At 42.9% G+C, this 72089-nt stretch overlaps 1 protein-coding gene across 1 annotated transcript; it reads left to right on the top strand.

Annotated features, from left to right (window-relative positions):
- Positions 1–21855: 21855 nt before the first annotated feature.
- On the top strand, positions 21856–47850 carry LOC147604745 (uncharacterized). The gene is made up of 2 exons (XM_086794838.1): positions 21856–23113; positions 47304–47850. Exons 1-2 carry the CDS (start codon positions 21978–21980, stop codon positions 47308–47310), a joined length of 1143 nt encoding a protein of 380 aa, XP_086650964.1. The 5' UTR covers positions 21856–21977; the 3' UTR covers positions 47311–47850.
- The last annotated feature ends 24239 nt before the right edge of the window (positions 47851–72089 follow it).

Below are 72089 nucleotides of genomic sequence, written 5' to 3'. Positions count from 1 at the left end.
CAGGAGAGTCCTCATCTAGTGGGTCTATTGTTGATAGACCATGGAGTGGCAGGCTGCGTCATAATACCAGTCGTGCAAATGTGATTAGTACATCACGTAAAGGAAAAGAGAAAGTGGTTGAGCCCCTTGGTATGCCTGACATTTCTGCAGGGCATTCTCATGTTGATGGAGAGTCTAGTGGCTCAGATATGAGCCTTGATGAGGAGCTTGGGATCCCAGCTATGAGAACACCTAGTGTAAAGAAGGCTATGGAAGCCATGAATGAAAAGCTGCGAAGATCTGGGAGAGTGAAAAATCCTATGCAGAGATTTACCTATGATGGTTATGTGGCACATCACTATGCATATATGGCAAAGGTTGTGCAGGTTGTTGAGCCCACATGCATTGATGAGGCTGTTGGAAATGTGTGTTGGGAGAGAGCTATGGATGAGGAGATGGATGCACTATATGGAAATGAGACTTGGGATTTAGTGCAATTGCCTGAAGGCAAGAAGGCCATTAGATGCAAGTGGGTGTACAAAGTAAAACATAATAGTGATGGAAGCATAAACAGGTACAAGGCTAGATTGGTAGCCAAAGGATATGCGCACATATGGCATTGATTATGAGGAAACTCTCAGCCCAGTTGCCAAGATGGCAACAGTAAGAGTTGTGATAGCAGTGGCTGCATCAAAGCAATGGTCTTTACATCAGATGGATGTAAAGAATGCATTCTTGCATGGGGATTTGCAAGAAGAGGTGTATATGTTGCAGCCACCTGGTTATGAGGATGTGGGTCACCTCGAGCATGTTTGCAGGTTGAAGAAAGCCTTGTATGGCTTAAAACAAGCACCAAGAGCATGGTCTGACAAGATTTCTGAATATCTTGTCACTATTGGCTTTCATGTAGCCAATGCAGATTTCTCGCTGTATGTGAGACATGGTGATAGAGGGGTTGTGCTTGTTGTCATCTATGTAGATGACTTGATCATTACAGGGGACCATGATGCAGAGATCTTTGATGTAAAGATCTTGCTAAGACAGAAGTTTGAGATGAAGGATCTGGGGGAGCTCAGATATTTCTTGGGCATTGAGGTGATTAGGTCACCACATGGTATTGGATTACTGCAGAGACAGTATGGCTTGGACATGTTGTCCAAGTATGGTATGACAGGCTGTAAGCCTATTTCTGTGCCATTGGATCAGAATGGCAAGTTGAGTGCAGATTCAGGAGAGATCTTGGAGGATCCTACTATGTACAGGCGCATAGTAGGAAGTTTGATCTACATGATGATCACCTGACCAGATTTGAGCTATGCTGTTGGGTTGATGAGTCAGTTTATGCAGGTTCCACGGAAATCGCATTTGGATGCAGTGAGACGCATACTGAGGTATGTGAAGTCTACTTTGAATTGTGGACTATTCTATGAGACTGGGACAAAGATATGTGTACATGGGTACACAGATGCTGATTGGGCTGGTAGTATCTCAGATAGAAGATCTACCAGTGGATTCATGTTTTCTTTGGGGAGTGCTGCTGTGACTTGGAGAAGCAAGAAGCAGCCTACGGTTGCTCTATCCAGTACAGAGGCCGAGTACAGAGGAGCTGCTATGGCAGCATGTGAGGTAGCTTGGTTGAGGAAGCTACTTGCAGATTTGGGTCTATCAGTGGATAGACAAGTTGTCATTTTCTGTGACAACATTAGCAGTATACAGTTGGCCAGGAACCCAGTATTTCATGCTCGTACGAAGTATATAGAGCTCCACTACCACTTCGTCAGAGAGAAGATCTTGGTAGGAGACCTTGACCTTGTTTATGTCAGCACAGAGGATCAGGTAGCTGACATCTTCACCAAAGCATTGGGTACAGAGAAGCTCCGCAGATTCAGGGCTTTGCTTGGTGTACATGAGATGGAGTTGAGCTCGAGGGGGAGTGTTGAGATATCGAGCTCGTCTAGTGAGACGATGGACACTGATGACCCGCCTGGGGGATAGGCCCCACACTTACACCACTGGCATGGTTGGTGAGATCTTGGGTGATATGCGGCCAGTGGGATGACAGGCTGTGTGACAGCCATTCTAGAGACTGGCATAGTTATAGCGCCAACTCATTTAGTCGGGTTCACACCATAGAGAACCCGTGTATGTATTGGTTAAGTACCTTTCATATTATGTGTACTCTTATCTTGTATATGGTGTGTTGAGTGTTGAGTAGAGAAGAAGAAGATTTCAGCCTCTCACCTTGTGTGTTCTCTATTAGGGTTTTGTGAGTGTGTGTGTGTGCTTGCAAGAGCTCAAGCTCTCTTCCCCCCTGCATCTTTTCAATACATACATACATACATACACACACACATACATACATACATACATACATACATACATGAATTATCAAATCTTTTCGGGAAAGATAGTTCAGGAAAAATCTTATGAGACTCAAACCGTGAATCAAACTATGACCAAGAACATGGAAAAGAATGGATGTGGATGCGCATGGAAAAGAATGGATGTGGATGCGCATGGAAAGATGGATGTAGATGTGTATGTGAAAGAATATATGTGGATATGTATGTGATGAAAATGGATGTGAATGTGTATGTGAAGAATGGACGTGGATATGTTTGTGAAAGAATGGATGTGGATGTATGTGAAAGAATGGATGTGGATGTGTATGTGAAGAATGGATATGGATGTATGTGAAAGAATGGATGTGGATGTGGATGTGTATGTGAAGAATGGATGTGGATGTGTATGTAAATGATAGATGTGGATATGTATGTGAAAGAATATATGTGGATGTGAATGTGATGGATATGAATGAATGTGATGTGAATGGATGGAGGTGATGTGATGTGAAATGGATGTGATGTAAATTGGGATAGATGTGAATGGATGATATGTGATGTGAAATGGATGTGATGAGATGTGATAAAAATTGGGATAGATGTGAATGGATGATATGTGATGTGATGAGATGTGATGTAAATTGGGATAGATGTGAATGGATGATATGTGATGTGAATGAATGTGATTTGATGTGATGTGAAATGGGATAGATGGGAATGAATGAGATGTGAGGTGAAATGGATGTGATGTAAGGTGATGTGGATCGGGGTAGATATGAATGGATGAGATGTGAATGAATGTGATGTGATGAGATGTTGATATGGGTAGATGCGAGTGGATGAGATCTGATGAGGATAAAAGAGGAAAGAAGTGATGAGATAGAAAATGATGTGATTGGATGAGAATGGGAATACATATGAAATGGATGTGGATTAAATAATGTGGATTGATGTGGAACAATGTAGAAAGACGAGAGTTCGTTATAGAAACTATATTTAAGACCTATTTTTAAATGACTATTTTATGTCAAGAATGCTGGGGAAGCATTTTGGTCGTCTTGTGAATGAGGTCGTGTGGAGACCTAACTGATAAAGTTGTAATAGCTGACAGAAAGTCAACGGAGGACGTCTCACATAGCAAGGTCGGCTGAGGTCTTGACCATCCTCAGTTTGATTCAAATAGAGAGCTTCCGATACGGTGGTAGAGGGACCAAGGAAGCGGACTATGAGTGAAGCGCTAGGTGACCTGCAAAGGATCCTAGAGGGTGCTGACTATATGGTGCTCGGGCTCTGGGTGGCCGAAGATACCCATGCGTGCATCGAGGAAGAAAATGGAACAAGGTGTTAGAGTTGTTTTTTGAACTCGGGCATGGATCTGGTTGATTGACCTTGCTGGTCCTCAACAGATGAGTCCATGGCTCTTTTATATGGATCTGTTGGTTGATCTTGCTTATCTTCAATGGAGAGTCCATCTGGATTTTTATAAGTGAATATATTTCCGGGAAATATGAGCTAGGAACTATCAAAAAGGCCCCTGAGTGGACAGGTGGTGAGCGTTCTGGTTGCCAATGATGCCATAGGTACATCGATGAAGGAATGATTGGAAATTAGAATTCAACTGAATATTTTGGAGGATTATGATGAGTGATACTATGGTTTCATTAAATGATTGTTCTAAAGATAGTTGAATCTGTGAAAAAGGCGATTTCATATTGGGTGTGTAAGTGGTGTGACTAGTTTTAAGTTTACATGAATATCCGGCTAGGGGGCCTGGGAACTCTTTTCCCTGGTACTCGGGATAAAACCTAACCAAATTCCTAATTGGATCCCATCACTACAGTGGTTGGGCAGTTGGCTAGGCTGGACTGATGGATCCCTAAAATGAGACTCAATTCTGTTATGGTACGATAGATGAAGTAAATCTCGGATAAAAATTGTTCTATGGAAAAGAATCAACGGCTGTGCCTCTCAATGAGGAAAAAAGCGATGGTCCTTCTGATCCAAGTGCAAGTTTCTTCCTTGATCTGATCGAGTGTCTTTATAGGTTCGGTCGGATCAGTTTGGTTAGTGATGACCTTGACTACGTTAGAGTAAACTTATCCTGGAGGAATCGCCCGTGCTTTCTGGGCGAGGGAAGTTATTCCAGGTTTGGTTTTGGAAGAACCGAGAGATTAGTCTCTTGTCCAGATATCCGTGGCAAGGCCCCAAGTGAGGGACCCTGCCCCATGCAAGGAGTGCTACTTCTGTTGCTAGCACCCCAGAATTCGTTGCGCGGAGGGGGCAGGGATCTTTCAGTAGGGGATAAAGATGGGTATGCCCATACATAGATGTTTCTCTTCCATCCTTTACCTTCAATTTTTCTAGTATTGCATTACTGTATTGCATTACTGAGCTCATCCACAGTCATGTTTCTAACTTGCTTGCTCTCTGAGTTCCAATCTCTTTGGTGACTCAAAACCCGCGAAGTCATGGTGGCTGCTTGACATCTTTTGGTTGTTGGGCAATTCTAGCATATTGTCTTCATATTGAATTGCCAGTTTACAACATGCATCCAAAGTAGCTGGTCAGGCTAATACTAGATAATCATGCATCTTGTGGTCTCTAACGCCTCTCCGGAATTAAGGCAATAAGTGATCATCACTTTGCACCTTGAATTTAAGTGCTTTAGCTGAGACACATAGTCTTACATTGACTCCATTTCCTTTTGTTTGATGTTGTGGCATAAATCATTGTTACATCACTGACTAGCCCACAGGTTTTGCATGTGGACTCAAAGATATCTACATGTTGAATGAGCTTTGAAATGATGTGTGGCTTCATTTGGGAGGGTTGGGATTCTAGAGTAGTGCCTGGTTCTCTGACCATTCCTTGGCCCATTTTTGCAGCCATATTCAACAAATCCATCCTTGTGGCCACATTAAGATCTATGGTTTGATCTGCCCTTGGTCTTTGAGGAACTACTTCCCCCCTACCTAGACCTCGTACTCTTCCTATGTTGGCTCTTCTAGGAATTTTCGATCTATGGGACAGTCCGGCCACTTCATTCTAGAATGGCTCATCATTTGTCGCCTCTATACGCCTTTGTAGAATTAAGAGTTCCATGTCCTGTAAGAACGTGGGATGATTGATCATCTACTCGATGTCCTTTTTGGTGTATAGGCGGTCTTCCACTTCACACGCTTCTCTTGGTAGATTATCCCCTTCATCTAGGGTATCTACCCTTCCTCCGCAGCACTGGGCTCTTCATTAATGGGTTCTAAATTTAGAATTTCTCCCACTCCTGCCCATGACTATTTTCGGTTCTTTACTCCATGATTGAAGTAAGTTTACACTTCAAATCTCCTTTTGTTTGGCTCTAGCCCTTCGAGCTCTTGTTTCCTTAAGCAGCTCAATTCATGTAGTTGCCGTTATACTTCAATCCTTTTTAGATCTAATTCTACTTTCTTTGAGGTTGGGAAAATACTCGACCAATCCTGGCTGCGCTTTCCATGTCTCTTCTTATTTGAGGGGTGCTAGTGTTTGACAACCTTGAATTTGAAGGTTGGATACGTACTTCTTGCCTTGGACTAAGTCCAGCATTGGTTGACGGACCGATGCTCTCGCAGATTGCGCCTCTTCATCATTGCTGGTTTGGAGACCAAAAAATCCCCGGGCTATATCAATGATACCACTGGATCTGGTAGGGGAGGGTGGTTTCTCCTCTTCCCCAAACCCAGATTATCACAACCCTTCTTCCATGGATTCTTCTCTACTAGTTTTGACGGCGGTCAGATTCCTTAAGACACTCAATTGAGTGCTTATTGAGTGGCATGAACCCACGCTCTTTTGATAGGAAGAACCTGGGTGATTTGATGCACTATCTTCAGGAGTGAGGTCGTCTCCGATAAGGTTTCCAAACCTCAAGTGCATGTGAATATGATTTGATAAGGTATTTTGCTACCCCAATTAAATTTTGGTTAGATACTATCGACTCGTTTCGAAGTGAACAAGTTTCTTTGGAGCACATTACTTTGGATAGTTAAAGGTTACTATCACCGAAGCTACGAAGATGCACAAAGGGATATTTGCTTCCAAAACAGTGAGCTTTTGAGGCAAAACAATGAGCATATGTAGCAAAGCAATGTTTTCATGGAGCAAATGTTCAATGCTATGAATGAGGGCTTCAAGAAGCTTGGTGATGGGATAAATGAAGTGCAAAGGTGTGTGAAAAAGATTGAAACTTCTCTTGATAAGACAAGAGGTTGGTCACAACCACAAAGATCATTCCCAAATCCATCAAAGATGTTTCTCATGTTGAATCACCACTGTCAAAGCCCTATGGAAAGGAAGAAAAGGATAGGCAAGATTTGATGGAGTCAAAACAAAGGGAAATAGCCATAATTTCCAATGATGGTGATGAAAAAGAAAGGTATACACGGTTGTATGAAGAGGTCATACACTCCAAGTTGCCAAAGTCCTTGAAAAAGGATGAATTTGTAGATTGTATGATTTCTACTCCTATTGGAAGCTTATGGTCCAAGCATGGTGAACCATTTTTAGAAGCTTTACTCTCTTTTGAGATGGGGAAGGAGTCACTTGTATACAGCTCAAGGAATGGATTCGCACAATTGGGATGCCTACTTTTGTGCATTTCCATGCAATGAGGGGGACAAAGTGAAGCAAGTGACATGCAAATTTGGAGGCAAAGCTAGACAATGGTGGCTACAAGTAATGCATGAGTACAAGTGGGATTGGGTCAATCTAGCCTATGAAGTGGTGCAAAACTTTGTGGGGCTACTCGAGAGCAATGGAGCTTTAGGGAAAAATGCATGCCACTATTATATGTGGATTCATTGCCTAAGTATGCTGAGGAATATTGGTACCTTTCCTTCTTTGTGTCTAACATTAAGGAGAAGGAGATCAAAGGTGGATTTGTGCAAAAATTAGGCAAGGAGTTCATGCAAGTGGTCCAATGCATCATGGATATTGACAATGACATTGCTCTCAATGAGATCATGTTGTTGGTGGAACTCTTCTACATGCCTACCCCATCTATACATGGGCTTTCTACTAGGAGTTCACTTCAGTCCACATCTCTTATTGGAATCCATTGCTACGGGGACACTTCAAGTGATGAAAGCGATGCTAATGATTTATGTCAAGTGGCTTCAATGCATGTATGGGTGGCTGAAAATGAACCAATGGCAACCATGAGGATGCAAGTGTTGATGGAGAAGATGAAGAGCAAATGCATGGATCTCTTCTTGAGGAGAGTTGTATGGATAAAGATGAATGCAATAAGACTCTTCTTGAGATGAAGGAGACAACCCTTATGAAGATCTTCATGGTGTTGCATTGCATGAGGAAAATATGGTTGCCGACCATGATGTGGATTCATAAAATGATGGTGTGGATGAAAGTAATAATGTGATTGATTATGATCCATATGATATCTATGAGGAAAATTCTTTGGGTAATGATGATGATGATGCTTTGGTTTATGGAAGAGATGATGCTTTGGTTTATGGAAGTGATTCATGGGTGGAATTTGATGGCGGATCATTTGTTGGTGATGACACACACTTCCAACCATGATGATTCATACCCATTTGATCCCGGTATACAGGGAAATATGCTTAATGTGGATTCATTTCCATATGACCCGGGTGGACAATATGCATTGCCACTTGAAAGCGGATGGGTTTCCATATGACCCGGGTGGACAATATGCATTGCCACTTGAAAGCGGATGGGTTTCCATATGACCCGGGTGGATACTATGCATTGTCACTTGAAGCGGATGGGTTCCATTTAAATCGGACATTTCTTGAAGTCAACCTTATTGATGGGGACTTGGCGTGGGTCACCTATTACCTTATGCTTGAGTATTCATGAAATATGTACAGGTGTATGGTGTCTTTGGAAAACTATATACATGGAATGGGATGATGGCATGAAGGGTGTCATTGCTGCAAATTTACTATATGGACAGCCATGGCCACCATTGGTGTACTTCACCACTCATTAAAAATAACAGCTCAACAAGACTCTGTGGGCTTATGGACATCATAGGGAGTAGCCCATATGTACATCAAATAAGTGGATAGCTCTATGTGGAGTTCTCTTGTGTGAGGCACTTTTGAAGTTGCAACAAATGTACTTCTGCATTCATGAGAGAAGTCAAGAAGATTCCCAACAGCCCATACATTGCTCCATACATGGTTTTGAGGATGAAACCTTTGGGTGGGGATGGTTTGTAATCAAGGGGGCTTGGTATTGGACATAAAGGGAGACTATGGGCATGGATATAGCTGGGCAAGTATGGAGGCCGAACATTATTGCGTGTGAAAATGTGGGCAAGTATATAAATGAATAAATTGTAATTAGGGGCATTTTATCATTTTGACTAATCAAATCATAGTTCTTGGAGCTCCAAGCTTCTATGGATATGGTGGTACTCCCTTGAGTGCACATGGTAATCCATCATGAGTGCATGTGGTACTCCATTTATGAGTGCATTCTCTTTCTTTCTCTCCCCATCATTACCTGAGATCCACCACTCAGTTTATTTCTCCATGCATCCTATGTGATGAAACATAGATATGCTTCACATAAATCCTTAATGCATGTTATGAGTGAACCCCAAGTACTTTGATGTCTTGTTTCACATGCTTAGAATGCTTGTGATGAGAGTATCTTAGCAACCTATGAGATGAAACATAGACATGCCTCACATAAATCCTTAATGCATGTTATATGAGTGAACCCCAAGTATTTTTATGTCTTATTTCACATGCTTAGAATGCATGTGATGAGAGTGAACCCTTGAGTATCTTAGTATCTTAATAAACCTAGTCTATGTCGTAGTCAACTTTCTAATCTACATTAGGTCTTTTTGAGAAGATTACCCTAGACTAATGAGAGGGTTAAATCACTAAGAATGAGGGACACAAAACTAATGAGAGGGTTAATCACTAAGAATGAGGAACACAAAGTCACAAACACTAAGCTAGATTAATGAGTTACTGAGCAACACTAATCAAGCATTAAACACACTTGAGAACAAGCATAATAATCTTGACACAAGGAGTTTTCACAAAGCATCACCAGGTATGATACCTTGTGCCATCAAACTTATCACCTTTCCAAAGTAGGAGTGCATTCACATAGTATAAGACAAGGTCCTTTAAATTGAGCCTTGTACAAGCCTCATGATGTCTCTTAGAAGATATAACTTAATGGAGTGAATTCAGTATAAGAAAAGGTCATTTATATTATTGAGCCTTGTCCAAGCCTCATGAGAGCTCTTAGAAGATATAACTTAATGGATCTGATTATCTACCATTTCAGAGATGATTAATGCCTTTGCCTATCAACATTGGTCCATCTATTCATTGATCAAGACCCCTCCCACCACTTGGTTTTTTCTCACTACCCTTCATAATGCCTCAAAGGTCACGATCACTTAATGCCATCTACATTTTAATGTACCAGGTATGATACCTTGTGCCATCAAACTTTTCACCTTTTTCAAAGTAGAAGCGCATGAAGGAATCCTTTCACATAGTATAAGGGAAGGTCCGTTATAGTTTAGAAGCGCATGAAGGAATCCTTTCACATAGTATAAGGGAAGGTCCGTTATAGTTTAGGACACTACAAAAGAGCTTTGACCAGTTGTACTCATAAAGGATGTAAAACATCACTAGTATGTGAAGCTCTTTATATCATAGACATTTACAATGATCACTAAGAATATCAAATCACTCTAGGATCCTTTCTCCATATAAATGCGTATTATTACAAAGGAATTATAAAATACTAAATGCATTGGTATAATTGTAATAATGTGGCTTTGGCTTAGTTCTTTTTGATTTCATTTTAACAACCTTAGGATTTTTCTTTGAGGATTCACATGAAGAGGGAATGGTAATATTACATGAGTAAATTACTCATCATAAAGCATTTATGCCAGGGTTTAATGACACATTAAATGAAGACCGGATCCCTCCATCTCTCACATGCATGAAAACATGCCCACCATGAATGTGCACCACACAATGTGGGAAAAACCTTTAAAGAGATTACAAAGGTTTTTGTGAACCTTAATAGCCACATAATTTTCTGTGCAAAGGTCTTTGTGGCTATTAAAATTCACAAAGGTGTTTGTGAACCTTAATAGCCACATAATGTTTCTTGCCTTGGTCGGGAGGGTGGCCTTGTTTAGATCGGTTTGCCACTATCTCGTCTAGGTCTCGTGTGGGAACCAATGGCCTTAATGTAGCGAGAAGCCAATAAAGTTCTATCTCCATGGGAAAAACATACTTCTTCTTAGGCTTCCTATGTGTTTTTATCTTTTGGGGACACCTATGTAAAATGTAGAAGATACTTGAATCTTTGCTAGATGAGTCACGAGCTACCTTGGTTTGAAGTCACTACAGCTCCCAAAAGGGATGTTGCACTAACCATGACCTAAGAAGTTATCTTTGTGTCCTATCAAATCTTATAAACCTTATTTGAAGCTTCTATGTGGGAGAGAATCTATGATTGCCAAGATTAGGGAGCAGCTAATAGTCTCTAATATTTGCAAATGTGTCCAAAGCTATTCGAATAGTTTTAGACTCGTTTGAACGAGAATGCCTTGACCCATTAGATGGTCTTCCCTATTTTCAAATCTATATTTCAAGGATGGGTTACCCTTGCATTTATAAATGCAATTGATTTTCCAATCATGAACCAACCTTGTGTCTCACATGTAAGGCCAACCCTTCTAAGGATCATAGCGTTTGACCCTTTTCACATTGGCAATCCATTACCATGAATGAGTGGTGGAAGTTTAGCCCAAAGGTCTCGATTTTTGCATCATGAAGGATGCACACCAATGGTTTAGTTGTGTTCAACAAGCTTGACCACGAGAGTAGTGTCTACAAGTGGTGGGTTGGGCTTCCCAAGGCGTGTTGACACTACCACCACCATCCAAGACCATCTTTCCCTTATAGAAGTAACATGGCATTCATTTTATTGCCTTCCAAATAATGCCCCAACTTGTTCATAGGCACCTTCAGTAGTCCTTTGTTGGTCTTGGCTATAGGGAAGAAGAGTGCTCAATGTGATGGATCATACTCCTTGAATTCAACCATATAGGCTCTTAGTGAGATAAGTCTCTGACTCTAGAGTTCAGAATTTCTTGCCAAGACAACTTATCAAAATTTGGACCATATAGGCTCTTAGATTCATATAGACTCTTCTATTTCCATTGATCTAGCTAGATAAGTCTCTCCAAAGTTGAGAATCTCCTTGGTGCCAAAAGACAACTTATTGAGATTTGAACTTCTAAGGTTAACAAGGTTGTGAGCTACTATGTCTTGCGAGCAATATCCGCACTCACTCGGAGGTGGGATAAGACGTGCAATGATATAGGGAATATGCATCAAATATGATCTACAACACATATAATGCTTTGTGGGCCTTACTAATTTCTATTACTAACATCATCATCATCAACAATATTATCTCTCTTCTTATGATGTTTTGGTTATGAGCTCATATTATTATCGAATCTGCAGACTCCATTGTTGACATGACTAACTCATGCCACAGTGTGACTCTCAACATCTAGTAAGTGGAATTAGGATTTGCTTTCCTCAAGCACAGCTCAGCCATCCAACACCTATATGATGCCCCCCTCCCATTTTTTCTCCCCCGTCATTCCCATTTTCGATCTTCTTGCACCTAATGAGTCTTAGAAGAATTAACATGCATACTCTGAGTTTTCTGTTCTTCTTATGAACAATCACTATTGGCAAGAGACATTCGTAAAAGAGAATGTAGGGGAGAGGGAGATCTTGACTTCTTGCAAGCAAACACACACACACACACACACACAAAGAGAGAGAGCAAGCCACAAGAGAGAGATGGGTGGTTAAATTTTCTTCTATCTTCTTCTCTTCTCTAAAACCATGACACTGGCATGAGTGCAGAAGATATCACCCAAGCGGGTTATCAATGTTTATAGCACTAGTTGAGCTTGATATCTTAGCACTCCCCCTCGAGCTCAACTCTACACACTACACTCCAAGTAAGCTCCTAAACCTATGGTGCTTCTCTATGCCCTGCTCCAATACTTTGTGAAGATGTCAGTCACATGTTCCTTCACCCATTCCTCTATGCTGACATATACCAGATCTATATCACTTGCTAGAACCTTCTCCCTCACAAAGTGATAATGCACCTTAATGTGCTTTGTCCTAACATGGTATACTAAGTTACTGGCCAACTGTATACTACTCATGTTGTCATAATAAATGACAATGGCTTTATTGACGGGCTCACCCATATCACCAAGTATCTTTTGAAACCAAGCTACCATCACAACGCCCCTGTAATCTACCTCTGTACTTGATGAGGCAACTATTGGCTAGCTGTTTCTTGCTACTCTGACTCATAGCAACACTTCTAAAAGAAAACATAAAGTCGCTCATAGATCTTCTATCTTTACGACACTACTAGCCCAATCAACATACGTGTAACCATGTAGTTGTATGTTTGTGCTAGCCTCATAGAAAAGTCCATAATCAACTGTGGACTTTATGTACCTAAGAATATGTCTAGCCACATCCAAGTGTGGTGTCTTGGGGGCCTGCATAAACCAACTCACAAGTTTAACACATACAACTCAAGTCTAGCCTAGTAATGGTCATGTAGATTAAGCTACTCACTATGTGTCTGTACATAGTGGGACCAAGAAAAACCATAGCTTACCTAAATCCTTCATCTCAAACTTCTACTTCAAAAGCATCTTGATATCATATATGTTAGCATCTTGATATCATATATGTTAGCATATCACTAGACAACCCATCCACATAAATGACTAATAGCATGATTCCTTTATCTATCTGTTTCAAATTTGAAATCTAATGATCTTGTTTGGCCATGCTGTGGGTGCCTACTTCAAGCCATATAAGGCTTTGTGTAACCTAAACATAAAATATGGGTGTGCATCACTCTCATAACCTGGTAGCTGCATCATGTATACTTTTTCTTACCACCATGCAAGAATGCATTCTTTACATCCATCTGATGTAAAGACCAATCATTCATGATGTAGCCATAGCAACGATAGCTCTCACAATTTCCATTCTCATTACCAGGCTGAATGTCTCTTTTGAGTCAATGCCATAGGTTTGTGCCGCAAAACCCTTGGCAACCAATCTTGCCTGCTCAAGTTGATCCATCTGAGTTATGCTTGACCTTATACACCCACTTATATCCAATTGTCTTCTTTTTCTTAGGTAAAGGCACTAACTCCCATGTTGCATTTGTATCTAATGTGGTGCCATCTCCTCATCCATAGCATATTCCTAATTTTTATTTCCAAGTGCCTCCTCAAAACAAGTGGGCTCCAACTCCTATATTTCTTTAACCATGTAAGCATAATGATGGATTGTATATCCATCATATCTTAACCGGGTATCTAATCCTCGCATAGACTGGCATACACCTATATCATTGCTAGGTGTTCTCAAAATAGCCCTAGTTCTCCTTACACTAGGAGTAACCACCAGATCATTGACAGGTGTCCTCAAAGCAGTCCTAGTTCTCCTTACTACACTAGGAGTAACCACCTATACAGAATGCCAAGCTCTTCAAGGCTCTGCTCAGAGCCACTAGAGTCACCATCCATGTATGAGTGACTGTTAATCCAATTAAAGGATTAACAAGAGATACCGCCATTATCTTACATCAAGGAGTCACCGCCGTAGATACACCGAAGGAACATACATTCAAGATATGAAGTAATATTGTCCAAAGCTACAACTTGGACATGTTCCTGTAATGGTGTGACGGAGTATTTATGGCGATTCCCGCTTCAAGTGTATGTGGTAGCAAGATAGGATGAAGTCCTAATAAGTGATGTACTTCATGGATATTATAAGAGTAGTCATTGTAATAGCATTAGGCCTCTTATGAGCTTAAAGTGACCAGTCGGCCATAGTTTGAGTGTGAACACTTATGGCCATGTATATAAGTGAATTTCTCTCATAATACAACATACTCTCCCATTGTGCAATTGAGTCTTGCTCTTGCTAATATCTCTCCCTAATGCATGCTAGTGAGTGTGTGTGAGTGAAGTGAGGTGAGAGGAGGGACGAGGACCCGTAGTACAATGCGGTGGTGTGACAACACTCGCAGGAGACGCGGTGGAATTGCTTCTCAAGGAGTTGTAGAGCTTAGATACCTCAAGGGTTACTCACGACAGTTGCGGTTCACCAGGTAATATCTTTTTGGATGTGTTTCAAGGAGGGTTAGGGTGAGCCATAACATTTTTGGTGCCGCTGCCGGGGAGCCATCCCTTGGCTTTTTTCATCGTTTTGCCTCTAATCTACGCATAATCATTGCCCATTATCTTGATTAATGGTTTCCCATGAAAAAGATATGGAATTGATGGTGATTTGTGTGAGATTTAATACCTCTCTTTTTTGTTTTTGAAAAGAATGCTTTTTGCTTAAATTTTAGATTAATTTGTTATTTTTGTTGTTATTTTATGGTTTATGTTCTTAGGACTTGCACATAGTTTATATTAGGCTTAGTTTGCATCCATTACATCAAACAATGCAATAGAATGCATTTCTTAGTGAATGTTAGCTCTCTTTAGTTTAAACATAGAACTAAGATCATTAATTTTAATTTAATTGTGTGTTTTTTATGGAAATTGTTTGGATTAGAGTGTTAACAAGCATTAGGAGTAGCTTAATCTTTCAAAAAATTTCTTAAAACCATTAAAAAACCGTTGAATTTGGCTAATTTCTCTTAATGGACTGGTTTTTGTCATTAAGGGTGATTAATCTTGTTCAAGAGGCTAAAAATTTAGAAAATCTGTTAATTAGGGTCTAAATTGATCATATGAGTAGTCAAAATTGGGATTTTTAAGTGTTATGAGAGCATCTAGATGCATCAAAATACCTAATCACATCAATTTTTTGATTAATTGGAGAAATTTGACTTTCTTTGCTTAAATTTGCCTTAAAAGAGGAGACTATAATTAAGAGTCTAATTAATTTTCTAATTTAGAATAATTTACACAATTGTCGATACACAAAGATTAGGTTCCCCTTGCTCTATCCAATGATGTGCTCAATTGTGTAAATTAATTAGGGATTAGTGATTAATTAGAGTCCTTGATTAGTGTAAAAGAGGAAAATATTAGTGAAAGGATTGATCTTGGATTAATCCTTAATAATCACTATTTTACATAACTCATTAAGGATAATGAGCATTCAATGAGTAGATGCTCATGAGTTGTCAATTTGTCCATTTTGGGGGTCATTTATGAAGGGTGTAAGGAGTGTCATTAAAAGGTTGACTTTTTTGATTCCAACTTACCATTTTGGAAAAATGCCCATATCCCTTTCATTTTAAATTCAAAAAATATCCCCCCTCAAGAAAGGGAAATTCGTACCGTGAACGGAAAAAAGTTCGTCCGTAAATGAAAATTCAGCAGTAGTGAACGGAAAAAAGTCCATCCGTGAAACGAAAATCCGGCCATGAAAGAAATTCCAGCAAGAAATTTTGGCCGTGAAAGTGCATGCCGTGAAACGGTCCGCCGTGAAAGTGCAGGCCGAAAAAGGTCCTGCCCCGTGAAAGTGCAGGTCGTGAAAAAACAAAATTGAAGGCGCTCTAAGGCTCATTCGAGTCAAGCTCTTCGACTTTGGACTTGGTCGTCTGAAGTTAAAATCGGCCATTTTGGCCTCTGACCAGCAACCTCAAAATTTGAATCGAAAATCGAGGCAAAAAACAGTCCAAAAACCTTGAAAATTTGTAAAAAAAAATAGCACAAAGACGACGAGCCATATTCGGGCTACTTTTTGAGGGTCTAAACGACAAAATCACGGACGACTCAGGGAGACAAAGTTGTAGTACTCCGAAAATACTACAACTGTCTCATACAAAGTTTTTCAAAATTCCTTTTGGAACACCCTAAAAAACGTGCCTGTGAAACACGAAAAAAATTCTCGGGAAATTTTTTCATCTTGGAGACAATGATGGGAAATAGGTTTTAGGACCTCCTCTTCCATATGGGAAATTCCTAGCATACGCTTTTTTCGAAAAAAATATCTAAGGTCGTTCACGTGCATATAGCGCCTAAGCTAATTAGGGCAAACAGACACCCGTTTGATCCTCTTGAGGTAATACGGGCTATGGAAAAGTATAAAAATTTAAACTAACTGTAATTGCTCATTAAGGAGCATTTGGGCACTCCGACATGGCCACGATAGAGGGAGTGCCAGGGATCACACAAGGACTAAACGCAATGGTTATCTTCGAGCCATTGAGATCTATGCCTCCAATTCACCTCCCCATGCCATTGGCCATGCCTATAACAAGCATGTCATTAGGTTTTACACCCCCTATGACTTCAATCCCATCAGGGCTTTGGTCCCTTGCCTAACATTCCCGCAAGTCCTATAAGTACCAACCCTTTCTTGGATGCCCACACCTTGGACATACTGAAAAGTCTAAGAAGGGGAGTGGTGGCCCAAGGACTCACTGAGTCTCTTCCAACAAGAGCACTCACATACGGCCTCAGGGACTCACTGAGCACTCACATACGGCCTCAGGGACTCATGCAAAAATACACCTGTACAAATTTCCAAAATTATGGGTAAATATGGACGGAATAACAGACCCTGTTCAATTCATTCAAATGTTTGAACAGAGATGGAAATCCCAACTGCCCCACTAAGGTACATGCTTTGAACTTATGCTTAGAGGGAAAAGCTAGTCGATGGTTCATCGCATTGATTCGGCAATCAAGACCAAAACCTTGAAATCAGCCTTTATACATGGCTTTTCCAGACAAGGTGATCGATGGAGTGCAGTAACAAAACTCTATTCAATTGAGCGTCAACCCAATGAATCCATAAACTGTTGGACTCAGGTTGTGAGTCATGGGAAAAAATAAATGATGTTCAATTGAGGAGATGTTTCATGATGGGCTTGAAGAATAACAGCTTGCACAACTTGATCATTGTATCCAATCCGAAAACATTCGATCAATGTTACAAAGAAGCAATACATTTATATGACAACATGCTAGAAGATGAGCATGCTATGAGGGTGTTCCTCATCTAAACCAAGTGAAGTAATGGCAAAAGAAAGATCGATCTCGAAATTAACATTCCCAAAATTTTTTGTAGCCTTGCTTAAAACCTTACAGCAGCCAACATCTCTAAGAGAGGATGAAAACCTTCAAAACCAGACATCCTTAATGCCTCTCAAAGTGAGGAACGAAATGCCTTGTGTTAAGTGCAATCACTATGACCATCCCAATCCTCATTGTGCATACAAGGCACCTGTTCTTCTATACTGCATATATTGTAAAACCTTTGACCATGATACTAAAAAGTGCCCCGCTTCATCCAAAATGGACTCAAAACCTCCATCTCCCGTGCACCAAATAGAAACAGTCCAAAGGGTAGAAACTGCTCTCAAGAAGCAGTTAATCGAACACTTCAGTGTTTTTATTGTCGTGGACTCACAAGGTGGCAGACTGCACAGTTTGGAATACTTCCATGCCCATGGTCATTCACACCTTGCGAGACCAATGTGTGAACGATGTGGCATTGATCACATGTTCCAAGATTGCCCAAGACGAGTTGCTTCAATGCAACTTATCTTACAAAATACAACTCTTAACATCTTAAGTGTACAAAATGGGCAATTGTCCACAGTGCCCTTGAATGTGCTTACATGTTTACAAGCCAAGGCACGAGAAACAGTCAAAAGGAATGTAAAAGACAACACCTTAACATGGATAAAAGAACATCCTTTAAAACAGAACCTAAAAGAAAAAATAAAACCTTCTAAACCAAAGAAAGATAAGGGACAAAAAACTGTCGAAACCAAAGTCGAATTAAAAGACAGGGAAAATGAGCCTGTAGAGAACATAAACCCAAAAGGAAAAATAAACACAAAAGAGCCAAAAGCTATACAGGATGTAGAAGCATCCACATCAAAGACCACCACACAAACCTCAACACCCATATGTGCGACACGAAATACAAAAACCCAAAAGAAAATTCGATCTTGTCGCATGAGTAAACATAATGAAAAACTGACAAACCAAAGGAAGTCAAAGAATGAAACAAGTTCTAGTACATCACTAAGTGAGGATAAGACAAGTTCTTACTCTTCGTTTAGTGCACCACATAAACCATCAAGAAACTAGAACCCACCCAACCACCCCAAATGGATACTAATGATCACATGACATGTGCGGAATGCAAAAAGCAAGCTCAGGAGAGCATGCTTAGCTTGGTTGAATGTCTTACCGGTTGTGATTGAACCTCATAATGCCAAACCTAAGACAGCTGATGGTCAACGACAAAAAGTTAACGATACCATACTGCGAGGAAGAGGATCCAAATTTAATGGATTTCTATGATGTTGAACGCAAACGGATATAAGGCTCTTCCACAAAAGCCCCTCTACACAAGGACCTACCATCTGCGTCAACGACCGACTCCGATAAAGCATCAACTCCTTCAACCCCATCCTCACCTATGAAGTTTGATACCAAAACCTCGCAATCAGCAGCTATTCTTGAAGAAGTTCCCAGAGCCCAACCATCTATAACAGGCAACTTAAAGAAAGACCCCGGAGCCTATGCATTTTCATCGACAAACCTCAATAAAGGAGACAACCACATGCTCAAAGGCCTCGTCATCGATATGCTTCAATGAATCAAATGAGGAACTGAGAAACACCATCTCGTTCTGATTAAGTCTACGTTCCTCTGGATCCTTCTCTCTCTTCTCTCCCATTATTAACATCTCTTAGTGTCCCCACCACTAACAAAAATCACATGTAACCTTGCCGATGATTACCAAAAACAAATTGAGCAAAAAAAAAAGAGGAGGCTCACACAAATATAAAATGCAATCATTCACAAAAGTCTCTACCCCCACCTCGTTTAGGAATTCCCAATACACAACTAACCTCTTCATTCATTAACTAGCTTTTCTTATTCCTTCTGGAGGAACAAAGACCATTGAACGTCATTCAACATCAAAGCCATCGACAAAGCTTGTTCATTCTCCTCATACAAAGGTCTTCAACATCAAAGCCATCGACAAAGCTTGTTCATTCTCCTCATACAACGCGATCACGTGGACGCGATCGTTTCATCAGGAAGGGGGGGATGTTAATCCAATTATAGGATTAACAAGAGCTACCACCATTATCTTACATTAAGAAGTCACGGTAGATACACCAAAGGAACATACATTCAAGATATGAAGCAATAGTGTCCATAGCTACAACTTGGACGGGTGCCTGTAATTGTGTGACGGAGTATTTATGGCGATTCTCGCTTCAAGAGCGTGTGGTAGCAAGATAGGATGAAGTCCTAAGTGATGTACTTCATGGATATATTATGAGAGTAGTCATTGTAATAGCATTAGGCCTCTTATGAGCCTAAAGTGCTTGGCCGGCCATAGTTTAAGTGAGTGTGAACACTTATGGCCATGTATATAAGTGAATTTCTCTCATAATATAACATACTCTCCCATTGTGCAATTGAGTCTTGCTCTTGCTAATCCTCTTGCTAATCTCTCTCCCTAATGCATGCTAGTGAGTGTGTGGCCGGCCATAGTTTAAGTGAGTGTGAACACTTATGGCCATGTATATAAGTGAATTTCTCTCATAATATAACATACTCTCCCATTGTGCAATTGAGTCTTGCTCTTGCTAATCCTCTTGCTAATCTCTCTCCCTAATGCATGCTAGTGAGTGTGTGTGAGTGAAGTGAGGTGAGAGGAGGGATGAGGACCCGTAGTGCAATGCGGCGGTGTGACAACGCTCGCATGAGACATGGTGGAATTACTTCTCAAGGAGTTGTAGAGCTTGGAGACCTCAAGGATTACGAGCTCAGCCATTGGAAAGATCCTCATGACAGTTGCGGTTCACCAGGTAATCTCTTTTTGGGATGTGTCTCAAGGAGGGTCAGGGTGACCCATAACAGTGACCTGCTGATCAGGCATAAAAGGTTGATCTACCTTTTCCTTTTCTTTGTGTGATACACATGTACTTACATTTATCCTCAACCTACCTGACCATGGACTAATACTGGATCCACTGTTAGAGGACTCTCCAGGTCCACCATACACACGTGGTTGTTTCTCTACATGTGGGGAAGCATCATTACTTCTTACATTTGCATCTTCTATTGCCTTCATTGGTGCATACCAGCTACTCATCTCATCAAGACTACATCTCTGCTTAGTTGCATCTCATAAGTGGTAGGGTTATAATATTTATAACCTTTCTGCTCCAAAGCATATCCAATGAAGATGCAGTTTTCTACCTTTGGATTCAACTTTGTTCTCACTTCATTAGGAATATGCACACATGTAATACATCCAAATACTTTCAAGTGAGACACATGGTTTTATGCATGTAAACTTCTGTTTAGGTGTCAACATCTGCAGTGGAAGTCTTGTTCATAATGTAAACATCAATTGCTACCACTTCTACCCAAAAGTAATTTGGTATATTCTTTTTAGACATCAAGGCACATGCCACTTCTGCACTGTGTCTATTTTTCCTTTCAAGACGACACCATTCTGTTGGGAGTGTACTTTGCATGAAACTGTCATGTAAACTGTCTCTTGATTTCTTACTTTCTTAAGAAATCACTGAACTCATTGGAAAAATACTCTCTCCCACGATCCGATCTTAGGCATTTGATATGCATATCTTTTTCCTTCTTGAGCAAGGCTTTAAATCTCTAGAAGTGAGCAAGCACTTCACATTTCTCATTCTCATAAAATAAACCCACACGATCATCAATGAATGTAACATAATACCTACCATGAGATCCATGGGGGATTTCATTACCTTTTCGGCCCTCTCTCATAGGTTATGTAGTATGAGGATGAGTGGGATGAGGCAAGTCATTGCTCACATGAGCACACTATCCTCTAGCCCCATGCATGTGGGGGATGAGAGAGAGAGAGAGAGAGAGAGAGAGAGAGAGAGAGAGAGAGACCCAACGTTAGGGATCTCGGCCTTGAGATCTAGGATATATTTTGATGACATGGAGATCTCCCATCACAAGAGGGAGATATCATCATCGCCTTACGCTCTATTAAAATGCTATCAATGGATGAACACACTGGCACCTTCACATGGCTACTTATATTGTTTTCATGGAGATACTTTATTACTGTTTGGTCTCTTACATGTTTAGACGTAGCGGAGGCCATCTCCCAACCTGACATGATTGAACTTGATGAGAGGGAGAAAATGTGCCAAGGTGTCCATCTAGGCTAAAACACTTCTAACCTCCCCCTCTGGACATCTCTTGGAAAGGGAGGAAATGTGGGGACCTCTCCTTGATGGAGATTTGCTGTTGGAGGAGAAGCTAGCAGACCATATGTCCTCCATTGCTTGTGTGAATCACCAGTCAACATGTAAACAGAAACAAGCACCGCCTCGTGTGATTCCACCCTTAGGGCCTTTGGCCTTCTTGAGCGGATAACATTCAAGTCCTGTCTTTTTACAGACAGCCATCGTGTATTTGAAGCGGTCTGAAGAACAAGCCCTCCGATTCCTTCAGAGGCACGTGCAGAAGGAGAGCGTCGCTGTCTACTACACAGAGTTCTCAAGGTTACGGCTATGGCGGAAGACTTGCCGGGCAGCAATGAAGAGGGAAACCGAAGCAGCAGCAGCGGTGGCCATCCACCATCGCCAGACTGGTCCTTATCGTCAGCATCGCCATCGCACGGTAACTGGAGCTCTCCCCCCACATCATACAGGCCCCTGCGAGCACCCGCCGTCGCCCCCGTTATGGGGTCCTCTGGAATCCACGCAACCCTAATCCCAGTCCCCCAGCCTCTTCCTATCCCGGTTGCCCTCCCCCCCTTCTGCTTCCAAACCCCAACGAAACGCATCAACAGCTCCCTAGACATCGACAAATTCCATTCCTCTGAAGCTGGCAAGCTCCTCCTTGGCTTTATTGCCGCCCTCAACCAGTCCATTAACGGTCACAAGCTATCTGATTACTGCAGCGAGTCCCTTGCTGTCCGTAACCTCGTGCAGATCCTTGATTCGATGGATGGCTGGATAGATGAGATCCCACCGCTCCAGCAGCCTGCGCGGTATGGAAATCCAGCTTTCCGAGACTGGCAAGGCCGCTTGCATGAGGAAGGACCCTCCCTCATGCTCAAGCTCCTGCCTAAGGACATGGAACCGGCAGTCACTGAACTCTTTCCCTATTTTGCAGACAGCTTTGGCAATGCCACCAGAATAGACTATGGTACCGGCCATGAGGCGAATTTTGCTGCCTGGTTGCTGTGCCTAGCCAGGCTTGGGCTTGTGAATGAAGACGATTATCAAGCTTTGGTTTCCAGAGTCTTTGTAAGGTACCTTGAATTGATGAGAAAGCTTCAGACCACCTATTGGTTAGAGCCGGCTGGCTCTCATGGTGTTTGGGGCCTTGATGATTACCATTTCTTGCCTTTCATCTTTGGATCAGCTCAGCTTATTGACCATAAGTACATGAAGCCAAAATCTATACACAATGTAGACATTCTTGAGAATTTCTCCAAGGAGTATTTGTATCTTGGATGTGTCAGTTTCATCAAGAAAGTGAAGAAAGGCCATCTTGCTGAACACTCTCCGATGATTGATGACATTTCTGTAGTACCTTCATGGAACAAGGTAAACAGTGGCATGCTAAAAATGTACAAGGCAGAAGTGCTGGAGAAGGTCCCCATCATGCAGCATTTTCTGTTTGGGTCGCTTATCCGCTGGTAGGTTTTCAAGTATTGATCTCAATCCTTCTCCGTAGAAATGCTCTTTGCTGAATTGACAGGCTGTTTTTTTCCATATAAAACTCTGCATTTCTCTTCTGCCAATTTATAGCAAGGTGCTTCTCTATCATTTGAAGTTGGAACTATTGTCTTTTTATTCATGGTGATTATCATAGTTGTCAAAACCCGCCTTTGGCAAGGTCCCAACCCTGTTCTCATGTTTTTGTCTTAGAGGCACGAGATGTTTGCATCTTAAGTTGCCAATCAATGCTTTCCAATACCATGGACAACAATGGTATACAGCCTTGTTTGCTCACATTAAGCTTGGCCTTGGGAGATCGCATCATGTCTAGGTCTCCATGAGGAAATCATGAGCAGCACCTCTGCTTAGTGCAAGTATACCATTGACATTGTACTTCTGGCTATCAGATGTGGGTTATCAACCAGGCATTATGCTTTCTTCTCTCGGCCTGCTGACAAGACAGCCTACACAGTCCAATGCCACAATGGTTTGAATGCCAGCTCACATTAAGCTTGGCCTTGGGAGGTAATATCGTATCTAGGTCTTCATGAGGAGATCATGAGCAGCAGCTCTGCTAAGTGCAAGTATACCATTGACATTGTACTGGTAAGTTGTTAGGTGTGCTGGGGCCATTGGATGTGGGCTGTCAAGCAGGCAATACGCTTTCTTCTCTCAGCTTGCTGACAGTGACAGCCTACACATAGTCCTATGCCTGATGACACCCTGCGGTACTTGTCCTGGATCCTGGGCCCTGGGCCCTGGCTATGGTATAAACTGCCATCATAAACATCCCATATTTCACTGAACAGTAATAAATACTCTACACTACTGAATCCAACCACAGCAACCGCCACCAGTATTGATGCCTGCAGCCCAAGCAATCCTGCTGCATGCCACTGGCATTCATGCAGGTCAATAAGCCAGCATTCTACTCTAAAACCAAGTACCCAGCTTGGATATCCTAAACATAGCGAAAAGCCACGTATGGGGTGTGCCTTCAATCAACTTTCTTTCATGCTGCAGCCTTGGGCTTTCATCAACTTGATCTTTTCATGCTTATGCTCCTTGGAAAGCACCTAATCTTATAACAAGGCATGATGACATGGCATTGCGATCCATTTTGGTTTTCATTTTTTAGCATTTTCAAAACATTTTGAGCTTTTCATTTGGTTGAGATGTTTCGACACCTATGGTTGTAATAAATATTGCATAACTCGTATGGTCTGAGACAGGAAGAAAGGAGAGTGCTAAAGCTACATACAAGTGTCTTTTAGGCTCATAAGTGCACCTCTCTTATAGGGGGGACAAGACCAAAGTGAGGTCTTGACCATGGCTCTAGCCGCATACGTGGACAATGTGGCTCCTGTGTTGGCGATCGCGATGCAACTCTGATTGTCACACCAAAGAAGAGTAGATCCGGTAGGAGGACAGCCGAGCTCCTCCAATAATCTCCGCAACCATATCGCCTCACATGTAGCATAACAAACTGCACAGTACTCCGCCTCGGTAGAGGAAAGCGCCGCAGTAGGCTGCTTTTTACTGCTCCAAGAAATGGCTCCAGATCCAAGTGAAAAAACACAACCAGTGGTCGAACGCCGTGTATCTGGATCTCCAGCCCAGTTTGAGTCAGACCATCCAACAAGAGTGCATTCTTGGCCATAAAAGATGCCAAAATCGAGAGTTCCACACAAGTACCGAAGAACTCTGAGAGCACACCGCCAATGCTGCTGACGGGGTTTGGATGAGAAGGAACTCAAAAAATTGACTGCGAAGCATATGTCCAATCGGGAGTAGGTCAACCATACCAAACAACCGACGAGAACTCGATACTGTCCCTGATCAGTCCTTGGAGAAGCATAAGTGAAGAAAGCTTCTCACCAATATCCATAGGAGAAGATACTGGTTTGCACCCCGTCATCTGAAATCTATCGAGAATCTCCCGAGTGTACTTGTGCTGAGAGAAGAAAATGCCCTTTGAGGTCTGCCAAATCTCAAAGCCAAGAAAATAATGCAAGAGGCCAAGATCTGTCATCTCAAACTCTGTCTCCAAAGTATCCATAATAGAATGGATCTGCACAGAATAAGAACCTGTAAAGATGAGGTCATCAACATAGACCACAATGATAACAATCAACTCCCTCTCAAGGAGGATATAAAGGTTCGAATCTACGCGAGAACGGCGCAGGGCGAGCTTCTAAAAGAACTCATCAATCCGCTGGTACCAAGCCCGCGGAGCCTGCTTTAGACCATATAAAGCCTTCTTCAGCCGGTAAACATGATCCTGTTTGCCCAGAACAACAAATCCTAGCGGCTGATCAATATAAACTTCGTGTGTAAGCTCTCCATTCAAGAAAGCCGACTTGACGTCCATTTGGAAAACATGCCATCTATGATGTCCTGCAAGTGCAAGAACGGTGCGAATGGTAGTCATTCGGGCCGTCGGAGCGAAGGTCTCATCAAAGTCCACACCAGGGCGCTGAGCATAACCCTTGGCAACCAACCTTGCCTTGTGCTTGTCCAAGCTACTATCAGCTCGGAACTTTGATTTGAAAATCCAACGCACACCAATCACCTTACCCTGCAGAGGTCGAGGCACCAAAATCCAAGTGCCGTTTCGTTCGATAGCATCTAGCTTTGCCTGCATAGCATGACGCCAAGGCTCATGTGAAAGAGCCTTGTCTACAAAAGTGGGATCAGAAGGACCATTAATGATAGTAGACGTAAGAGCATAATTAACAAACATGTTGCCCTCATGAATTTGTTTCCCTGTAACTCTGGAAGAACGCCGAAGAGAACCAGGCGGAGGAGCAGAAGAAAGCTCACGTAACCCAGAATCACGAACTGTCTGATAATACCAACCAGGTACAGATCTGCTCGAACTCGCCGGAGGAGGAGCAAGGTCATCATCATCTGACTGAGTATCCTCAGCTGGAGGTGTAACAGAAACAGCGGGAGCAGGAGCAAGAGGAGGAGGAGGCGGAGACGGAGGTAAAGGAAGCAGAAGCTCACCACCCCCCTTTGAAGATGTAGGAGTCTCGTTGAACACCACATCACGGCTCTCAACAATTTTACCGGCGTGAGGATTATAAAGACGATATGCCTTGGACACAGTGCTGTATTTGAGAAAAGTCATGCGCTGAGACTTCGAGTCCAACTTGGAGCGGTGCTCCTTAGGCACATGAACATATGGCGTACACCCAAATATCTGAAAATGAACAACGGAGGGCTTCTCACCATGGCAAGCCTCATATGGAGTTTTGTCGGGAAGAGCAGCAGTAGGAGACCTATTTTGAATGTAGACAGCAGTGGAAGCCGTCTCAGCCGAGAAACGTCGAGGTAATGAAGAATGCTCAAGCATAGCATGGGCCATCTCCATAATGGTCCTATTCTTCCTCTCGGCAACTTCATTCTGTGATGGAGTATCACGACCCTGTGTTTTTCTCTGGACAGTATGCAGGTGTGTACGGGGACGTGGTGGACAGTGTGAATGGCATCAGATTGGAGTTAAAAAGGAAGCCCATGTGTGGACAACCCCAAGTGTGAAGGGGGCAAAGATACTTTAATTTAAAAAGGTTTTATAACCTTTGGTGGACAAAAAAATTAAAGTTATAAAGGTTTTAAAGCCTTGAGAGGCCCCTAGGCAATTTATAGAGACTACTCCACTTTTGGAGGCCCACGTCTCTCTCTTCTCTCTCTCTTGCTTTTGGGGAGGCGTGCAAGGAAGCTGCGTGGAAGAGAAGGAAAACATGGTCGTCAGATTGCATATGTGGGCTGCTGGGTTTTGGCTGCGCACAGAAGACCCCGTGTGGATCTGTACGACTGCAGTATAGTGTACGGCTGCTGCAGGTACAGTGTATGGCTGCTGCAGGTTTAGGCGATGGCTGTGGTGCAGGTGCAGACCTGAACAAACTGACGCAGGCGCAGATCTGTCCAGCAGGTACACTGTCATGACCCTGTGTTTTTCGCTGGACAAGATGCAGATGTGCACGGGGACATGGTGGACAGTGTGAATGGCATCAGGTGGGAGTGAAGATGGAAGCCCATGTGTGGATAACCCCATGTGTGAAAGGGGGCAAAGGAATTTTAACTTAAAAGGTTTTAAAAACCTTTAAAGTAATTTTTAATGCCATTTATGAAGAAAACGTGGCCCATAAGCTATTTTGTGGCCACGTGTGCTTTTTGGGGAAAGAGGAGGGGCTGGCAGGTAGGAGGCGCCTATCTGATGAGGAAGCGTGTGCTTTTTGGAAGAAGTGGGCTGCAAGGAAGCATGGGGATGAACAACACGTTGGCTTTTCTCTCTCTCTTGCTAAGAGTCGACTGCAGCATGCACATGTGCTTTTCTCTTGGAAAGGGTGGGCGGCTGGACTGCAGCTACACGCAGGAGATTTAGTTCATGGGAAAGCTGGCGACTGGTTGGGCTGCACGCTGAAGCTTTTCTCTCTTTGCCACAGGCTTGTGTACTGATCGGGCAGCACTCAGTTTCTCTCTCTTTTGATTTAGGAAGGCTGGCGGGCTGGGCTATTAAGGCACAGAAGGTACAGGCGCCAGCAGGTTCTTTCTTTTCTTTCTCCTTTGCTTTTGGCATGAAGTTGGCTGGCTGCGCTGCTGTCCATACAAGCAGAGTTGGACACAAAGGCGTGGACTGCAGGACAAGAAGGCTGGACACAACGAGGCTTTTCCTCGTGTCTTTCCCTCTCGTGTGGAAAGCGACATAAAGACTGTAAGTCTCTCTTTCTTTGTGAGCAAGTGGGACTGCAGGTGATGTCTTTCGGAGTCTCTCTTTCCACTGGCTCAAGACTGTTCCAGAGTGGTTCTCTCTAGCCCTTTGTGAGAGGAAGGGTTTGACAGTTCAGAGGGTGGAAACAGGACAATTTATGGGCTGTTTTTGTTTGGCTGCAAATTCAGCTATGTGCTTGGGTTTTTGACTGCAAGTACAGGTCTTGTGGTTATGTTTCTTGGCATGGGAGTGATGCAAGCTCGCATGGTTGCGTGCTCATGGAGCAGATGGCTTTCTTCCTGCTAGAAAGGAACAGAGGGACCTACAGTTATGAGTATCTCTATGTTGCCAGATGTTTCATGAGGGAACAGGTAACTAGATGTATGGAGACAGGATGGAAGTTTCAAAGGGAAACAGGCCTAAGGGTTTCATGTGGAAACAGGTCGTAGGTTTTCTCGAAGAAACATGTTTTTGGGTTTCTCCAGGAGATAGGTCACATGCAGGCAGAAGGTACAGGAATGGACACATGTTTGGTACAGCCTTGCTACTGACAAGACAGGGGACAGGGAATCCATGACAGAGATGGATAGTACCCTTGGATGGTAGAGAGGGTTTGTACAGGTGTGTCAACTGTATGGTATGCTGTGCTGTGATGCGAGTTCTCTTTTGAGAGACAGTTTGGGAGTCTGTGTTGTGACGCAGAAGCACTGGATGTGTCAGGGTGTGATGCTGTTCATAGTGTGAGAGGCTATGGATGGTTGTGGCAGCCTTGATCATGGGAGAAAGCTTCTGTATGCAGACTCAATGTGAGAGAGTCTTTCGATGTGAACAATGGCTGGACTTGTTTGTGGATGCCGTGTGGACAAGAAGCCAGATGCAGGTTCTTTGCAGGCTTCAGGGGTTCTACTGGGACGGCTGAATTACCAGCCTTATATTGTAATCAAAGCTCTTATAATCAATTAAAGAAATACCGCAAGGGGCGCCACTGCGATTTGGGGCCAATCGGTGTCCGTGTACTATTTGCAGGAGCACTCTAGCTCCCCCTGTTTGTTTTCCTTTTCTAGGTTCTCAATGGCGTTGAAGTGTTTTATGTGCGAGTGTTTGTTCCACCGCCCTTTGCTTTCTGAAGGCCGGTTTACAAGGTTCCGTTTGCCGGGACACATCGTCGACTTTCTCAAGGAGGCGAGCTCGTGGTTGTCTCATGAGAGTCACATCAAAAGCTTCAACATGAGGAAAGTGAAAAGGAAGTGCAGGACACAGTACAGGATTTTGTGTCTTTGCCTATATGAGGTGAAGAGCAAGAGCTGAAGATGAAGCTCAGGAGAAAAGACACCAAGGACAAGAAGTAGTCGGCCAGGAACAAGAAGCAATTGAAGTATTATGGTGCAGGAGATGCGTTGAAGGCTATGGCTTTCGACAATTTGTCACCAGTGGTATCTTCATAGAGGCTTCATGGGTTCGGAAGACAGTTTCTTTCTATGTTTAGCAGTGGTGATCTACTATGCCTCGTCGAGGACTTGTGCTTACCACTTGGGTGGAGTGCAACCAGGTTTTGGGTGCCTGAGGATGTATCATATGAGGCTCAGACGGAAGTGGAGGAACTTGACGAGGTTCTTATTCCTGAGCAGATACTGGCACATTAGGTACATGGTAAAGTTTCCCGTTGCTATCCTGTGAAGTTCAAGAGCTGTTCACTGATGGATACGAAGTGGATGGAGGAGGTTCACTGATGGATGCGAAGTGGATGGAGGAGGGTGACTTAGCAGATTCACCTCAGGAGTTGCAGCTTTATCTTGATGCCTATGAGTTGGAGTCGACTCTTGTTACGTCTCATTCAGGTTCAGCAGAGCATAGGTCTGGAGTATTGCCTGATGCTCAAGAGCGGGGTAGCACCTCCGCTCCCTTGTTACAGACAGGCTCAGTTGTTATCTGTATTGATGCCTGCAGCCCAAGCAATCCTGCTGCATGCCACTGGCATTCATGCAGGTCAATAAGCCAGCATTCTACTCTAAAACCAAGTACCCAGCTTGGATATCCTAAACATAGCGAAAAGCCACGTATGGGGTGTGCCTTCAATCAACTTTCTTTCATGCTGCAGCCTTGGGCTTTCATCAACTTGATCTTTTCATGCTTATGCTCCTTGGAAAGCACCTAATCTTATAACAAGGCATGATGACATGGCATTGGGATCCATTTTGGTTTTCATTTTTTATCATTTTCAAAACATTTTGAGCTTTTCATTTGGTTGAGATGTTTCGACACCTATGGTTGTAATAAATATTGCATAACTCGTATGGTCTGAGACAGGAAGAAAGGAGAGTGCTAAAGCTACATACAAGTGTCTTTTAGGCTCATAAGTGCACCTCTCTTATAGGGGGGACAAGACCAAAGTGAGGTCTTGACCATGGCTCTAGCCGCATACGTGGACAATGTGGCTCCTGTGTTGGCGATCGCGATGCAACTCTGATTGTCACACCAAAGAAGAGTAGATCCGGTAGGAGGACAGCCGAGCTCCTCCAATAATCTCCGCAACCATATCGCCTCACATGTAGCATAACAAACTGCACAGTACTCCGCCTCGGTAGAGGAAAGCGCCGCAGTAGGCTGCTTTTTACTGCTCCAAGAAATGGCTCCAGATCCAAGTGAAAAAACACAACCAGTGGTCGAACGCCGTGTATCTGGATCTCCAGCCCAGTTTGAGTCAGACCATCCAACAAGAGTGCGTTCTTGGCCATAAAAGATGCCAAAATCGAGAGTTCCACACAAGTACCGAAGAACTCTGAGAGCACACCGCCAATGCTGCTGACGGGGTTTGGATGAGAAGGAACTCAAAAAATTGACTGCGAAGCATATGTCCAATCGGGAGTAGGTCAACCATACCAAACAACCGACGAGAACTCGATACTGTCCCTGATCAGTCCTTGGAGAAGCATAAGTGAAGAAAGCTTCTCACCAATATCCATAGGAGAAGATACTGGTTTGCACCCCGTCATCTGAAATCTATCGAGAATCTCCCGAGTGTACTTGTGCTGAGAGAAGAAAATGCCCTTTGAGGTCTGCCAAATCTCAAAGCCAAGAAAATAATGCAAGAGGCCAAGATCTGTCATCTCAAACTCTGTCTCCAAAGTATCCATAATAGAATGGATCTGCACAGAATAAGAACCTGTAAAGATGAGGTCATCAACATAGACCACAATGATAACAATCAACTCCCTCTCAAGGAGGATATAAAGGTTCGAATCTACGCGAGAACGGCGCAGGGCGAGCTTCTAAAAGAACTCATCAATCCGCTGGTACCAAGCCCGCGGAGCCTGCTTTAGACCATATAAAGCCTTCTTCAGCCGGTAAACATGATCCTGTTTGCCCAGAACAACAAATCCTAGCGGCTGATCAATATAAACTTCGTGTGTAAGCTCTCCATTCAAGAAAGCCGACTTGACGTCCATTTGGAAAACATGCCATCTATGATGTCCTGCAAGTGCAAGAACGGTGCGAATGGTAGTCATTCGGGCCGTCGGAGCGAAGGTCTCATCAAAGTCCACACCAGGGCGCTGAGCATAACCCTTGGCAACCAACCTTGCCTTGTGCTTGTCCAAGCTACTATCAGCTCGGAACTTTGATTTGAAAATCCAACGCACACCAATCACCTTACCCTGCAGAGGTCGAGGCACCAAAATCCAAGTGCCGTTTCGTTCGATAGCATCTAGCTTTGCCTGCATAGCATGACGCCAAGGCTCATGTGAAAGAGCCTTGTCTACAAAAGTGGGATCAGAAGGACCATTAATGATAGTAGACGTAAGAGCATAATTAACAAACATGTTGCCCTCATGAATTTGTTTCCCTGTAACTCTGGAAGAACGCCGAAGAGAACCAGGCGGAGGAGCAGAAGAAAGCTCACGTAACCCAGAATCACGAACTGTCTGATAATACCAACCAGGTACAGATCTGCTCGAACTCGCCGGAGGAGGAGCAAGGTCATCATCATCTGACTGAGTATCCTCAGCTGGAGGTGTAACAGAAACAGCGGGAGCAGGAGCAAGAGGAGGAGGAGGCGGAGACGGAGGTAAAGGAAGCAGAAGCTCACCACCCCCCTTTGAAGATGTAGGAGTCTCGTTGAACACCACATCACGGCTCTCAACAATTTTACCGGCGTGAGGATTATAAAGACGATATGCCTTGGACACAGTGCTGTATTTGAGAAAAGTCATGCGCTGAGACTTCGAGTCCAACTTGGAGCGGTGCTCCTTAGGCACATGAACATATGGCGTACACCCAAATATCTGAAAATGAACAACGGAGGGCTTCTCACCATGGCAAGCCTCATATGGAGTTTTGTCGGGAAGAGCAGCAGTAGGAGACCTATTTTGAATGTAGACAGCAGTGGAAGCCGCCTCAGCCGAGAAACGTCGAGGTAATGAAGAATGCTCAAGCATAGCATGGGCCATCTCCATAATGGTCCTATTCTTCCTCTCGGCAACTTCATTCTGTGATGGAGTATCACGACCCTGTGTTTTTCTCTGGACAGTATGCAGGTGTGTACGGGGACGTGGTGGACAGTGTGAATGGCATCAGATTGGAGTTAAAAAGGAAGCCCATGTGTGGACAACCCCAAGTGTGAAGGGGGCAAAGATACTTTAATTTAAAAAGGTTTTATAACCTTTGGTGGACAAAAAAATTAAAGTTATAAAGGTTTTAAAGCCTTGAGAGGCCCCTAGGCAATTTATAGAGACTACTCCACTTTTGGAGGCCCACGTCTCTCTCTTCTCTCTCTCTTGCTTTTGGGGAGGCGTGCAAGGAAGCTGCGTGGAAGAGAAGGAAAACATGGTCGTCAGATTGCATATGTGGGCTGCTGGGTTTTGGCTGCGCACAGAAGACCCCGTGTGGATCTGTACGACTGCAGTATAGTGTACGGCTGCTGCAGGTACAGTGTATGGCTGCTGCAGGTTTAGGCGATGGCTGTGGTGCAGGTGCAGACCTGAACAAACTGACGCAGGCGCAGATCTGTCCAGCAGGTACACTGTCATGACCCTGTGTTTTTCGCTGGACAAGATGCAGATGTGCACGGGGACATGGTGGACAGTGTGAATGGCATCAGGTGGGAGTGAAGATGGAAGCCCATGTGTGGATAACCCCATGTGTGAAAGGGGGCAAAGGAATTTTAACTTAAAAGGTTTTAAAAACCTTTAAAGTAATTTTTAATGCCATTTATGAAGAAAACGTGGCCCATAAGCTATTTTGGGGCCACGTGTGCTTTTTGGGGAAAGAGGAGGGGCTGGCAGGTAGGAGGCGCCTATCTGATGAGGAAGCGTGTGCTTTTTGGAAGAAGTGGGCTGCAAGGAAGCATGGGGATGAACAACACGTTGGCTTTTCTCTCTCTCTTGCTAAGAGTCGACTGCAGCATGCACATGTGCTTTTCTCTTGGAAAGGGTGGGCGGCTGGACTGCAGCTACACGCAGGAGATTTAGTTCATGGGAAAGCTGGCGACTGGTTGGGCTGCACGCTGAAGCTTTTCCCTCTTTGCCACAGGCTTGTGTACTGATCGGGCAGCACTCAGTTTCTCTCTCTTTTGATTTAGGAAGGCTGGCGGGCTGGGCTATTAAGGCACAGAAGGTACAGGCGCCAGCAGGTTCTTTCTTTTCTTTCTCCTTTGCTTTTGGCATGAAGTTGGCTGGCTGCGCTGCTGTCCATACAAGCAGAGTTGGACACAAAGGCGTGGACTGCAGGACAAGAAGGCTGGACACAACGAGGCTTTTCCTCGTGTCTTTCCCTCTCGTGTGGAAAGCGACATAAAGACTGTAAGTCTCTCTTTCTTTGTGAGCAAGTGGGACTGCAGGTGATGTCTTTCGGAGTCTCTCTTTCCACTGGCTCAAGACTGTTCCAGAGTGGTTCTCTCTAGCCCTTTGTGAGAGGAAGGGTTTGACAGTTCAGAGGGTGGAAACAGGACAATTTATGGGCTGTTTTTGTTTGGCTGCAAATTCAGCTATGTGCTTGGGTTTTTGACTGCAAGTACAGGTCTTGTGGTTATGTTTCTTGGCATGGGAGTGATGCAAGCTCGCATGGTTGCGTGCTCATGGAGCAGATGGCTTTCTTCCTGCTAGAAAGGAACAGAGGGACCTACAGTTATGAGTATCTCTATGTTGCCAGATGTTTCATGAGGGAACAGGTAACTAGATGTATGGAGACAGGATGGAAGTTTCAAAGGGAAACAGGCCTAAGGGTTTCATGTGGAAACAGGTCGTAGGTTTTCTCGAAGAAACATGTTTTTGGGTTTCTCCAGGAGATAGGTCACATGCAGGCAGAAGGTACAGGAATGGACACATGTTTGGTACAGCCTTGCTACTGACAAGACAGGGGACAGGGAATCCATGACAGAGATGGATAGTACCCTTGGATGGTAGAGAGGGTTTGTACAGGTGTGTCAACTGTATGGTATGCTGTGCTGTGATGCGAGTTCTCTTTTGAGAGACAGTTTGGGAGTCTGTGTTGTGACGCAGAAGCACTGGATGTGTCAGGGTGTGATGCTGTTCATAGTGTGAGAGGCTATGGATGGTTGTGGCAGCCTTGATCATGGGAGAAAGCTTCTGTATGCAGACTCAATGTGAGAGAGTCTTTCGATGTGAACAATGGCTGGACTTGTTTGTGGATGCCGTGTGGACAAGAAGCCAGATGCAGGTTCTTTGCAGGCTTCAGGGGTTCTACTGGGACGGCTGAATTACCAGCCTTATATTGTAATCAAAGCTCTTATAATCAATTAAAGAAATACCGCAAGGGGCGCCACTGCGATTTGGGGCCAATCGGTGTCCGTGTACTATTTGCAGGAGCACTCTAGCTCCCCCTGTTTGTTTTCCTTTTCTAGGTTCTCAATGGCGTTGAAGTGTTTTATGTGCGAGTGTTTGTTCCACCGCCCTTTGCTTTCTGAAGGCCGGTTTACAAGGTTCCGTTTGCCGGGACACATCGTCGACTTTCTCAAGGAGGCGAGCTCGTGGTTGTCTCATGAGAGTCACATCAAAAGCTTCAACATGAGGAAAGTGAAAAGGAAGTGCAGGACACAGTACAGGATTTTGTGTCTTTGCCTATATGAGGTGAAGAGCAAGAGCTGAAGATGAAGCTCAGGAGAAAAGACACCAAGGACAAGAAGTAGTCGGCCAGGAACAAGAAGCAATTGAAGTATTATGGTGCAGGAGATGCGTTGAAGGCTATGGCTTTCGACAATTTGTCACCAGTGGTATCTTCATAGAGGCTTCATGGGTTCGGAAGACAGTTTCTTTCTATGTTTAGCAGTGGTGATCTACTATGCCTCGTCGAGGACTTGTGCTTACCACTTGGGTGGAGTGCAACCAGGTTTTGGGTGCCTGAGGATGTATCATATGAGGCTCAGACGGAAGTGGAGGAACTTGACGAGGTTCTTATTCCTGAGCAGATACTGGCACATTAGGTACATGGTAAAGTTTCCCGTTGCTATCCTGTGAAGTTCAAGAGCTGTTCACTGATGGATACGAAGTGGATGGAGGAGGTTCACTGATGGATGCGAAGTGGATGGAGGAGGGTGTCTTAGCAGATTCACCTCAGGAGTTGCAGCTTTATCTTGATGCCTATGAGTTGGAGTCGACTCTTGTTACGTCTCATTCAGGTTCAGCAGAGCATAGGTTTGGAGTATTGCCTGATGCTCAAGAGGGGGGTAGCACCTCCGCTCCCTTGTTACAGACAGGCTCAGTTGTTATCTAGGAGTCGCTTGGTGACATCTTTGTATTCACCCGAAGGTACTGAGGCTGACAGTACATCTGCTTATGGGACTTCTATGGTATTGTGTACTAGTCACACGAGATGGTGGTTGAGTAAGGTTCACAGTCGCGCGCACCTGGAACTCTAACTGCAACTATGGATAACTCTATGGAGGACATAAGTCTTGCGAGCAGTCCTAGAGTTGGTTTGGTTCATGGAAATATGGATTGAACTCTATTTGTGCATGTATGCATACACTTTTTGAGGTAGAGGTATTTTTGTATTCTGGTGCCATTGGATCCTGGTACCATTGAGAATACATTGGGAAATACTCTGCATTGTGTCATGTGCTGCATGTATGTTGGTATGATACATCAAGTGCTTTATTTTGTTCATGGATGCACCACTGGGTGTAACTCCTGCGGGATGGCCATGAAACATATGTGGGAAAGTACTTGGTAGATGTAGTGTTTGGATGCATTGAGTGCTTTCATATGCTCATGTTGTACCTTCAGTCGTGGGTCCTGCGGGATGCCCATGGGCGTAAGGCTTGCGAGCAGCCCTTAGACTGTTACTTTAGAGTAGGTAGAGCATTTTGAGGAGCATATTGTTTGCGAATGCATATGTGTGTCATGCATATGTGTGCCGTATGTAGAATGATGCATGGTTTTGTTTTTGGCTAACACAGTTAACGTGTTTCCATTTGGTTTTAGACTTTTGCTGTAGGTTCTGAAGGAACAAGCAAGAGGATAGTGTGGCTTATTGTGCAGGATGATTATTTTATCACCCAGATGCATTGGAAGGCCATTGTTTTTGCCATATGGGGTATCTTTGCTCATGAGATGCTTTATTGTGCCATTGAGTGCAATCGAGGACGCTTGCCATTTTTCAAGAGGGGGGTATGTCATGACCCTGTGTTTTTCGCTGGACAAGATGCAGATGTGCACGGGGACATGGTGGACAGTGTGAATGGCATCAGGTGGGAGTGAAGATGGAAGCCCATGTGTGGATAACCCCATGTGTGAAAGGGGGCAAAGGAATTTTAACTTAAAAGGTTTTAAAAACCTTTAAAGTAATTTTTAATGCCATTTATGAAGAAAACGTGGCCCATAAGCTATTTTGGGGCCACGTGTGCTTTTTGGGGAAAGAGGAGGGGCTGGCAGGTAGGAGGCGCCTATCTGATGAGGAAGCGTGTGCTTTTTGGAAGAAGTGGGCTGCAAGGAAGCATGGGGATGAACAACACGTTGGCTTTTCTCTCTCTCTTGCTAAGAGTCGACTGCAGCATGCACATGTGCTTTTCTCTTGGAAAGGGTGGGCGGCTGGACTGCAGCTACACGCAGGAGATTTAGTTCATGGGAAAGCTGGCGACTGGTTGGGCTGCACGCTGAAGCTTTTCCCTCTTTGCCACAGGCTTGTGTACTGATCGGGCAGCACTCAGTTTCTCTCTCTTTTGATTTAGGAAGGCTGGCGGGCTGGGCTATTAAGGCACAGAAGGTACAGGCGCCAGCAGGTTCTTTCTTTTCTTTCTCCTTTGCTTTTGGCATGAAGTTGGCTGGCTGCGCTGCTGTCCATACAGGCAGAGTTGGACACAAAGGCGTGGACTGCAGGACAAGAAGGCTGGACACAACGAGGCTTTTCCTCGTGTCTTTCCCTCTCGTGTGGAAAGCGACATAAAGACTGTAAGTCTCTCTTTCTTTGTGAGCAAGTGGGACTGCAGGTGATGTCTTTCGGAGTCTCTCTTTCCACTGGCTCAAGACTGTTCCAGAGTGGTTCTCTCTAGCCCTTTGTGAGAGGAAGGGTTTGACAGTTCAGAGGGTGGAAACAGGACAATTTATGGGCTGTTTTTGTTTGGCTGCAAATTCAGCTATGTGCTTGGGTTTTTGACTGCAAGTACAGGTCTTGTGGTTATGTTTCTTGGCATGGGAGTGATGCAAGCTCGCATGGCTGCGTGCTCATGGAGCAGATGGCTTTCTTCCTGCTAGAAAGGAACAGAGGGACCTACAGTTATGAGTATCTCTATGTTGCCAGATGTTTCATGAGGGAACAGGTAACTAGATGTATGGAGACAGGATGGAAGCTTCAAAGGGAAACAGGCCTAAGGGTTTCATGTGGAAACAGGTCGTAGGTTTTCTCGAAGAAACATGTTTTTGGGTTTCTCCAGGAGATAGGTCACATGCAGGCAGAAGGTACAGGAATGGACACATGTTTGGTACAGCCTCGCTACTGACAAGACAGGGGACAGGGAATCCATGACAGAGATGGATAGTACCCTTGGATGGTAGAGAGGGTTTGTACAGGTGTGTCAACTGTATGGTATGCTGTGCTGTGATGCGAGTTCTCTTTTGAGAGACAGTTTGGGAGTCTGTGTTGTGACGCAGAAGCACTGGATGTGTCAGGGTGTGATGCTGTTCATAGTGTGAGAGGCTATGGATGGTTGTGGCAGCCTTGATCATGGGAGAAAGCTTCTGTATGCAGACTCAATGTGAGAGAGTCTTTCGATGTGAACAATGGCTAGACTTGTTTGTGGATGCCGTGTGGACAAGAAGCCAGATGCAGGTTCTTTGCAGGCTTCAGGGGTTCTACTGGGACGGCTGAATTACCAGCCTTATATTGTAATCAAAGCTCTTATAATCAATTAAAGAAATACCGCAAGGGGCGCCACACCGATTTGGGGCCAATCGGTGTCCGTGTACTATTTGCAGGAGCACTCTAGCTCCCCCTGTTTGTTTTCCTTTTCTAGGTTCTCAATGGCGTTGAAGTGTTTTATGTGCGAGTGTTTGTTCCACCGCCCTTTGCTTTCTGAAGGCCGGTTTACATACACACGTGTGCAACGTGTACTACTGCAGTCCTGTCCAGCAGGTACAGGTATGGCAGTACAGTATTGTACAGCTGCAGGTGGCGCCTCATTTGGTACAGTCGGCGCATCACCAGGGTACATTGGTACGGCTGCTGCAGGTGTTGACCTGTACGGACAGGTGCAGGCGCATCGTACAGGCAGCAGTGTATCTCATAGGCTGCCAGGCGTGTGCTTTTAGGAGGACGGCGTGTTTTTGCAGAAAGGAGGGGCTGTTTTCCCTGGATTCTCAGGTGGCCAGGACTACAGAGGTGCACATGGTGCTGATCCTCCTTGCAACAGGGATGTTTTGGGTCTGTTTATGGGCTGTTTTTGTTTGGTAGCAAATTCAGCTATGTGCTTGGGTTTTTGGCTGCAAGTATAGGTCACTTGGTTATGTTTCTTGGCATGGGAGTGATGCAAGCTCGCATGGCTGCGTGCTCATGGAGCAGATTGTTTTCTTCCTGCTAGAAAGGAACAGATGGACCTACAGTTATGGGCATCTCTATGTTTCCAGATGTTTCATGAGGGAACAGGTAACTAGATGTATGCCGTTGTTGGCACTGTTGTTGAATGGTGCCATGAATGGTTCTGTATGGAAACAGGACAGAAGTTTCAAAGGGAAACAGACCTAAGGGTTTCATGTGGAAACAGGTCATAGGTTTCTCGAGGAAACATGTTTTTGGGTTTCTCTAGGAGATAGGTCACATGAAGGGAGAAGGTACAGGAATGGACACATGTATGGTACAGCCTTGCTACTGATTGGACAGGGGACAGGGAATCCATGACAGAGATGGATAGTACCCTTGGAAGGTAGAGAAGGTTGGTACAGGTGTGTCGACTGTATGGTATGCTGTGCTGTGATACGAGTTCTCTTTTGAGAGACAGTTTGGGAGTCTGTGTTGTGATGCAGAAGCATTGGATGTGTCAGGGTGTGATGCTATTCATAGTGTGAGAGGCTATGGATGGTTGTGGCAGCCCTGATCATGGGAGAAAGTTTCTGTATGCAGACTCAATGTGAGAGAGTCTTTCGATGTGAACAATGGCTGGACTTGTTTGTGGATGCCGAGTGGACAAGAAGCTATGATGCAGGTTCTTTGCAGGCTTCAGGAGTTCTACTGTGACGGCTGAGTTCCCAGCCTTATTGTAATCAAAGCTCTTATAATCAATTAAAGAAATACCGCAAGGGGCGCCACTGCGTTTTGGGGCCAATCGGTGTCCGTGTACTGTTTGCAGGAGCACTCTAGCTCCCCCTGTTTGTTTTCCTTTTCTAGGTTCTCAATGGCGTTGAAGTGTTTTATGTGCGAGTGTTTGTTTCACCGCCCGTGAGGCTTGTTTCAAGGTTCCGTTGCCGGGACATCGTCGACTTTCTCAAGGAGGCGAGCCCGTGGTTGTCACATCAAAAGCTTCAACATGAGGAAAGTGAAAAGGAAGTGCAGGAAGCAGTGCAGGGTTGTGTGTCTTTGCCTATATGAGTTGAAGAGCAAGAGCTGAAGATGAAGCTCAGAAGAAAAGACACCAAGGACAAGAAGTAGTCGGCCAGCCCCCTGTTTGTTTTCCTTTTCTAGGTTCTCAATGGCGTTGAAGTGTTTTATGTGCGAGTGTTTGTTTCACCGCCCGTCAGGCCGGTTTCATGGAGTATATGTTGTTGTAGTAAGCTGTCTCTGAATGCCATGAGTCTTGCAATATTGCTGAAACTCCTGGGATGTGAACTCACCCCCTCCGTCGGTCCTGAGAGCCTTGACAGAGTGACCGGTCTCTTTTTCCACCTTAGCTTTCCAATCACAGAAGTGATGAAAAGTCTCATCCTTGGTCTTAGAAAGAAAACCCAAGTATATCTGGTAAAATCATCCACCATCACGAGCATGTACAACGCCTTACTCAAAGACGTGGTACTCATAGGACCACATAAGTCTGCATGAATGAGAGCAAGTGATGTCGAAGATCTGTGTGTCGCCTCCTTCGGAAAGGCGGCTCGGTGTTGCTTCCCCTGTAAACAAGAGGAACAAGCAAAAGACGGAGCCTTGATGGTTGGTAATCCCTCAACTAATCCATCCTTCGAAGCTCGTTGATGCTTTGCCTACTGATGCTTCTGATACTCACTTGAATGCTAAGTAATTAGGGATTAAGACTGTTCATGCACAAGGTTAGCCATGGCACCGGAGTGCACGTGAGATTCCCTTTTGCTAAACTTGATGACGGGGTAGTGTAACCACTCCCTAATTCTCGGGATTCATATTGTAAATTCTCTATTATCCACGGACATGGGTGTTGGACACTACATGTAGCCATGGAATGTTTTGGTTAAGCTTCCCATGTATATGTATGCTACATTGCTAGCTATATCTACAAGATCCTGGCTGCATAGAAGCATGTTAAGCATTTGATGGATCTTGGAGAACCAAATGCAATACATAATACCATGGACACTCGATGGATCTCGAAGAGCCAAATGCCATAGCTTTTGTAAATTTCAAGTACATGTAAATAGATGGGATTTCTTCCAAAATATGTGTTCAAATGCAGCTACAGAGCTGGCCGACTGCTCATGTCCATAAATAATGCATAAATGATGTGAAAAATGTTAAAAATGATGGAAAAATTACCAGAAAAATACTAGATAAATCCTGGATGCTATCTGAGGTTCCTGCAATGGTCTAGATGTTATGCATGAATGATGTGCAATATGCAGGATGCTTTCTGATGCAAACCCTAAGGTTTCTACCGACTGTATATGCATGAATGTGTCTCTTTAAGTGGGTTAAGGGACTTAGATTGATTGACTGATTGACTATGGCTGAGAATGACCTACGTAGCTCGTGCCTGACTTATCTTGGACTGAGGATATACAATGGGTTATGACGTACGACAAATATCATCATGAATGGAACTAATACTGTACAAATGTTGCACTGTTGATGATGAGCCAGTTTGTCACCATGCACTACAGTGCAGAGTGCATGTGACAAGATGACTGGGTGCAAACCAATATCTTCTCCTATGGATATTGGTGAGAAGCTGTCTTCACTTTATGCTTCTCCAAGGACTGATCAGGGACAATATCGGGTTCTCGTTGGTTGTTTGGTATGGTTTACCTACTCCCGATTGGACATATGCTTCGCAGTCAGTTTATTGAGTTCCTTCTCATCTGAACCCCGTCAGCAGCATTGGCGGTGTGCTCTCAGAGTTCTTCGGTACTTGCGTGGCACTCTGGATTCTGGCAGGACGCACTCTTGTTGGATGGTCTGACTCAGATTGGGCTGGAGATCCAGATACACGGCGTTCGACCACTGGTTGTGTTTTTTCACTTGGGTCTGGAGCCATTTCTTGGAGCAGTAAAAAGCAGCCTACTGTGGCACTTTCCTCTACCAAGGCAGATTACCGTGCAGTTTGTTATGCTTCATGTGAGGCGATATGGTTGCGGAGATTATTGGAGGAGCTTGGCTGTCCTCCTATCGGATCTACTCTTCTTTGGTGTGACAATTAGAGTTGCATCGCCATCGCCAAGAACCGTCTGTTTCATGCTCGTATGTACGAAACACATTGAGATCCAATATCACTATGTTCGTGAACGGGTTCTTGCTGGAGATTTGCGTTTGGAGTATTGTCCTTCCGCGGAGAATGCTGCAGAGTTGTTCACCAAGCCTGTTTCTCAGGCTTCCTTGGCTCATCTTCGGATTCTTGGAGTTTGTTTAGCATTTGGTGCTGAGAGGGGGTGTTAGCACATTCATCCCCAGATTCTACTCTTTTATGGTGCCCATTTGGTCCCTTTTGCATGGCCCTTGCTTGTGGGCTGGCCACCCCTTTTTCTAGTATTTTTCTGGGATTTTTGCTAGCCTTTCTGGCATTTTCCAATTGGCCTTGTCCAGTAGCTCCAGTCGGCCTAGCTCCAGTCGGCTAGCTTCCCCCTACTATAAATAGTGGGTGCTGGCCTCTCATTGTTCATTCAGTCTTGTACATATTTTGCTCCCCCACTTATGAAACTTGTATTGTCTCTTGCTTGGGACTGTTTTGCTTCAGTATATTCAGCATAGTTTTCTCCATATCTCTCTCTCTTGCACTCTCTGTTCAGCACATAGCAGCTATAAAACGCGTTTTTTATTAAAAAAACTCGACGGGACGTTTTCTTGGATAAAAAACGTCCTTTTGAAAAAAAACGTGAGTTTTTTTTTAATTAAAAAATTTGCTAGGCTAACGTTTAACGTTATGCCTGGGTTTTTTTGGGATCTGCGTGCGCTCTGGTGCGCTCTGTTGCTTCCCGAACCTGCACGCCTAAGTTCCAACCTCACACGGTACGTTCGCCCCTGCTCACCACTCCCCCTCTCTCCCTTCGTTCGCCTCCTCGCTGTGCTGGTCGGCGGTCGTCCCCCTTTCCCCACCCACCCTCGCTTCCCCTCTATCCCTTCGTTCGCCTCCTCGCTGTGCTGGTTGGCGGCCGCCCCCGTTTCCCCACCCACCCTTGCTCAGGCCCCCAAGGCAGCAACATAACTCTCTCTCTCTCTCTCTCTCTCTCTCTCTCTCTCGATTGAAGATTCTCTCTGTCTTGAGTCTTGACTCTTACATTCTCTCTCTCTCTCTCTCTCTCTCTCTCTCGTTTTAAACGTTCATAAGTTCATAAGTTATAACTCCAGTCTTGAGTCTTAAAGTTCAACACTTCAAGTTTCAACTTTAAACATGTATGTGACATGTCTCGACCAAATGTAATTAAACTAGTGTTTTTTATTAAAAAAAAACGGCGTTTTTTATTTTGGCCCCGCGAAAAATACGTATAATACGCGTATTATACTTTGCCGTATTATACGTCCCGTCCCGTACCTGGTTGCTATGGTTCAGCACATGCTAGTGCCACTTTGCTTCCGCTCTGTGCACTCTTTCACGAGCAAGTGGACACGGCAGCATTAATGTGAAGCACAACTGAATATTTGTCCCAAAGAATTTGTTGGAAATTATTTCATCCCTAGATGGACTTTCCCATGCATATTCATGCTTGTATGAAGCCCTGCATTGGCATATCTTAGCAAAGATTTTTCAGCATTTTTTCTACCATTGTTTGGGTATTTTAAGGCATTTTATAGCATTTTTTGCTACGGCCTTGCTGTTGGCCTGCTACAGTTGGCCAACAAGCATATTGAGGTACTATAAAAGGGCTGGCTCCCTTTTCCCTCATATCATCTCATTTTTCAGCTGCTGCAGTGATAGGTAGCATCTACGGGACCTCCCTCATGTTGCTCCACATGATGTACTACCTTTTTTGGTGATATTCAGCAGCGATCTTCTTTTCTCCTTTATGCTTGCTGTCCATATACAGTGTTGTACAGTTCTTGCAGCATTTCTAAGTGGGTATCTCAGCATAGTACCCATTCTTTCATGGTATCAGAGCGGGAAACATCTACAGGGACCTGCGTTTCTTTTCCCATGCTGTTGTCGACTGTTTTCAGCATATAGGAGCTGTTTACTGCTTCGTTTCTTCATCTGTAACCTGCGTTTTACAGTGGAGCTGCGTGATTGCGTCAAGTGCTGCAATTTCTTCCTACTGTAGGCTGCGTTTTCTTCATAGCTTCTGCATTTTTACTGTTATTAGCTGAAACCCTCTTCATAGGTTCTAAGGATAGGAACTTTGAGGCATTCTGCTTCTTCTATTTTCAGATTCCCACCCTCCCTTCCCTTTCTTTCTTCTTTCTCTTGCTGTGCACAGCTTGAGAGGAGGACAACTTGAGAGGAGGTACTTTGTTTTTTTTCCAGCAGAAATGGCTTCAGGAGACCACTTCTCTACAGCCATTCCTTCTCCTATCTCTTCTCCCGCTCCATCACAACCTGGATCCCCTGCTCCCGCCGCTCCAAAGGTGGTTCCTATTTCCAATCTTTCCTCTCTGAGTTTCTCTCATCCAGGTCTTGCTCCCACCCCTGCCCACATACCATCCTACAATCCTCCCCTAGTCAGTGACTCCATGAAGCTTCCAGCAACCAACTATCATACTTGGTCTTTCTACACTCAGTTGTTGCTGGAAGGAGCCGGTGTGTGGATGGCTATCTCCACACGTCACTTGGTGGATCCTGCTTTGCAAAGCATGTTGGATGCTCGGGCTCGTCTTATTATCATCCATTGCATGACTCCATCCATACAGGCACAGTTTGTCTCCTCCCTGAGTAATGCTCATCAGATGTGGATAGAGATCCAAAGGAGGTATGGGAGAGTTTCGACAGTGAAGATTGTCAAATTGGAGTCAGATCTGGAGAATCTTACCATCATTGAGTCAGATAACTTGATTGAGAAGGTTGGAGAGTTCTCCCGTAGTATCAAGCTGCAACTTGAGGAGTATGGGAGCACCATCAACAATCCCATCCATAAACTTCTTGGTAAGTTGCTTGCTTCCTTTGATTCTTTCAAGGATAATATTTATTTCCGTGATCCTCTCCCCCCTTTGAGGAAGTCGTGAGTTATCTCCATGACAAGTGCATGCTTCACGGAAAAGGCAAGTCGGAGTCTGCTTTTGTTGCCTCTAACAAGGGCAAGGGCAAGGGCAAGGGCAAGGGCAAGGGCAAGGGCAAAGGCGGAAAAGGGAACTCCAACAACAAGAAGCAGAAAGTCACCACAAAGTCATTTTCTGACGACGACAATTCTGACAATTCTAACAGCATCAAGGGTTCTAGGATGAAGGAATCTTGTGAATTTTGTGGTTGACTTGGTCATTTAGAGGTCAAATGTTTTGCCCGACAGGTTGCTTTCTGCAAAGCTAAAGCCTAAGCTAAAGCAAAACATGAGTCCTCCTCCAATGGCTCAGACACTTCACCCACGACAGATGGCTTAGATACTTCACCAAAGACAGAGGAGAGTACGAAGTCTCATGCTAAGATGGCTTTTCTTGCTGTCTATGATCCCCTTGTTCTTTCATCTTCACAAGAGCAGGATGAGTCCATCTTGGTGGTCACACAGGAAACTTCTGATTCAGAAGTCAATGTCCTAGAGGATTATTTACAGGAGTTTCTGACAGAGACCTTATCAGTTTCTCTAATCCCTTTGGATGAGTATCTTCCTTCTCTTGTGCTGTTATATGCTGATGCTATTATTGCAGATTTTCTCTCCTCTCTTTCAGAGGAGGATAAACGGTTCTTCTACAGAGCAGGTGGATGATTTTGTTGAGATATCCTCACATATTTTGGAGCTTCCTACTTTGGCAGCTTCTCTCCTGGCAATTACTTCTCCTTCTTATGTTTCAGAGTAGGCATCTTCCACTATCTTGGAGCCTGTTCCTACTTCGAACGTGGCAAATTCAGCTATCATTGATGATTAGTTTGTTCCAGTGGTTGTTTCATTTCCTTCTTCTTCAGAGGAGGATTCTATTTCGGTCCCGATACTCGTTGCAGATGCAGAGGAGGTACCACATTTTTCGGAGTCATCTATGGTTCCATCTCCTGAGGGCTTCTCTCTCCAGATTGATCCTGGTGTTTCGTCTTGGATATCTTCTTGACCTTCTCGTGGCTTCTTCCGGAGACCTTCTCGGTATTCAGATGTACGATATCTTTGCGAGCTTTGTGCCTTTTATGAGGAGGTTGTTCCTTCAGACTCTTTGGAGGATTTTTTGCAGCGTGCTGGAGTTGGCCCACCCATCTGGCGCTAAAGAGGAGGTGTTGGAACTTGGAAATTATTTCATCCCCAAATGGACTTTCCCATGCATATTCATGCTTGTATTTGGCTCCATATGAAGCCTTGCGTTGGCATATCTTAGTAGAGATTTTTCAGCATTTTTTCTACCATTTTTTTGGGGGGTATTTTTAAAGCATTTTATAGCATTTTTTGCTACAGCCTTGTTGTCGGCCTGCTACAGTTGGCCGACCAGCATACTGAGGTACTATAAAAGGGCTGGCTCCCTTTTCCCTCATATCATCTCATTTTTCAGCTTTTGCAGTGATAGGCAACATCTACGGGACCTCCCTAATGCTGCTCCACATGATGTACTACCTTTTTTGGTAATATTCAGCAGTGATCTTCTTTTCTCCTTTATGCTTGCTGTCCATATACAGTGTTGTACAGTTCTTGCAGCATTTCTGAGTGGGTATCTCAGCATTGCACTCATTCTTTCATAATTGGCCGACAACAGTGGACAGCTGGCCGACTGCAGCCTCACACACATATATAAGCATAAATCAAATTTCACCTGTGCAGTTTTACCTTTTATAGCTTTTGTTCGAGATTGGTTTAGGATCTAAGCTGCTGTTGCAACTGTCTACCCAAAATGTTTAAGGCATATTCTCGTAGTGACGCATGGCCTTAGCTATCTCCACAATAGATCCAATCTTTTCTTTGCCACCCCGTTTTGAGATGGAGTGGTGAAGTGAAAGATGCTTTTTTTGCAAAAGAAATTACCCTCCTTTCTGCTTAGAAAACGAAATGCAGAAGAAGTTTGACCAGAGACAAGCAGGCATTTCCTAATGGTATCAAAGATTCATCATGGAGAAGGCAAGCACAAAGACCGACTTTAGCAAGGTTTAGCTTTGGCATGTGCTCTGAGTCCTGACACTGCCTATTGGTTGTTGGGCTCCAAATTTGTTTTATGGCTTAGTTTATCGTACCTGTATTTCAGACCTACTTTGTATTAGGTTCTTACACTCGTAACTAGCTTAATTATTTTGTTTCTGCAAATCTCATCTCCTCTGGTGTTTGCGAAAAGGCAAAGCTTTGAGTTCGTGCTCTTGGAGAGAGGGGATACATAAAAGTTGACAGTATATAAGGTTGGCTACAAAAAAGGAGGAATTAAATTAAACATTCTTAGAAATAGTTTTCCTTTCTGTTGCTTCTGCAAAGAAGCATTTGATATTTAAAATCTGGCCATTCTGGGCAGATGACCTTAATTTCTGAGCTTATTCTGGTGAGCGAATGTGTTGCTTTTTTCAACAGGGAGTAGCTAATGCAGAGAGTAGATTCAGAAAAGCACTAACAAGGGGATATTGAGTCTTCACAGCATGTCTTCCTCAAGCTTAGAGATCTCAATAAGATCTTCTGTAAGTTTGTATCAGGCTGGTTATGGTTCCGTGCAGGGAGCCTTTTCATGTGCCAAGATACCTTTCGAATCATCCACCAGGGTGTTAGATCATCTCAGATTACGAGCTCAACACTAAAGAGAGGTACTGATGTTCGTGTTTCTTTCTAGCTTTTCTAGTAGCTGCTTGAGCAGTCATAGTTACGACCCAAGCTGCAGCCAGCAACTTGCTCAATCTGGCCACATCCACACTGTTTTTAAAAGTTACTAAGTTACTAAAATACGTGCAATGTACATTGATTATAATGGGGATGCTAAAATGATGAGGGATGCTGTTTATCAGGCCTCAGTTTGTATTGCTTGTGATGTTTGTATGCTGTCAAAACTGGCCATTAATGCCTGGACATGTTACGTACTTATTGGTAAGCATAGATAATTGCCAGCTGCATTAAGCTCTTTAAAGCTTCTCAGGTACCTATCAAGTATCTTGTGCTGAACTCTCTTTTGCCAATGACAAGTTAGTTCATACTAGATGAAAAGGGGATGATTGGGCACACTTTCATTTTGCTTGTGTCTCTTTCACTATAAGCTTGCTCTGAATGCCATCAAGCTTTCAATAAAACATGTGTAAAGCTGATATGAGTGAGTTTATCAAAGAACTGTGAGTTTATCAAAGAACTATGTATTTGCTGTGACGAGTGCATGAATGAGAAAATGAAGTAAAGACATTATGCGGAATTTGTTCTTAGCAATGTTAACAAAAATTACTACAAATTTTGAGACACTGGTTAGAGAAAAGGTGAGGTAGGGGTGAAATATATTAATGTGTGTGGAAGGTCAAAATGGTCTTTTGTGTATATGATTTGTAGGAGGTGCTTAGAGCATCATCCCCTAGATCTGATTGCAACAAAGACAATAGGGTCCCAACCTAGATGGTGCATTCTTTTTAGGTCCAAGGATTGAAACCAGTCTTTATCTGCCATAACTTGCTGTGTAGCTGGTGTTTCCTTTGGGCTCACTCATTCCTTTGGGTGAAGGGTGTGGCTCCACTTTTGTGTGGAGATCTCAATTGGAGAGGCTTTTGTGGATCTGGGGTGGCCAATCCTTAGAAAGAGAGCAGGAGGAGTAGTTGATTCCTAGCCCACTACTCTCCTTAATTAGGAATACACACCCTTAGACGCTTTGAGGAATTCCGTAGACATATGACATTATAAGATTTACTTACATGCAAGGAGAGCATGTCTTAAGTATTCTAAACTGAAAAGCAACAAAAGAAGAATGGTATAGGTAGTTTTTATCACAGGTAAATACAAAATTTTGAATGAACTACATTCGAAAAGAGTATTTCTGAGCTCACGGCATCTTTCTTCTGCAACTTTGGTTTTTCAATGGTGCCTATCAACCTTTACAAGTAGAGTGACGATTCTAGCTTTCATGTTTAATGGCTTCCCCCTGAGTATCAAAGCCTCCTAGAATAGACAAAAGTAGCAACATTGAACAGGACCAAGCCCCTCTGCATGTACAATGGCAGCTCTCTTGAATCTCGCAGTGTTGATGACAATGGAGTAAAGCATGCTGCTCAATCTTCCGCTCTCTTACATGCCATGCATGACTAGAGCTCTCTATGCTCCCTTGTGAGATCCACCTTTCATGCTGTCTTTACATGTAGCCTATGTGATGGAACATAGAGACCCCATGTAAATTATTTTGAGTGAACCCTAAAGCATCTTGTCATCCTGTCTTGAATCCATATAGAATGAGTGTGCACTATCAACATCCTCAATGCATGTTGATGAATGAACCCTGGAGTATCTTGGCATCTTGATAAACCCTTCTATGTGTAGTCAATGCTCTATCTACATTAGGGCTTTGATTTGTCAACCTTATTCTCATCCTAAATGATAGCATGTGAGCTTATGGATGTAGGAATGTTAAAGATCATCTTTGATAACTATTTTGAATCTTGTATGGTCAGTATTCGTGTATATTGAAAATGTGGTAATGCATCCATAGATAGTAGATGCAGTGTCATTGAAGGTGTGGTTTGTGCATACCAATACTTAGTGTCAACTCGAGGACCTAATTGCATATAGGGAGATAAGGCTAGGCATGTCAATCTTTTCTGCCTTGAAATCGCTCTCCCATGTGATGGATCCTCCAAACACGTAGTGTGTGTGTGTGTGAGAGAGAGAGAGAGAGAGAGAGAGAGAGGAAGAGAGAGGAGGTTGGAGTGATTGTAAAGTGACCATTTAAAGGGTATCAAATTGATTGTGGCCACATTGTGGAGCTAAGATACCTGGAAATTAGATCAATAACGTTGCTAGTGTTTTTAGAGAGCAAACTATTGTATATAAAAACCAAGCATATGATGAGAAAACCTGAATGTAAGCATCAATATGTAATTGGAAATGTAAGGGCTAGCCTAGTCATGAAAGCTTTGAAAACTTTGTTGGAATAAAATCATTACATTGACTAAATAGACAATGGTTAAACCCTAATATTATTTGCACACCCTTCTCTTTTCACGGCTGCAAGGCTTCAAGTTATGGCTTAAAAGCCTTGGTATAACGGCTTGCTACGCTACCTGGCCTCACCCAGGCTCTGAAGCTTACATGTAAGTCAATTAACCTTGGTACAAACGTCAAATTAAGCCGTAAACACTAAAATTTAACCTTGATCTATAAATGTAAATACTACCTAATTAATCCATATTCTACCACAAGAGACCCACAAGTACCATGGGATCTAAACGGTGGAGGAAATTCTTTATATTTTTGGCAATTTTAGTTTTTGAAAGTTTGAAGGAATGCTTTTTTCAGACTTCTATAAAGATTGATTTTTTTTAAAAAAAACAAGAAGGTATATTTCAGATCAAGCAGGGGGAAATCTCAACCAGTTTCGTGTGTAGATATGTTTTGATTAGTCATTGTTTACAATGATTAGTCGAGCATCAAGCAAAGAAAGGGTGAAGGTTTACTATGATTTTGAAAATGTTAGATTTAGAGTGGATGTGTTTTTTTTGTTTGTGTAAGTCTACAACAAAATACTATATAGTGGCAAGACACTCTTTTGCAAATGGGCATTGAAACCACAATCTTTATTTGCCATAGCTTGTTGTGTAGTCGGTGCCTCCGATGAGCTCTCAATGATCTCCTTTGGGTTATGGATGTGGCCACGATTTTTTGTGTGGATTTTGATTGGAGCATTAATTGGGGGTTAGGGTGACCAATTTTTGCAAAGAGAGAAGTAAGGAGTGTATAGTTATAGCCCTCTACACTCCCTAAGTAGGTATCCACCCTTGTAGGAATTCCATAAACATAGGACATATAAAATTGATTTACAAGTAAGGAGAGCATGTATAAGTAGTCTAAACTAAGAAACAACACAGGAAGTAAGGACATATAAAATTGATTTACAAGTAAGGAGAGCGTGTCTAAGTAATCTAAACTAAGAAACAACATAGAGAAAAATAGAATTGTTATTTCTATCATAGAGATAGACATAAACTAAGAAATAACATAGGAACTAAGGATATATAAAATTGATTTACAAGTAAGGAGAGCATGTCTAAGTAGTCTAAACTAAGAAACAACATAGTCTAAACTAAGAAACAACACAAGAAGAATAGAGCTGTTATATCGATCATAGAGATAGACATTAAGATTTCAAACGAACTATATACCAAAAGAAAACTATTTTCAATAGTCCCTCTCTATGCTTATCAACCTCCTGTAAGTAGAGGCATGCATCTTTGGCTCTCAACAACTCAAAAAGAAAAACAATCTATGATTATTAGCTCACGACATCTTTTTGCTTGCAATTATTCTTTTTCAATAGTCCCTCTTTATGCACACAAATCTCCTGGAAGTGTAGAGATCCATGCATGTTTGGTTCTCATACTCGACGAGTGCCTCCTTGAAAAGACAATGGTAGAAATGTTGCACAGGAACATGCCCCTTTGTGATGCATGACTAGAGCTCCCTATGCTCTGTAATGAAGGGGCCTTGGTATTGGACATAAAGGGAGTCCATGGGCATGGATATGGCCGGGCAAGTGTTATGGGCTACCACACCTCCAAGAGGGAACTCAATGCATTCACCGTAAGGAAGAGCAATAAAACACAACTATCGTAGGGCACTTATCAATGCTTCGAACTTGTGTCCCTTGAGGTCTCCAAGCTTGAGAAACTCCAATCCTCCAACAAGCTTCACCTCCACGTTGTCACCATAGAGTCGCTCGCACCACCACATAAGGCAATCACTCTCTCTCACTCCTCAACACAAGCATGTAACATATAAGTATAGAAGAGGCACAATGCTCTCCCTCAATCTCTCTCTCAAGACACAAACAACAGCTCTCAATAGCACAAAGGGAGATTTTGTCCATTCATTATGAGAAAATGCCTTATATACAATTGGTCCTTATTCACACTTGGGCGCCAAAAACTTACTTAACTAAGGCCTTGGGTGGCCAATATCTTATAATTTACAACTTTTATAGTGCCTTTACATGACACTTATTAATGTCCTCAAATGGAGGAGCATATTTGTTAATCCAAAATGGGATTAACATCCCCCCTACCTGATGTAGGTTCTATCCTCAGAACCTGTTACCGAGGTAGAAAGACCTGGTTGCCGAACTCATGACAATAGAAGTTACAGGGTGACTCAAGCTTTTTTAAGGTTCTTTTGAATGCGGAGTGTGATCTCCAGAACTCGGTATCGACCATGTCTTTGAATGTGATATGCATATAGGCTAGTAGACACCTTAGGCGATGATAATACAACATCCTATCTTTGTCAAACAGGGTCCTTGATTCATATCAAACTGCAACTGCTCAGCATCATATCCATCATACTTTTCCTTGGGTTGATCTATCAGGACCACGAGCAATTTTAGGAATCGAATGCTGGCCACTATTGTTGGGTCCAGGATATAGCGCCATGCATGTATCCAATTCAGCATCTGCTTCCTTTGCTCGCCTATATTTGTAAATGTGGCTGGCATAAAGATGGGAAAGTTGTAACATACATGTGAATCCCGTTGCTTGGCCTCTTGAAACTCCAAAGGTGTCCATCTTCTCTTCAGTGGCATGTACAAGGGATCCACTCTTTGAGTTGGTGGCGCGCACATATATTCATGGCTATATTCCAAGATTGTGAGGTACTCTTTTCTCCAATCTGGTTGTATGCCGAAATCCTCCAACTTGGGGTTTGTATCAACTGTGATAATTGTTGTATACCCTCCTCTTGTGTGGACTGGATGAGCCTTCCTCCACTTGCGAAGCAATAACTAATCATAAATGTCACAATTCTTATTTCCAACAGATCGGCCAATTGTGGATTTGCTAACTTGGTGTGCCGTGCCACATTAGACCATAAAGTTCCCTCTCCAGCCAAAGGCTCCTAGGAGCTCATCTAATTCCGGTCGAGGTGCTCAGAGAGGGTATCGTACATAGGGTTGCTTCGTCGGTGTGATATTCGAGGATGCTTTTGGTAAAATCTGCCGTACTCTACAGCAGACAGACAAGGACTCAAGAATAGTATCATCAGTAAAAGATTCAATGGCGTCTTGTGGGAGAGTGTGACATACCTTCTGAGTTTGCTGTGGGAGTGCCTCCTCGGGGGCGAGAGTGTTAGTGAAAAATTCTAAGGGTTGAGAAGGGTGAGTAGAAAAAATACAGTCTGCTTGAGACTTGTCAGTAGGCGGAGCATTTGGATATGAATTAAGTAATTTATTGGCGACATTAGAATATACGAGGTAAGTAGGGTTAGATGATGAACTTGAAGTTTCTTCTTGACCATGGCCTGAACTTGGGGGTGGGTGGCTGGGTTTGTGGAGTTTCATAAAATCTTGTAACTCAGTTATATCCTCCGGATTTATGTTGGGATACTCGATATGTGTTTTATCAAAAGTATAAAGGACGTTGGTTAACATGGATTCTAAATGTTTGTAGATATTATGATATAGTTTTAGAATACCAAAAGGATGATATAAAGAGGATTCACATAAATTTAAGTGATGGTGAGTATTGTATAGCTATAGCCACCCATGTCTTATGATCTATTGATAACTTTGGGCTACAACCTCGTAGTTGGCCGGTGTGTCAGGAATATAATCTAGAATAAACAAGTATAATTTATCGACGTTGTCTAGGATTTCAGAGTTCTGGAGCACCCAACACCAACTACAAAGGTTGAGCACAATTGGGTGTGCAAAGGATAAAAGTAAATATCTTGAGGATTAGTTAGTACTAGCAGTTATTACTATGTCCCCTCGAAAAATTTCCATGATGATGGTGGGATCAGCATCACGTTTGGTATTTTGCTTACTGAGTGTTAGTTCGCCTAGGCTTAGGTTCTCAGACAGGCTTATATCATATTGAAGCAATGAGAGGGTTAGTGTAGACAGAAAGAGAGTAAGAGTTTGAGGAGGGGCTCGAGGAGTTAGTGTGGCTGACCTATCTCTGACGCTTGCTCAAGGAGTAGGCACATCTCATATGTGGGTTCTTGTTGTTGACTTTGTTCTTAGATGGCCAGTTGACGTTCCAACCCTTGGATGTGTGAGTCCTTGGTGCTGAGAAGGTTTGAAATAGCTATTTCCCTGACCATCTTGGAAGCATCCAGCTCCTCAAAGCGCCTTGTTGCTTCTTCTTGCGCTCATTTGGCGGTAGCCTCTCTTCCTTGAGCCCCTCTAATCCTTTGAAATCTTTTTGCACCCAATTTTTGACTGTCTTGTAGAGCTATTGTGTGACTTACACCATAGCCTCTTGGTGTGTAATCATCATTCTTTGCATATCAGTCTGCTGATGGTGTCATTGAGTGCCCTAATCTTCTTGGCATTTACTTTGTTGATCTGTTCTCTTTCTTGTTGCAATTGGGTCACTCTGTTTTCTACTTCCTCTAGAGTTAAGGGTAGTGCATGGATTTGGCCTTGTAGCTCTTCTTCCTTGGCTAGGGGGGTGTGCTTGAGTTCTTGTAGCTGCTGGGCATGGATAGCTGGTTTCTCTTGGTTATGTGTGACTTCCTTTTGAAGTTGCTCTTTGCTTGCTCCGCATCTGCGCTTTCAAATCTGTATTCTCTTTAATCCTTTGCACAATTATTTGGTTTAAAACTAGATTATTGTTTTCCAGTGCTTGGTACTTGGCTTCCTGCTCCTCGGTCGCCTTTAAGCTCTTTAGGATCACATCTTTATGAGTTGCTTTTGCCGCTGTGAGGTATTCTTGCAATGTTTATACTTGGTTGGTTTCTTCTCGAACCTGCTTCCATAGTGTGGCATTGCAATCACGAAGCATGTGGGTTGTGAGGAGATGCACCGCCATACCCGTTGTTCTTGCTCCCAAAGGGAAGCACTTGTGGTTGCGGCCCCTTCCAGTCTCGCTTGTGGCAAATTCCAGGAGCTCGTTCGTCCCTCCACGGTTTCTTGTAAGAATATTTCATAATCCAAATTATGTAGGAAGGAAGTTTTTGGTATCACCTCCTTGTCCTCTAGACGTCTCCTTTTGCTTGGACTCGGTGTATCTTCAGCCCGTGGCCTTTTGCTTGTATCCAGTGGCTCTTCTGTGAGTTGCACTAGGAGCGATGTAGCTTCTCTGAGTCCTTGGGGTTCTGCTCTACTGGCAATGCTTCTGGTTCAGGCTCTGCAACCTCGTAGGTGTGTTTGACATTGTGGAATTCTTTAGGGGAGATAGATTTTTGAAGATTAATTGGGCCGGGCTTTGAGGAGGAGTCATGTGCTGTACTTCCGTCGTCTCTTGATGTGTTGCCTCGCTGATACTGGCTTCCTGCCGTCCTAGTACTTCTTGGTTACGACTTTATTTCTTGAGCGAGTTTAGCCTCAATTCTCTGTGTTTCTTTAGCAACATTTGGTATGAATCCCCTCATCTTTCTTTTAGTCTTATTTTTCCTTCCTCTCTTGATCTCCTTAATTATCTCTTTAGTCTCCATGAGCACAGCTTGTCCTCCTTGCATCTCTGCAGAAGCAGCCAGTCTGGTTGCTCTATCAGGAGTATTAATTGCATTCTTTCTTCTGGTTCTGGATCTAGGAGAGGCCTCTCAGCCACATGATTTAGTACCTGTGTCATCAGGTACGAGTTGCAGATCTTCGACTGATGGGCCTTAAGATGTGGATGTAGTAGGTCCAATCATCCTCCTTTTCCTCATGCACCTTGAATATTCTATTTAGTGGCACACTGTTGTACCTGTCCATTGGCTTCACTTGCATTATTAGTGACATTGCCCTGCATGCCTTTTTCAGTGACTTCATCCCTGATATTTTTGTATTCGGCTCCATTAGACTTGTATGATCTCTTCTTCAGCATTGCATCTAAGGGAATCTTTTCAAAGGCATGTGTATGTATTTTCACTGGTAGTGGTGGGAGTTGCAGAGCCTCACGGATCAAGTCCTCTGTGAGATCAATACTCGCTCCGTGGTGCCATCTTCTCTAGTCACACTGTCCCCCTCTTGGTGGTGGCTTTGTCGTATGTCTTTATGTACTTTGCACATAGTTCTGTGTCTATGTTTCGGGGGAGAATCTGTGCCATCCGCTCGAGGCCCACCTTCTCCAGTTGGCATCTTCCAAAATCTGGAGGCACTAAAGGCTCTGGTAATGTAATGCCACCTTTCCATATGTGCCATGTGGAGTTCTGCTGATTATGGCATCATGGAATGCCTGGGCGTATTGACCTAGGTAGCTTAGCTTCGGGCCTTGTGTTGGTCTTTTCTTTTGGCTCATTGGGATCCCATTGCACTGGCTTGTGTCACTGACCGTGGGGGTCTCTGCGGCTTCTGGGTCGGATGTTGCTGAGGTCGACATCTGTACATTGAGAAAAAGGTTAGTCCATAGATTGGTGGGGCATGTGCCTCGCCTTGTTGTTTTTTTTGGGTGGTAACAAGGTTAATTTTGATGGAGAGTGTGTTAGTGGTGTGAGCAATTAACGGGGTATAAGTGCTGTGACATGATGGGGTCCAATTCTCGTCATTGGGTTAAGCACCGTGAAAGTGCAAGAGGGATTCTGTGAAAGTACATACCGTGAAGGGGGGTAATCTTGTGAAATGGGGTAAACTCGTGAAAGTTAGTTCTGTGAGATGGAATTCCGTGAGATTGAATCTCGTGAGTTGAATCCCATGAGTTGGAATCCCGTGGTGAGAGTTAGTTACATGAAATGGTAGTTTCATGAGATGGGACAAACCCATGAAAGTTAGTTTCATGAGTTGGAATACCGTGATGAGTTGGAATCCCGTGAGATGGAATACCGTGATGAGTTGGAATCCCGTGAGATGGAAGGTTTTTGGCTCTTAGCCCGTGAGATGGAAGGTTTTTGGCTCTTAGCCCGTGAGGTTGCAGGTTGTTGGCTCTTAGCCCATGAACTTGCAGGTTTTTGGCTGTGATTTAGTGAGGTTTCATTTTTGATTAATTTCATTTAAGGAATGCATGATTTTATTGAACCGTCGAGTGGGGTTGTGCAAGGATATAACAAAAGACTGTTCGACAAGGTCAATCAGTGATTACGATTTGAACACTTGAAAAAGGAAAGAAAACACAAAGGAAAGGCCCAAGCTCCCACCTCAAACCCGTATGTGTTATTTGTACTTGAAGAAGTGAGGAGGAAGGCGATGAGAGGAATGCTTGATGCTTGTGATGTGCACACAAGCCGAACGACGAATGTAAAATGACAAAAGAGGAAGGATTTTGAGTTTTATGGCACAACTGTTGGACTAGATGGCTGCCTTAATGAAGAATGCCACATGTCTTCCTACGATTGGTCGAGAAAAAGTAACCATTTCACGGAGTGAAGCCTTTTGGACCAATTCACAGCATGAAACCTTTAAGACCAGTTCATGGTGTGAAGCTTTAAGACCAGTTCACAGTGTGAAACGTTTAAGACCAGTTCATGACGTGAATTGTTTTGTACCATGTGTGTGCAAGATTGATACCCTATATTTCTATGCATGCTCAGACACTCAACCATGCATTCAAAGACTGGATGAAGTGAATGATACTCATTTTACCTTGTATCTATTTTTTGAGTAATGGATACCTTCATCATGGAAACCAAGGTGGTACTTTGGCACTTCTAGGCAGGTGTTGTTGCAGGCGTTTTAACTCCGTGTGAGAGTGCTTGATTCTTCCTTCTACCCAACTGAAGAGTGTTTCTATTGAGTCATGTGGATCGGGGTTTGTATCAGTGTCTACTTTGCTGCACCTTCTTTTTCTTCTTTTCCATGTCCTTTTTCAACTCCTTGATCAAGGTGGTTACAGGTATTGGTTTTGGTATATTTAACCCATCCTATTGGGTTGGTTTCTTCCTCCACACGAGTGTTGGTGCACTCCTAGCATTGGTTTTAGTTGGGAGTTGGTTCTGAATGCCTTTACTACCCTTGTCTTTGTATACGGAGGTGTTTGCAATGGTGGTCCCCACTGGGTGGAGTTTGGGCATCCATATTGTTGTATTGCCCTGGTAATAACCTTGTGCTATTAGCGAGTCCTTTTGAACCCATTGCTTATGAAGGCTTTGTGTAGTGCTGTTTTGTTTGGAGTACTGCTAACTTACCTGTGAAGACCATTTCCATCCCTTGTGTCCTCTTCTCTGAACCTTTCTTGTTGATTCCTTATTGACACCCTTCTCATCCTTGTAGAGCTTGTTTCCAAGTTGACCCTTAGGCACCTAGTGCTGTGTAGCCCATGACGATTTGGGTTTCTTTTTGCAAAGGGATTGTGGAATTGATGCTTTTTTTGCTTCATGAGCTAATGTCACCGTGCTTGGTGTTTCTATATCCTCAATCATGGCCTGCTTCCTTGTGTTTATCGAGATCCATAAGGGTACGGAAGTGACATTTTTGCGAGCTCTCTCCGTTGTTTTAAAAGATGTTCTTGCAAGAGCATCTCTTGGGTTAGTGGTCCAAAATATTTTTTAAGTTTACTCCCATTGTACGTAACCCTCCATTTGTACGCCCTCAATTGTCTCAATTCTGACCAACCCCTGAGGTGTGATGTCGGTCACTCGGAAGGGTCCTAGACCTCTGTACTTGAGTTTTTTTTTTGGGGTGCTCCCTACACCATACATGAGGACAAGCTCCCCTGTTTCCAGTTCTTTTTGTTTTAAGTTATTGTCAAACCATTGTTTGCTTCATAGTTTTTCGATCATAAGTCCATGCGATATAATTAGTTTGGTTTCATCAAGATTCTCTAAATCGATTCAACTAATGCATTCTCCGTCAAACGTTCTTGCACTGCAATTATCAAGCTTGGAACTAAGTATTCCATAGGCATTACTGCCTCAACACCATAAGCTAGACGGAAGGGAGTGTATCCAGTCGCCACCTATACGATGTTCGGTATGCCCATAAGGCTGTTGTTAGCTTATGCTTCCAATTAGTTCAACTTGCTTCCAATGTTTTTGTCACAATAGTACACAAAATCTTGTTTGTACTCTCTACTTGACCATTAGCATGTGGATAATAAGGTGATGACTTTCGGTGGACTACTAGGAATTCAGCAAGGAAGTGATCAATCACCTCATTAATGAAATGTGAATCGCAATCACTGAATAACTCTAATGGGCAGCTGAATCTCGAGATAATTTGCTCATATAAGAACTTTGCTGTTGTTCGTGCATCAGCTCGCTGAGAGGATCTGGCTTCTGCCCATTTTGTGAAATAGTATGTGGCCATGATTACATATCGGGCTTGTGAGATGGATGCGCCACTGGACTAATAGGTCCAACAAAATCAATCCCCCATTTCTCGAAAGGTTGACTTACAATAACAAGGGTGAGTGACATCTTGTCCCTTTATTGCGGGATAGCAAATTGCTGACATTCTTCGCACCTGATGACAAACTCTATGGCATCCCCAAACAACGTAGGCCACCATAGTCCTACTTGAAGCACCTTGTGAGCCGTAATCTCTCTAGCAAAATGTCCTTCGGCTATCCTTGAATGTGCTTCATCCAATATCGTTAACGAACTCATCTTCTCTCACACATCTTCTTAGAACATTGTCCTTACCTAGCGTGTATAGTTCTCCCACAATTAATTGATAAGGTGCAGCAAAATTAATAAGCCATCGCATTTTATCTTTGTTCAAGGGTCGCGGAAAACCATAAGCTAGATAATCAGATATTTCCTCGCTCCATTTGGGCACCATGTCTGGTTTGAACAAACAAGCATCAGGGAGGTCATCATCAATACTAGTTGTTGCTGGTTCCCCATTTGGAATCCTTGAGATATGATCGGCCAACACATGCTGTGTCCCCTTTCTCACCGCCATAATCGTGAAGTCAAATTCCAATAGTAATAGCATGTGATTTTTCCCGTGGTGGTGCAAGGCTTGTTCACCAAATATAATAAGGCCTGATGGTCCACGAAGAACACGAATTTGTTGGCCAATAGGTAATGTCGATACTTCTTGATTGCATAAACCATGCCCAACCCTTCTTACTCTCTGGTAGTGTAATTCACCTCTGCATCATTCAATTGGCGTTTAGCAAAGTAGACTGGGTATTCCAATAATTTGAACTCACCAAGCTGTGCCAATACGCATCCAACAACAAAGTTTGATGCATCGATATATGCACATGAAATATAAGGTCCCAATTAGGTAGTCTTAGAATTGGCACGCTAGCCAATGCATGCTTTAATAATCTATCATATGCTTCCTGGCATTCCTCAGTCCATTCAAAGACAATGAGTAGCTTACATAATGGCTTAGTGATTTTAGCATAGAAGATTATGAACTGGTGGTAATACCCAATGTGGCCCATAAATCTTTGCACACCTTTGTAATTAGTGGGTGGCGGTAGTTCCAAGATCAACTTGACCTTGCTGTCATCTATTGGATATACCGATCTTAGAGATAATGTATCCCAATATCACACCGTGTTTGACCCAAAATTGGCACTTTAAAGGGTTTAGGGATATACAATACAATCGACATCGCTTAAACACCTTCCTTAAGCAAGCTAGATGGTTTGTCCATTGAGAGTGTGCACACAGATCATCAGTGAATGCCTCCAACCACTTTTGCAAGTAGTCTTTGAAGGCTATGCACATTAATCGTTGGAATGTTGCTGGGGCAGTGGGTGGTGAGACCGAAAGGCATGACATTGTAAGCAAATGTCTCCCACATTGTATCGAAGGCTATCTTATGCTAGTCTTTTGGTGCTATGGACACCTAATTGTAGCCTAAAAATTCGTCCAAGAAGCTCTAAGCTTCTTCACCAGCTACTCTCTCCAAAACATGTTCCGTAGAGGGCAATGGATAATGGTCCTTCTTAGTAGATGCGTTGACCTTTTTAAGATTGACACATACTCTAAGTTTCCCATTCTTTTTTAGCACTATTATGATTGGTGACAACCAATCCGTATGTTCTATCTCATAGATGAAATCCGGAGCAATGAGTTTATCGATTTCCTCCTTTACAATTGCGGCATATTTATGATTCATCAGATATGGTTTCTGCCTGGTTGGTCTTGATCCTTCCATGATTGGGATCGTATGTTACACCACCTTAGCACGGTACACCCTTCATCTCTTTGTAGTAACAAGTGAAATAGTCCTTAAACTCCTTAAGGAGAGTAACACGCTCATTTTCTTTAACTGACGTCAAGTCCTTAGCGATATAAATAGGTTTGGCTTCCTCCCCTGGTCCCACAATATCAACTTCCTTGACTTCAGTTGGGCCATCGTACGATGTGGACAACCCATCTTCCTTAACTCTTTTTGTCATTAGTCTGACCACCTTTCGTTTGTCAACTGTGTAGGTTTTGAAATGGTTTGGTACTGAAATCAAGTAGTCTGGTTTATCCTCATTCTCAGTTTTTATTTTAGCCATAACTTTCCTGGCCTCTTGCTTAGCTTTTGCCAAAGCTTTGTTTCATTTTCGGCACTGAGCTTTCATAAGCTTAGGCATTTTTGGTTCTTGAAGGATGACTTTCTCCCTATGTTTCCCTTCAAGTAATATCTTAATTCCTCACCCTCCCAATCCTTATTATAAAATTCATCATGTACCTTAGTGGCTTCGAGGTATCTCAGCCACTCGGCATCCGTGGGTTTTCTTCGCAGGTAGGGAATTTCGTCGAGTGATATATCTTTTCTGCTTTTTCCATCTTCTAAGGCGTTGGGTGCTGGTATGGCCTTGTGATCCAGTCCCTTCTATGCTAGAGACCTCCTCTTTTGATTCCTCATCAATGGTTTGCCAATTGACCATACAGATAGAGGTAGTGGGAACAGTTCTAGATTCCACATATTGTGTTCCTCGGGGTTGCATCACATCTATGGTAGCTAACACATGCATCCAGTTTTTTCACTGAAATTCGGAGGATGAAGTGATGCATACATTTTCATTTCCTCTTCCTCTTTGGAATTTTCCATAGTGGGCTGGCATATTTGTACAGATGTTGTCCGCTCAGTTGTGACCGAATCATTTTCGAATAGTTTCCCTTCCATGGGATGTACTCTCCATGTTCTGAGATCTATCTTTAGAATTTGTGAATCCCTATGCACATACACATGGTCTAATGCCCAATCGTACACCAATTTGGATTCCCTCATGAAGGGTCCCCCCAATATTATGTCATATGAGTCTGGTTTGGCGCAGAAAGTCCATTACTACAAATGTATGATGGTAGCGAAACATAAAGAGCTTGAGTCTCACATTCTCTAAAAGCCCAATGGGCCTTGAAGATGTTATGTCTGCCATTTTAAAACGATTAGATTTTCTCTTTTTTGATCGGGTTTTTCCTGTTGAAAAATAGGTAGAGGGAGAGGAGACACACACACAGGAGCAAACCCTAATGTATATTGCAAACCTTAACCATAGAGGGAAGCCATCTCCCTTCTCACACAATGCATAAAGCCATAATCCATAATACACACAACACACTATGAGTTGTGTCCACACACATCTAACCCTAGCTAATGTCCACACACTATGACCAGCTGGACGCGGTCATTTATGTCTCACACATGCTGCTACCTAACATGCCAGCACATAGCATAGCTGGCACACACTGACATCGAGCTTGAATCTCAACAGCCCCTCTCAAGCTCATGATGTACTGCCATAGATGAAGATGTAGATGAGCTTGGGATATCAAAGCTCTCAACACTCCCCCTCAAGCTCATCCCACGTACTCCCAACATAGTACGGAAGTACTCAAACTTCTCCCTGCTAAGTGGCTTGGTAAAGATGTCAGCCACTTGCTCTTCAGTCTTCACATATTGTAGATCCACTGTACCATCTAGCACCTTCTCTCTGACAAAGTGATAATGGACCTCTATGTGTTTGGTCCGTGCATGAAACACTAGATTCTTTGCCAACTGTATACTGCTCATGTTGTCACAATGAATGACAACCTTGCCATCAATAGGCTCACCCAAATCTGCCAAGAGCCTCTTTAACCAAATTCCTTCACAAGTAGCAATGGCTGCACCCCTGTATTCAGCCTCTGTACTGGATAAAGCAACTGTAGGTTGCTTCTTGCTACTCCAACTCACCACGGCACTTCCAAGTGTAAAGGCATAACCACTAGTAGACCTCCTGTCATATGAGCTACCTACCCAATCAGCATCTGTGTAACCATGTATATTCCAGCCTTTACCACTCTCATAAAGAAGACTATAATGTGCAGTGGTCTTTACATATCGCATAATGCGTCTCACTGCATCCAAATGAGGTTTTCTGGGACTCTACATAAACTGGCTTACTAGCCCCACAGCATAACTCAAATCCGGGCGTGTGATAGTCATGTAAATGAGACTACCAACCATCTTTCTGTACATAGATGGATCATCCAACTCCTCACCAAAATCAGCCCGCAACTTCACATTCTGCTCCAAAGGTGTACTCATTGGCTTACACCCTGTCATGCCATATTTTGCCAACATATTGGCATTGCACTAACCATGTACCTGCATGATCTTTGATCACTTCAATTCCAAGAAAGTATCTCAACTCACCATGTCAAACTGCCCACTTAATGCTTTCTTGACATGCATCACATCTGTACCATGATCACCTGTGATAATCAAGTCATCTACATAGATGACAAGTAAAACAATCCCATGATCTGTTTTCTTCACATAGAGTGAAGAATCTGTTGTAGAAACCTGAAATCCAAGAGAGATAAGATATTTGCTTCTCTTATCACTCCAAGCACGAGGTGCTTGCTTCAAACCATATAAAGCTTTCTTCAATTTGCATACATGAGTGGGATATTTTGGGTGTACACACCCTTCTGGCTGTGCCATATACACTCACCATTTAGAAATGCATTTTTCACATCCATTTGATGCATTTCCCAACAACCATTAGCTGCAGCCATAGCAATGACTGCACTCACTGTTCCCATCTTTGCCACTGGACTAAATGTTTCATCATAGTCCAAACCTTGGGTTAACCCTTAGCTACCAATCTTACTTTATGTCGTTCAATGGAACCATCAGACTTGCATTTCACTTTGTAAACCCATTTACAACCAATGACAATTTTGTCCTGTGGTAATGCAACTAAATCCCATGTGTCATTATGAACCAATGCGTTCATCTCAACATCCATTGCTTTCTCCCATACATGCTTTCCATGTAGGTTCCACATGCTTCACCAAAGACGTCATATATGTATAATGCATAGCAAAATCTTGATATGTCAACCTGTCAACTTGATATCTGATTCTTTGGGATCTCCGCAATGCATGCGGATCACTCTGAACACCTGTCACTCTAGCATGTGGTGGCACATATCTATCATGCCTTGCACCAGGTGTGCGTAAAATAGGTATGCCAAGCTCCTCATCCAAACTCTCTGAACTTAATGACTCATAACCTGTAATTCCAATTCCTTCAACCTTCTTCTGTCCTTTATCCATAGCACTACTCCCAGTGCTCACACTCTCATGCCTCAAGCGTCCTGACCATGGATGTACAGTGCTACTCTTAGCCTCTGCTAGCCCAGACATAGTAGTAGATCTAGAACTTGCTTGTGGCAAGTTTACATGCACATCAGCTTCAAGAGACTCAATGACATCCTCATCCTTTGCTTTGTACCAACTAGCAAGCTCATCAAACACCACATCTCGTGAGATAACCACTTGCCTAGTTTGTGGGTTGTAACATTTGTATGCCTTACGATCCTGTGCATATCCAACAAATACACACTTTTCTGCCTTAGGATCCAGCTTCCTTCTTCTCTCGTCAGGCACATGTACATAAGCTATGCATCCAAAAACTTTGAGGTGTCCAATGTCTAGCCGAAAACCTGTAAGCCGCATCTCTGGCGTACTTCCATGTATGGCTGCTGTGGGTGTCTTATTAAGTATATACACTGCAGCCCAATAATAATCTGGCATGCTCTTTTCATTGAGCATCGCCCTGGCCACTTCACAAATGACTCTATTCTTCCTCTCAACAACACCATTTTGCTGAGGTTTATACCTGCAAGTCAATTGCCTTCTTATACCATGCTTTCTCAGGAAATGCTCAAAAGCATTTGAGGTGTATTCACCACCTCCATCTGTCCTCAAACATTTAATCCAAGAACCATATTGCTTCTCTGCAAAAGCTTTGAAATCCATAAACTTTCCCAACACTTCACTTTTCTCTCTGATAAAGTATATCCATGTCATTCTGCTAAAGTCATTACCCTACTTCTCCCAAGAGCCAAAAACTGTGAATTTACTCATAATTCATTAGTTTTTGACCTTCCCTAGTGTGTTGTGTGTATTATGGATTATGGCTTTATGCATTGTGTGAGAAGGGAGATGGCTTCCCTCTATAGTTAGGGTTTGCAATATACATTAGGGTTTGCTCTTGTGTGTGTGTCTCCTCTCCCTCTGCCTATTTTTCAACATGGTATCAAATCTTGGTGCTCTCTATTAGGGTTTATGAGTGAGTGAGAGAAGAGGGAGAAGAAGCTGTGAAGAAAGCTTGCCATTGATGCTGTGAAGCTTGGAGCACACCGATTTCTATCAGATCTGAGAGCTTGGCCTACCAGGTAAGGTATTCTAAACATCCTTGAGCGGATTGCAGGTGATTCAGACATAAACAAAGCAAATTAGGGTTGCCCAAAGCAAAAGAAAATTTTGGTTTTTTGGAAGCTTTCCATTGAAGCTTGGAAGCGGTGATGTATGGTGAAAATAGATGCAAATCTGGTAAAGACACATGTATGTGACAAGCAAGAATGTATTGGCAACTCATGTACAAGCCCTACACTGATTTTGGAGCATTTTTGATGCATTTGAATGTGTGAAATTTACTGGTTTTTGAGCTCTCACAAAACAGAGAAAAAGAGGTCAAATTTTGATGAACTTAGAGCAAGTTTTTGGCAAAAATTAGAGCATTGATGGATTGTACACTTGCCTAGGTGTGTTAGGTATCTAATTACATCATCAATTAGCAACATAATCACTCCTAAATCCCTCTACAGGAGGCGGCGCAGTCCATACAGAGAAATAGGGTAGAATTTCCATCTTTTTGATGTGAGGAGGTCGAATACCACTTGTGTGCTTGATTAATTCCACAATTGACTTAGCAATTGGTTGATACATATACTTGAGAAGGAGGCTATATGATTGGATTGATCAATTATCATCTATGGAGCTGGAAATGAGCTGATTAAACAGGCTGTCTACTGGTTGCAGTGAAACAGACTGTCTACTGGTTGCAGTGAAACAGAGTGTAATTAATCGACTAATTACTCTTTGGTCTTAAATAATTGGTCTAATTCCTTTTACATAGAGTTAGTGGACATCATTGCTAAGCTAATGAATGCCTGGTTGCACAAATTGGACAAGGATTGAAGAAATTAGAGCAAATCTACTACTGGTTTTTTTGGTTTTTCTCAAAACAGAGAAGGGGGTTTGACAAAATTGATATGTATGCATGTTGGATGGTGTTGATATTCAACATTGAGGTTGTTTAGGTATCAATGCAAGTTATCCACACTTGATTGAACCACTACATTACAATTTGGAGCCTTGGAAGGCGCATCAAAACAGGGTATCTTGGACTGCATGAGCCAGTTCATTTTGGATGCATACAGGTTGATTTTCTACATCAAAATTGAAGTTTGTTGACTACTTTGGAGTATCTAGAACACCCATTGGAGTGTGGTTGAGCTGAGGAAGGCTTGTTTACAGATTTGGACATGTGTGGAAGGTGTATTTGCATTGAGAAATATGTCAGATAATCCAGTACAAATTGTTGGTGAAAAGCTGGATAGGAAGAACTTCCAGGCATGGAAGTACAGGATCAAAAGTTTTCTGAGGGAAAAGGTTTTTGGAATCTCATTACAGGTGCTATAGCTCATAAGCAATGGTCAGAAAGAGCATTCAAAGTGTTGCATTATCTGTCTATATGTATTTTGGATGCTATGCTCATACACATACATGATGCTGAGAATCCCAAGGATGCATGGGATACATTGGTGAAGTTGTTTGATACAGACACGAGTGCTCGCAAGTCTCAATTTGCGACAACAGATACATAATGTGAAGCGAAATAGAAGGAGCATCCATGATTATGTACAAGAGATAAAGAAGTATGCAGATGCATTGGCAACAATCAATGCCCCCATGCCTGATGATGATTTGGTAGACATTACCTTGCGTGGTCTTGGCAAGGAATATAAATCTTTTGATACATCCATCTCGATTCGGAGTACATGTTTACCAGACTTTGATGAGTTGGTTTCACTCTTGCTTGTTGAGGAAATCAAACTCAGTGATTCTTTTCAGGATGCATCTACTAGTCATGATGATAATGGCAGAACTCAGGCTTTCTATTCCCAAAGAGGATTTAGAGGCAGGGGGAGATTCACATCACGTGGCCGTGGTAATGGTCATGGATGGCAGGACAGGTCACCACGATAAAATTTCCAGCCTTCATATGGTGCTAGAGGTGGTCGTGGATATACACCTCAGAGAGGCAGAGGTAATCCTCGTGGTAGAGGACGTTGGCAAGGCCAACAAACATCTATGCAAGATGTGGAATGCCATTACTGTGGGAAATTTGGTCATATGGCATGTGATTGTTTCCGCAAACAGAATGATTTGAGAGGGGGTAGAGCACAACATCGTGGAAATTATGCATAACATGGTGGTGGAAATTATGCATCAAGCAGTAATGATGGCAGTGCAAATCACTTGTTTGCCATGAAACATGTTGTGGGATCTATGATGACAAATGCTGAAAATGATGACACTTGGTATATGGACTCTGGAGCATCAAACCATATGACTTGTCATGGTGAATGGTTTGAGCATATGAAGCCTATGGATGTGAAAGGCTATGTGGAGACAAGAGATGATACTCAGCATGCCATTACACATGTTGGAAGTGTACCATTGGTTATGCACAATGGTCAAACAAAATCTATGTCAGAGTATGTGCCTTCTATTACAAAAAGTTTGGCCTCAGTTGGTCAAATGGTGGAACAGGGATTACAGGTTCATTTCAACAAGCATGGTTGCTTCATTGAGGATTTCAAGAATTTATGTAGAGTCATTGCTAAAGGCAAGAAAGAAGTAAGAGGATTGGACATGTGAATATACAAAGGTTAAAGAACATGCAGGCAAGAGGCATTGTTAGTGGGTTGCCTAGATTCAAGTATGATGGGAATATGCATGTTTGTGAAGCCTGTCAGTTTGGAAAGCAGGTGAGGTTGTGGTTTCCTAGAGAAGGCAACATGAGTAGCAGGCCACTTGAGATAGTACATAGCGATGTATGGGGTCCTGCACAAAACCCATCCATTAAAGGCAGTTTATATTATGTGACATATGCAAGAGATTATGTGGGTTTGTGATTAATCACTTTATTATATTGTTATTAGCTTAATCACATTTTGTATGATCTTAATCAATATGCTTAATCATGTTTCTCATATGCTTTGATCCATCTTGGTTTCTCAACACCCACCTCCACCATTGTTACATATTTTGAGGGGAAGCTTCTTCATCCCTTCCATTCCACAATACGTTTGGAGGTCTTAGCTCCAACTTTTCCATCATATTTCATAGACCCTAGTTTGTTTAATTACCATCCTTTGCTCGAGCACTCGACTTAAGCTAATTTGTATAGGATCTTGGAGCTAGTCTATATTGAATTTCCATGGGCCTTCTTAATGTCACCTTCTATATTGACATACCATTCATTGAGACTGTTAACTGTAGCCTCATACATATGGGATCTCAACATACACCCGTGGGAGTCCCTCGAGTTATCTGTTTTCATTTGGGATGGAAAATGGGATTAGATTTCAAGGTGGGGGAACACCACTCACTTCCATGGTCTACACTCTCTTAAGGTGGTGGAGATTCCCTCGCCTCATTTTTTGGTGCATGGAAGATCATCTTTATCGACACACCTTATTGACATCCTTGGGCAAGCTTAGGTCATGCTCTACATCGATGCATCCTTGGCATGATCCTTTCTTCTTTTTGGGCTTCATCGACTTTACCTCCTTTTTTGTTCCTCCCCCCTGCATTTTTGTACTCATTACCATCTCGGACCGGATGTGTATGAGAGGTGTACAGATGTTAACCTCCTTTCATACATGTAGCTTAGCATGCTATATACTTCTCCACATGATAGTGCACATGCACATGTATTTGCATATCATTTTGGTGTACATATCCTATATTTTCCATATGATGTTTGTGTAACATTGAGCTTTATGCATACCTTTTTTCACTTATGCTCACCATGTGGTGGCACTTCTGCATTTTACCATATATAGAGAGCATGGGTGATGGATATATCATTCCCCTTAGCCCAAGTTGTGGATTGCATCTTGCACAGGACATCCAAAGGTAGAAGATGACCTCCATATGAGCCTTGGTACTAGTAGGAGGAATGAAGATACAGTCAAGTGATATGTGAGATGTCATCCTAAGCCTCCTAAAAAGGTAACGACATAGCCATGTCACGTTTACTTAAATACCACAAGAGTAGGTAACATCATTAACAAGTATCATATAACAATTAAAATCACCTAGCTCACTTGCATCATTAACAAGTATCATATAACAATTAAAATCATCTAGCTCACTTGCATCATCATCAACATCCAATGAATCATTATCAACATGGTCTCCAAATTTGAAGAGAGTCTAATCTAACCACATGTTTGTAACACAAGAAGATCATTACACAACCACAAACTATTTGATAAAATAAGGATGACATCTCACATCACTTGACTATATCTTCATTCCTCCTACTAGTACTAAGGCTCATATGGGAGGTCACCTTCTACCTTTGGATGTCTTGTGCAAGATGGAATCCACAACTTGGGCTAAGGGGAATGATATATCCATCACCCATGCTCCCTATATATGGTAAAATGCAGAAGTGCCACCACATAGTGAGCATAGGTGAAAAGAGGTATGCATGAAGCTCAATGTTACACAAACATCATATGGAAAATATAGGATATGTACACCAAAATGATATGCAAATACATGTGCATGTGCACCATCAAGTGGAGAAGTATATAGCATGCTAAACTACATGTATGAAAGGAGGTTAACATCTATACACCTCTCATACACATCCGGTCCACCTCTCATACACATCCGGTCCGAGATGGGAATGAGTACAAAAATGTAGGGGCGAGGAACAAAAAAGGAGGTAAAGTCAATGAAGCCCAAAAAGAAGGAAGGATCATGCCAAAGGATGCATCGATGTAGAGCATGACCCAAGCTTGCCCAAGGATCAATAAGGTGTGTCGATAAAGATGATCTTCCATGCACCAAAAAATGAGGCGAGGGAATCTCCACCACCACCTTAAGAGAGTGTAGACCATGGAAGTGTGGTGCTCCCCCACCTTGAAAGCTAATCCCATTTTCCATCCCAAATGAAAACAGATAACTCGAGGGACTCCCATGGGTGTATGTTGAGATCCCATATGTATAAGGCTACAGTCAGTGCTTTAGTGAACACCAATGAATGGTATGTCAATATAGAAGGTGACATTAATGAGGCCCATGGAAATTCAATATAGACTAGCTCTAAGATCCTATACAAATTAGCTTAAATCGAGTGCTCGAGAAAAGGATGGTAATCAAAAAAACCAGGGTCTATGAAATTTGATGGAAAAGTTGGAGCTAAGACCTCCAACTGTATTGTGGAATGGAAGGGATGAAGAAGCTTCCCCTCAAAATATGTAACAATGGTGGAGGTGGGTGTTGAGAAACCAAGGTGGATATCAAAGCATATGAGAAACATGATTAAGCATATTGATTAAGATCATACAAAATGTGATTAAGCTAATAACAATATAATAAAGTGATTAATCACAAACCCGCATAATCTCTTGCATTAGAGTTGATCCAAGTACATCCTTTTATAGCTCTCATGGAGCTCCCAACTCACAAGATGTGTGCACCCTACTAGTGCCAACCATGTGTCCATAAATGCTCGTAGTACATGTGCTCCCTTGCACTTTCCATGTGCTACCTTTTTGACCTTTGACTTCACCTTTTACAAATGACCATACAAATCAACCTTTGCCAATGTAGTCTATTCCTTTTCTAATGTGCATCCTCCTCCCCTTGCTCTATTCATGTTGCACCCTCACACATTGCATTTCTCAACACCTCCCCCTCACTGTAATGACAGTTTGACACCTCACATGTATTGACTTGACCTACACTTCATACTTATATGGTTGGAGCGATCTGTCTAGGTTGCTCTCTATGAGCTACACTGTTGGCTTTGTCTTGACACTTTACACACCGGGAGAGTGTCTTGACCAATTTTGCCACAATGATGACAGGTTATCTTTGTCCTTCTCTAACCCTCTGTCCTGGTCCTCTCAAGAAGAGTGCTTTTTCCTCACTTGATGTAACTTCTTTCTCCTCACTTGATGTAGCTTGAACTGTCTTCCCTCGAATTCACTTCTCTTCTTTTATCAATGTTGCTTCCACTTCTACAATGGTTGGATTTGGGAGGTTCTTCAAGGTAGCCACTAAGGGCCTATACTCCGCAAGTATCATGATTTTTTTAACAATATGGCTATGGAATTCTCTTGTTCTAATGGTGCCCCAATGCCAGCCGATTGAGTTATATTCTTCATTTTGTTAAGGTGTGCTGAAAGTGATTCACTATCCCTAATGTCCAAGCTAAAGAATTGTATTTTCAAGCTTATTTTTGAATTCTTTTGTTTTGCTCCAAATAATTTCTCTAGCTCATTCCAAGCACCCTTAGATATATCTTGTGATGCAATGTGATATATAAATCCATCTCCCAATCCTAATGTAATGATAGCTAATCTCTTTTCATTCCTGCTTAACCATTTATTCTTTTCATCCCGTTCATCTTTAGGACATTATTCCCTTCCATTTAAAATACCCCATAAGCCATCCTTCATTTACATAAATTTGATTTTAACTTGCCATGTGTGGAAGGACTCCCCTTTGAACTTATCAATCATAAATGAAGTGGTCATTTTTGGTTTGAGAAGGTCTTAACACTTGAGTACTATGCAAGGTCAGTGTTTAATCTCAATATAAGAGTGATTTAAATGAAGAGATTAGTGCTAATGCAAGGAATTAACCATGAACTCTCAAGAGGAAGCTTAGTGTTTTTTATGCAAAAAACTATCGGTTTTCAAGTGAGCACCTAAAAAAAAACTCACAGCGTGAAAAGGTCCCTCCATTTCATGTCGTGAAAAGTTCCATGAAGCAAAAAAATAAAAAAAATAAAAA

Source organism: Cibotium barometz, chromosome 61 (genome assembly GCF_041138505.1).
Source record: "Cibotium barometz isolate CiBa-2024 chromosome 61, ASM4113850v1, whole genome shotgun sequence".
NCBI lineage: Eukaryota > Viridiplantae > Streptophyta > Polypodiopsida > Cyatheales > Cibotiaceae > Cibotium > Cibotium barometz.
The sequence above is the reverse complement of the archived record's forward strand: the minus strand, read 5'-3'. Positions and strand labels throughout refer to the sequence as shown.

What these genes read in the sequence shown, in the direction of transcription:
- LOC147604745 (XM_086794838.1), top strand. Translation starts at nt 21,978, where the DNA reads ATGGCGGAAGACTTGCCGGGCAGCAATGAAGAGGGAAACCGAAGCAGC.